The sequence below is a fragment of the Oryx dammah genome, unplaced genomic scaffold (genome assembly GCF_014754425.2).
Source record: "Oryx dammah isolate SB20612 unplaced genomic scaffold, SCBI_Odam_1.1 HiC_scaffold_8, whole genome shotgun sequence".
Lineage (NCBI taxonomy): Eukaryota > Metazoa > Chordata > Mammalia > Artiodactyla > Bovidae > Oryx > Oryx dammah.
Window position 1 is genome coordinate 43725658 of NW_024070192.1, and position 72089 is coordinate 43797746.

Here is a 72089-nt window from a genome sequence, read left to right on the forward strand (position 1 = left end):
AAACGCAGTGCTTGTAAGAGCCAGGCCAGAGGTGACCTCTCGGTGCCAAAGGAGAACACTGGACGAGGGCCAGACAGAAGTAGGTGGGGCCCTGGCCAAGGAGGCAGAATGGACAGTCTTTGAAAAGGAGAAGAGAGCTGAAAAAGTCCAGCCCTACTTTTCCCTAAAACTGTTATTCCCTTGTCCCCACGGACCCTGCTATGTGAGTGCAAGCTGGGCCGGACTCCCCTGATGGGTGCATGCTCTGAGCCCATTCATGGGTCTTTAGAGTGAAGAGAGTGACAGGATCCCATTTCTGCCAAGTGTCCAGGTCAGAGGGTGAAGCTACAGGGCAAATGAAGCCACCCTCTTGGCCTGTCCACCATCTCTCTCCATGGGCCTGCAGGGAGGGGACTAACCATCCGGATTTTCCAGGGACTGAGGGCTTCCCTGGGAAAGCAAGGACAAGTCAGTCACCCTATTTGCAGGGCAGCTACACAAACCCCAGCAGTGGGCTTGGCTGCCATCCGCCCTCCAGCCCCAGCCGAGCTGGCAGGCTCCTGACCCTGTCAGCTGGCGGGGTTCATAGCTGTTAAGAAAGACTATCTGTATGAAGCAATGTCTGTGGGTGACAGGTGGACCTCATGGGCCCTCTCCTTTGGGGCTGCTGAGTCACACAGGCTCAAGGTCTGGGAAATTCAGGAGCTTCATTTTTCTCAAGTCACTAGAGAGTAGAGGTGGGGCTCAGGCTGGAAAGAAGGGGGATGAGAAACAAGACCCCAGGGTTAAGTCTCCACTGCCCATTCAGAAGCTACAGTAATGCCTTTCCGGGGTTGAGGCCATGCTGCTGCGAGGGAGTATGGTGCGGGAGGACTCGGGAGGCTGGGGTCAGACAGACCCTGGCTTCTCTGCTTCCCAACAGAGTGCCTTTGAGCCAGCCCCTTAGCATCTCTGAGCTTCGGTTTTCTCCCTAGTGAAAAGGGGTTAATGAGACATAGTGCAGAGTTAAGATGAGCCATAAACAACCAACATGAACCTGCCTAACACCCCGGAGGCAGCTGCTGTCCTGAAGCCCAGATCAAGGTCAATAGGAAAGCAAACTAGCAACCAGAGGCTGCCTGGTGAGCCTTGAACTGAAACAAAGGGAGCAAGACAAACCCAGAGCTCTGGACTCAAGGCCCTTCCCTCCATTGGACATATTTCTCACCCGTCCCCTGGCACTCCCATCTTTCCAGCATGACCTCATGCTGGCTTCATTACAGATGAATCAGATTCAGTTCCATCATATGACATGCGGACACTCTGCTAGGTTTTTAAAGGTTTTTTAAAACTAAGTGATCTCATTTGACCATTCTAGCAACTATTTGGGGGGGGGGTAGATGATACTCTCCCTATTTTACAGATGTGGAAACTGAGGCTTGGAGAGGTTGAGGAAGTCATATGGATTCAGGCCAACGTCTCCAGACTCACAATTCCATGTTTTCCCCACTGAAGTGGACCCTGTGATGTCGGTCACATGAACGGGGTATCCCCTTGAAGAAAATATAGCGCAGCCACCCACTCGAGTGGACAGCATCTGGAAGGTTCACCCACCGTCTCGGTAACTTCACTCGACTGTAGAAGATTCTTTTCTTAAGACTATGGTCCTCCTTCTCATTCCTGGCTCAGCTACCGAGAGATAACGTCCTCGTTCTTGTGTCTAACTGGCCCTCCCCAAATCCCTCACCCCAGACGCTGCGAGCCAACTCCCATCCACCACTAAAAATGGAAGTGACAACTCCAGCTTCCTTTTATGAAAGAAAAGGAAATTTATCAGACTTGAGCAGAAAAAGATATATCCCGATAGGAGTGTGACGCGTGTCAACTACAGTCAGGGAGAAGTGCCCAGTCGTGTGGCTGGCTTTGCTGGCCTAAATCACATAGCCCACTTCTGCTGGGGCAGGACTGCCACCCACCCCAGAAAAAAAAAAAAAAAAGCCTTGGCATCCTTGGGAATCCAGCCAGAGAAGGGGTCAGGGGATAGGGCTCTAGAACTTGTCCCCTGGTGGAAGGCTCCAGAAATTTGCTTACTGACTTGTAAAGTGGGAGATTTTGAAGCCCAGAATTGACTGGAACTTTGATCTATGAAGGAATTGCCAAAGCCTTTATCTTACTGGATGTGGCTGCGAATCTGACCAGCCTCAGAGGTGGGGAAGGAAGCGGAAGAAGGCAAGGATACAATGCAAAGCAGGGGAGAAGGCCTCAGAGAGGTACAACCAGTGACGGTCACTGCTGCACGTCTGGTGGTCAGGAAGCCCTGGAAACTGCCTACTCTGCCCATCAATAACGGAAGCATTACACAGACCATAACAGCCTCACCTTTCCAAAGAAGTCTCTGCACTATTTTTTAAAAATGAGGACAGTACAGAGGTTCTTCAAAAAATTAAAAATTGAACAACAATATTCAATTTTTTGAAAATATTCAGTAACCCTACCCCTGGATATTTATCCGAAGAAAGCAAAGACACTAATTCAAAAAGATATTGCATCCCTGTGGTCTCTGCACCATTATTTGCAATAGCCAGGATACAGAAACAGCCTGCATGTCCATCAGTGGATGCATGGACAAAAAAAATGTGATACACCCCCCACACACACACAATGGATAATTACTTAGCTATAAAAAAGAAGGAAAAGCTTGCCATTTGGGGCACCATGGATGGACCTTAAAGGCATTATGCTAAGGAGAATAAGTCAGACAGAGAAAGGCAAACACCATATGATCTCATTTATATGTGAAATCTAAAATAAACTGAACTCATAGATGCAGAGAATGGACTGGTGGTTGCCAGAGATAAGGGAGTGGGGGCAGGCAAAATAGATGAAGGGAGTCAAAAGGTACAAACTTCCAGTTACAAGACAAATTAGTCATGGGAATATAATGTACAGCATGATGACTCTAATAATACTATATTATTTAAAAGTTGCTATGAGAATAAATCCTAGCAGTTCTCATCACCATACACACACAAAAAATGTAATTATGTATGGTGACAGACGTTTAACTAGACTTATTATGGTAATCATTTCCCAATATATACAAACATTGACTCACTATGCTGTATACCTAAAACTAATAAAATGTTCTATGTCAATTACACACACACACGCCAAAAAGGAACATGGATAGAAAGATAATTACACTGGTGGGACTGATCTCTAAAACTAATTTAAAAAAAACAGATTGCAGGGACTTCCCTGCTAGTCCAGTGGCTAAGACTCGACACTCCCAAAGCAGGGAGCCCGGGTTTGATCCCTGGTCAGGGAACTAGATCCTACATGCCGCAATGAAGACTGAAGATTCTGGCTGCCACAACTAAGACCCGGCAAAGCCAAATAAATACATAAATAACGGGGGGGAAACATCGCAAAACAATGCGTAGTATATTATTTCTATTTAACTAATTAGACAAAGCAGTTATATATACATATTCATGTATATAAAGTCATAAAAAAGGATTTGGGAAGATAAACACCAAACTGATAACAGAATCCCCATTATCTCTGGAGAGGAAGGTCAAGGGGGAACTTATCTGTACTATTTGTATTTGTATATTAAGCAATTAAAATAAATGACTTTTAATCAAACAAATGTTTTAAAAAAGAAAGCAAGTGTGGGCTCCAGCTGGCTAAGATGTAAAACAGAGACGGGGTTGAGTTTCCATGGAGGCTGGGGGAGGAGAGCCTCAGGATGGAGCTTGAGGAGCTGGCTGCTTTATTCTGTCTCAGGTACTCAAGCTGCAGCTGCGCAAAGCACTGAGAATTTGCCCGCTCACTGGTCTAGTGGCAAGAGCACCCCACCGAGGCGAGCATAAAGTGAGAGCAAGTTCCCCTCCACTAACACCCTCACCTAGACTGTGATTCCAGTACACAAAGAGCTGATGTCTACATCTTCACCCACACCTGGGGGCAACTTTTGAGTTCCTTCAAGCTGTGAATTCCTGTGTCAGAGGAGGCAGAACATGGCTTGTCCATTCTCTGCTGGAGTCAGCTCAGTCTCTGCCTGTTATGGGGTTGGCCAAAATGTTCATTCGGGTTTTTGTTCATTCTGTAACATCTTACAGAAAAACCCAAATGAACTTTTTGGCTAACCTAGTAGTACTATACACTCCAGGTGCAGAATAAAGGATGGAGGCCATTGGAGAAAAGATTGGATGGGGTGATACAAAGCAGTCCTTCTACTTTGCAGTCTCGCCTTTCTAGTCCAGCAAAAGAGAAGTTGTCAAGAGAAAGGGGCAGCCCCACCTTGACCCAGTCGGGAGGGGGCACCAGGCAGAAGCTGTAACTACAAGGTCCTTGAGTGCTGGACTGGAAGCAAGGAGCCAAGGCCTGGATTTCAACTCCCAAGGGAGAGCAGGACCCTCTGTCCCCTCTCTCATGATTGTGGGTAGGATAGGAGGGCCAAGTTTTTACAGAGCTTTTAATTAAAGTATAGTTAATTTACAACGTTGTGATAATTTCAGGGGTACAGCGAAGTGATTCAGTTATATATATGTGTGTGTATGTGTGTGTATATACATATAGACGGATCTGTTCTTTTTCAGATTCCTTTCCATTGTAGATTATTACAAGCTATTGAATATAGTTTCCTGTGCTACACAGTAGGTCCTGTTGTCTATCTGCTTTATATTTAGTAGTGTGTATATATTAATCCCACACTCCCGATTTACCCCTTTACCTTCAAGCCCCAGTTTTGCGCCTCCAGGACTTCAACAATTTTATAACCAAATTTCCCAATTAAATCTTCTACTTGACACGCCTAGCATACGTTTTAATGACTAGATGTCTACTCTTACCTCAGACTGAACAACACACACACAAATAACAGAGTAAATGTACAAGGCAACAGTCTACACTGGAAGGGGGTGAATAGGGTCTAACTGATTTAAGAATCTTCTATTGTTTGGGAGGAAAGCAAAGGTTTAGATTAACTTTTGACCTTGATAGTTTAAGAACGCATACTGTACCTTCCAGTATATTCATTAAAATAGTGGAAAAAGAAGTTTTTTTAAACAGTGGAATTAAGTTTTTTATAGATATAATTATTTCAAAAGAAGGCAAGAAAGGAAGGGGAAAAAAACCTATATGGAACAGGCAGGACAAATAGCAAAAATAAGGTGGTAAATTTAAACCCAATATATATACATATTATATTAATTATATAAATACTCCAGTTAAAGATAAAGATTATCAACATGCTTTAAAAAGAAACATCCAGGCTTCCTTGGTGGTCCAGTGGTTAAGACGGTACTTCCACGGCAACAGACATGCGTTCAGTCTCTGGTTAGGAAATGCCACATGCTTCTGAGTGTGGCCGATAAATAAACGAGCAAAGTAAAAAGAAAAATCCAACTGTGTGCTGTTTACGAAAGACAGAAGAATACATTAAGGGTGAATGCAGAAGGACAGAGAAAGATAAATCATGTAAACTCTACCCTAAGAAAGTTTATGGCAACCCACTCCAGTGTTCTCGCCCGGGGACGGGGGAGCCTGGTGGGCTGCCGTCTATGGGGTCGCACAGAGTCGGACACGACTGAAGCGACTTAGCAGCAGCAGCAGCCCAGTCGCTAAGTCGTATCCAACTCTTTGAGACTCCCTGGACTGTAGCCCGCCAGGCTCCTCTGCCCATGGAATTTTCCAGGCAAGAACACTGGAGTGGGTTGCCATTCCTTCTCCAGGGGATCCTCCCCACCCAGGGATTGAACCCTCATCTTCTGCGTCTCCTGCACTGGCAGATAGATTCTTTGTCACTGAGCCACCTGGAAAGCCCAAGACAGCTTATGTATACTGCATTCATTATTACAGTCATTTTACTACTATCAGACAAAATAAACAGTTAGGTTAAAAGACATTATGAAAGCTAAAGGGGGTCACTTCATAATGGCAAAAAGGCTCAATTCACCTAGAAAATATGTTACAAATTTTATGCAAAAAAGAGAAGTAAAAGAATTGGAAAGGAAAAAACAAAACTGTCATAATTTGCAAATACAAATTTTGCACACAGGAAATACCAAGGGATCTACAGAAGAATTATTAAAATTAGTAAATTTGACAATATTGTTAGATATAAAAATCATTGTGTGAAGTCATTCATGGTTTTATTATACCAGAAACCAAAAGTATAAAAAATGTTTTTAAAATAAACTATTTACAAAAGCAAAGAAATATTAATTATGGAGAAGAAAATTATCAAAAGATATGCAGTCTCTTTGTGGTATAATTGTAAACCTGTATTGAGATTTTTAAAAGGCTTCAGTAAGAACAAAAAAAAAAAGGACTTCCCTGGTGGCTCAGACAGTAAAGCGTCTGTCTACAATGTGGGAGACCTGGGTTCAACCCCTGGGTTGGGAAGATCCTCTGGAGAAGGAAATGGCAACCCCCTCCAGTATTCTTGCCTGGATAATTCCATGGACAGAGGAGCCTGGTAGGCTACAGTCCATGGGGTCGCAAAGAGTCGGACACCACTTCACTTCACTTCACGAACAAAAATATCCCATGTTTGTTTGATCCATACCTTGTATCATATATAAAAGTTAACTCAAACCATAAGCCCAAATGTCAATACTAAAACAACAAAAAGAATACACAGGAGAAAACCTTTGCAATCGTGGGTTAGGCCAAGATTTCTTACATGTAAGAACAAAAGCACAACTCATAAAAGGGCAGATTGATCAATTGGACTTCATTAAAATGAAAACCTGTTCTTCAAAAGATACTGTTTAAGAGAATGAAATGACAAACCACAGACTGAGGGAAAAATCTTTGCAAAGGAGTTATATCCAGAATATAAGAAATACTTGAAACTCAATAATAAGAAAACAACCCAGTTAAAAATGAGCAAAGGATGTGAACAGACACTTCACCAAAGAAGATACACAGATGGAAAATAAGCACCTAAAAAAGCAGTTCAGCACTGTGGAGAGGAAGAAGGGAAGGGCCGGGGAGGAGGGATCTCCAACAGAAATGCAGAAACCTCCGGGGCTGATGGATTTGTTCGTCACCTTGTTTGTAGTGCTGGTTTCATGGGTGCGCACAGATGTCAAAACTTATCACATCTCACACTTTAAATATGTGCAGTTTATTGTATGTCAGTCTTACTTTGGGAAAGCTATATTTTAAAAGACTTCAATAAAAGCAGAAATGCACCGTGTTTGTGGGCTGACAAACCAATAGTTTCCCTAGTTTGATTTATAGATTCATTGCAATCCCATTAAAAATCCCAGCTGCTTGTTTTCTTTTGTGGAATTTGATTAGCTAATTCTAAACTTTATATGGAAATGCAAAGGACTAAGAACAATCAAGACATTCTTCAAATGTTTCCCACAGTGTGGGAGAATTTGGTTAATGAAATATAAAGATTATTATAAATCTGTAGTAATTAAGATGGGGTGGTATTGGCTCGGGGACAGACCAATGAAATAGAAGAGAGAGCCCAGAAATAGGCTTGTGCTTACATGGACACTTGATTTTTATTTATTTATTTTTTTTTTCTTTTTTTTTTCTTTTTTTTTTTTTTTTTACATGGACACTTGAGATGGTTTGCAGGGCATGAGCGGAAGATTAGACTTTGCAATAAATGGTGCTGGGACAGCTGAGCATTCTTCAGGGGGGATTAGGGGGTGAAAATTGGACCCCTACCTCACACCATACACAAAAATCAATTCCAGATAGGGTCAAAGCCTAAATATTAGAGACAACAAGTTTAGAAAAATGATTTGGGATAATATCTTCAAGACGACAAGGTAGAAAAGAAATTCTTAAACCCATGGACAAAAGCACAAGTCATAAAAGAAAACATTAGTAATCTCAACTATATTAAAAAAGGAAGAACTTCTGTTCTTGAGAGCAAAAAAGACCACTCACAGAGTGAGAGAAGATATATTTTGCAAGTCATAGAACTGATCCAAAAAAGTAAATCAAAACTATAGAAATAACAGTGGTTGCCAGGGACTGGGAGGGAGCAGAGAATGGGGAGTTATTGTTCAACAGGTGTAGTCTCAGGCTTATAAGATGAAAGAGTTATGGGGGTGGATGGTAGTGGTGGTACACAACAATACCACTGAATCATAAGCTTAAAAATGGTTAAGATGGTAAATTTTACGTCACATGTATTTTAACACAATGAACAGGAAAAACTAATTACCATAAAAAAACACTGTACACGTAACCGACAACCCAACGCAAAATTGTCAAAAATTTTTCTAGACGTTTCGTAAAAGAGGAAATACAAACGGCTAATAAACATGTGAAAAGGTGCTCAATCTCATTAACAATCAGGAAAATGCACATCAAAATGACAGAGATATTACTATATATATATCACACTGACAATAAAAATCGGACACTACCCAGCGTTTAGGGAGGATGCGCAGTACAGGAACTCTCTCATAAGACATGTAAGTTGGTGTTACCACTTTGGTGAACAACTTGGCATTTTTCTGGTAAAGCTGAATACAAGCATATGCAGAGAGACTCATGTATCTCTTCACCAAGAGTCATGAAAAATGAACGTTCACAGCAGGTTTCTTGTTAATCAGAGAAGTTAAACCTCCATGTCAATGAATTTTAATATATTCATAAATGGAGTACTGTACAGAAATGAAAATGAGCAAACTACAGCTATATATGTGACAATGTGAAGCTTACAAACATTATGCTGAACAAACAATGAATACAAAAGAATACATTTGGCATAATTCAATTTCTTTTAAAAATCTTACATACGGCAAAACATTCAAAATATATTGATATTATTTAGGGATGAATACATGGGTGTTAAAATCAAATGAAAGGGGACTTCCCTGGTGGTCCAGTGGCTAAGACTCCATGCTCCCAATGCAGGGGGCTCAAGTTTGATCCTTGGTCAGGGAACTAGATTCCACATGCAGCAGCTAAAGATTCTGAGTGCCACAGTCCCTGGGGGCTTAGTCGGTAAAGAATCTGCCTGTAATGCAGGAGATCTGGGTATGATCCCTGGGTAAAGAAGATTCCCTGGAGAAGGAAACGGCAACCACTCCATTATTCTTGCCTGGGAAATGCCATGCACAGACGAGCCTGGTGGACTACAGTCCATGGGGCCACGAGAACTGGACACAATTTAGCGACTAAGCCATCACTGCCAAATAGATAAACACAAAATGAAAAGTAAGAGAAGTCAGAATGGTAGTTATTTCTGGGAGGAAGGAGTGGCTTGTTAATGGAAAAGGTATACACAGGGGCTTCTTGGAATGCTGTCAAAATTCTAGGTGTTCAAGTCCAATGAGCCTCTTCCCTAATCATGGAAATAAAGTCTCCCTCTTCATCTGATTGGTCCAACCTAACTCATGGGCCCAGCACTGACCAATAGATATGGTTAAAGGAATTGATTGGCTTATTCTGGAGTTCTGCAATTATCCCTGTTAAGAGAGATGAGATTTCTTAAATTTAGATCAATCAGTTCCATCCCTAAAACTGGAATGAGATCAGCTTTCCTTTAAGTCATGACATGAACCGCCTGGGATAGAAACGATAACTGAATAAAACTGTGATTCTTTTAAGATGGAAAAGAAATAAATACTGCGAAGGAGGCCAATTGTGTACTGTACCCATAATTGGTGCTGCTGTGGTTAGACTTTCATAGTTGCCATTCCTGATGTGACCAGCAGTGGACTCCAGACCCCTCTATCATCACCACTATGTGAGAAATCTCTAACTCTCCCTGGTAGGACAAAGGGTCTTTTTGTCACTCCTTCAGAATTCAAGGACCCAGGCAAGAGCACAGAGTTGCATCTAGGTCACTGGCCTTCCCTATGTGCCAGGGAGTGGAGGAGAAGACCATCTTCTACATTTGCTTCTCTTAGTAAGAGAGGGCCTGCTTCCTATCAATTCTGAAAGTCCTCTCAAATAGGACAGGGACAACCTCTTTTGCTAGTTAGCCAGTGGGGGAGCAGAAAGATATCCTTTGATCCACAAACCATGTTCAGACCCATTCTCCCCTTTGCCCCTGCCAACACCCTTGTATAGCAGATGGGGCTCTTACTATTTCCATTGACAGCAGAGGAAACTGAGTCTCAATAAATATATCTGCCTTGCCCAAGTTCACATAGCTAGTGAGTGGCAGAACTAGGACTGAACCATTTCTTTGACTTTGAGGCAGGAAGTTCTCTCCCCACAGACTCAGGCTGCCTCCTATCAGTGAGTTTCTGATCATTAACAATGGAGCAGGTTTGACTGGAAAAGCAAATGGCTTCTCAGGAAATGGTGCAGAGATGGGAGGCTGGGGCATATCCTACCCAGGACATTGCTGGGAATCTCAATCCTCGAGTTCAGGTGCACTGAGGTTAGGGGTGGCTATTTTATTCTGTGGTTGGCTAATCTTCAAATCTCCAAACATGGCCTCCAGCCACACCCCTACCCATCACTCCAGCAAATTCCAGAAAAACATCAACTTCTGCTTTATTGATTATGCCAAAGCCTTTGACTGTGTAGATCACAGCAAACTGTGGAAAATTCTTCATGATATGGGAATACCAGACCACCTGACCTGCCTCCTGAGAAATCTGTACGCAGGTCAAGAAGCAACAGTTAGAACCAAAACATGGAACAATGGACTGGTTCCAAATTGGGAAAGGAGATATTGTCACCCTGCTTATTTAACTTATACACAGAGTACATCATGTGAAATGCCGGGCTGGATGAAGCACAAGCTAGAATCAAGATTTCTGGGAGAAATATCAATAACCTCAGATACACAGATGACATCACCCTTATGGCAGAAATTGAAGAGGAACTAAAAGGCCTCTTGATGAAAGTGAAAGAGGAGAGCGAAAAGGTTGACTTAAAACTCAACATTCAAAAAACCAAGATCATGGCATCCAGTCCCATCACTTCATGGCAAATAGATGGGGAAACAATGGAAACAGTGACAGACTTTCTTTTCTTGGGCTCCAAAATCACTGCAGATGGTGACTGCAGCCATGAAATTAAAAGACGTTTTCTCCTGGGAAGAAAAGCTATGACAAACCTAGACAGCATATTAAAAAGCAGAGACATTACTTTGCTGACAAAGGCCTGTCTAGTCAAAGCTATGGTTTTTCCAGTAGTCATGTATGGATGTGAGAGTTGGACCATAAAGAAAGCTAAGTGCCGAAGAACTGATGGTTTTGAACTGTGGTGTTGGAGAAGACTCTTGAGAGTCCCCTGGACTACAAGGAGATCCAACCAGTCCATCCTAAAGGAGATCAGTCCTGAATATTCACTGGAAGGACTGATGTTGAAGCTGAAACTCCAATACTTTGGCCACCTGATGTGAAAAACTGACTCACTGGGAAAGACCCTGATGCTGGGAAAGATTGAAGGCAGGAGGAGAAGAGGATGATAAGAGGATGAGATGGTTAGATGGCATCACTGGCTCAATGGACATGAGTCTGAGCAAGTTCTGGGAGTTGGTGATGGACAGGGAACCCTGGGATGCTGCGGTCCATGGGGTCGCAAAGAGTGGGACACGACTGAGCTACTGAACTGAACCCATCACTCAGCAGCCATGCCAAGACTGGAAAGGATGATACTTCAGAGACTTGAATGAGGGCTCCCTTGGAGTATCAGAATCAAAGACTCTCTCTGACTCCCTGCCCAATGCAGAAATCCTTTTGTACCAGAAACCCATGACTGGGTACCTCTGGGGGCAGGGAGCCCACCTCCTTTGCCAGCTGCTCAATCTAATGTCAGGCTAGACTGACTTAGAACCTTCAACTCCAATTGAGTCCAAAGTTCCCTCTATGTACTGCCCACTCCCTCGTATGGTTCCTACTTTCTGCAACAGCATAGGATGAGTGTCTCCATGACACCTCTTCAGGGACAATAAGTGGGGGAAATGAAGAAGAAGCAAGATGGGAAAGGAGAGATACAGGGGTAAAAAAAGGCAGAGACAAAAAGGGGATAATTTCTTCCCCATGCTAAACATCCCAAGTCCTGCAACCTTGACCACCGTTAACTGAAAACTGCTCCTCCTACCAGAATCAACCTTACATGGGCAAGAAGAGCCTCTGATGTGGGCTTGCCTATGACAAATCACACAGAATAAAGATATTTAACAAAGATATGGTTTTTCCAGTAGCCATGTACGGATGTGAGAGTTGGACCATAAAGAAGGCTAAGAGCTGAAGAATTGATGCTTTCGAAATGTGGTGCCAGAGAAGACTCTTGAGAATCCCTTGGACTGCAAGGAGATCAAACCAGTCAGTCCTAAAGGAAATCAGTCCTGAATATTCATTGGAAGAACTGATGCTGAAGCCCCAATACTTGGGCTACCTGATGCGAAGTGCTGACTCATCAGAAAAGACTGTGATGCTGGGAAAGATTAAGCACAAAAGAAGTGGAAAACAGAGGATGAAATGGTTACATGGCATTATGAACTCAATGGACATGAGTGAGCAAACTCTGGGAGACAGTGAAGGACAGGGGAGCCTGGCATGCTGCAGTCTATGGGGTCACAGAGAGTCAGGGATAACACTACATTAAATATGTAAGGTCTTACCTACATGGGTTTGATTACAGAAACGAATAAAGTATTCTCTAAATAAAAGAAAATATGCTTTCTATTGATTTTTCATTTTGTCAATTATATTTTGAACTTATATGTCAATTGTATTGTTATGAAGATGTATTTGAATGAGCGGAAGCTGGATATTTCATATGACAGTTTGTTAATTCATAGTTAAGTTAGCTTTTCATGTGTTATATATGAGCAGTTTTGACTTATAACTTTAGATTCTTTGGATTATTGATTGATACCTTTTAACTATTTTGATTCATGGCACATAAACATTAACTAGCACTTTTACCCTGGCCCTACCAATGTTAGAGACAGACCTGCCCGCCAGGAGAGGGTCAGCCACATGCTTGTCAGAACGGGAGGTAGTGACAGACTTTGGAATCCAGTTTCCCAGGTTCAAATCCCAGTTCTGCCGCTCAAGCGGTGGGAAACGTGAGTCAGATCCTTTAACGTCTCCTCATTTTAGTTTCCTCAGTTACACAATAGGAATAAAAATAGCACCTACCAAATAAGATTGTTGTGAGGATTCAGTGGGGTTCAGACCCTGCAAAGAACCAGCTTATCACAGTTCCGGTCACAGATGCAAAACAAACTTAGTTGATGCTTTGGGTGATGACGTTAACATACATGGTCCAGATGTAAAAAGGATAAAGCAGCAAGCTCGAGACATGTTCATTATTCCAGCTTTAGTATATAAAGGGGAGACATTTATACAAAAAATATTTATAGTCTCTTAGGTAAGCCTTATTTAAGTCCAGAGAATATTTAAGAAACTAATGACAATCGTTACAGAGGGGACTGAGCGGGGAAGAGGGAAGAGTGGGCGATTTTTCACTGTTTACTTGTTTGTGTCGGGGTTTTTTAATTTTATTTTTGGCCGCACCTCACAGCATCTTATTTCCCCAACCTGATATGGAACCTGTACCCCTCACACTGGAAGCACAGCTCAACCACTGCACCATCAGGGAAGTCTCTGGTGTGTTTTAGTTTTTATATTTGAACCCTGTGAATGTAACTCTTATTTCTCTTCATTTAATATTTAAAATGTGTTGTTCAGAACTGAATGCAACATTGTGACAGATCAGGGCAGAGCCTTCTCTGCTCTCCCTTGCCCTGGAAGCACCCTGGAGACTGCGCTGGCTTGGTTTTGCCTCTGAATCACACATTTCATTCCACTTGGGTTTACAGTCAACAAACTCAGGTCCTTGGTCTGGCCCCTGACTGCAGCCCCCTGCCCTGGCTGGGCCCGCCGCCCCTACCAGGAAGCCCAGCACAGGCCTCACAGTCCTGCCTGGCCTTGACACACCTCCCACACCCCCACAGGTTCACCTGTCTGAACCTCACACTGCAGGCACCTGCAGGCCTGTGAGTCCAGCTCTGCTGCCCTCCCTTCCCCTTCTCTACCTGAGTCCCCAGCTCAGGCCAGAGAGCCTCGGCCCATTGGCACCTCTGAGTTTCAGCCCTGGGAGACCACTCTGTCCTTGGAACCTTCCACAGGCCCACCCTGGCCCCCTTGGACCACTTAGGGACACATATTGGAGGAAAAAAAATTTTTCAGTACAGTTCCTTTTAGAAACCTGCATTTTAAAATTTGGGGAAAATAGCTGTTTGAGACATTTTTTTTTAAACTGCTGTATTTAAAACGAATAACCAACAAGGACCTACTGTATAGCAAGGGGAACTCTGCTCAATGTTATGCAGAGGGGAGTTTGGGGGAGAAAGGATACATGTATATGTATGGCTGAGTCTCCACGCCATTCATCTGAAACTATCACATTGTTAATCAGCTATGCCCCAAAACAAAAGTTTAAAAAGACAGAGACACACTTTCAATTCTTTTCACAGCTTATGACAGAAATAACCAGCAGAGGAAACCCTTGCACGCACATTGGAAGCTAGGATGCGTCATCTGCCCACCAGAGATGATGAAGACTTTACACTTAACACAGAGCGTGTAGGAAGAAGCCAGGGAAGGACCTTTGGAACTGGCTCCTGAGCTACCTTGCCTGGGAGAGGCGTGGTTTCAGAAAATCCACCGTTCTCCAAAAGCGGGAAGAATCATCAGATTGAATCCTTGGGAAGCAGGGTGTAAAACCATAGGACTGAGCCAAGAAGTGGGTCCCTGCTTCCCACCCACCCCCCCCGCAACCCACCTTCTCGCCCTGGCCCCCAGCATCAGGAGACAGCACAAGGCAAACCTCAGAGAACCATCTTCAAGCGTCATTATGTGGCAGCGGTCCTACCAGAGCCCATACATATTTTTCTATTGATTTTCGTTTTAGTCTTTAACAGTGTCCCATGAACAATTTCAATAAACAGTGCAAGGCAAAGGAAGAGAAGCTTCAGAGATCAGGATAAATCTTCAACGTGTTAACAAACTCCTAGCCAACTCTGCCGTGGACTGAGAAGGAACCTAGGGACACTGAGAGAGGCTTGGGCACAGACCAGGCACAGATGTGGCCTCCTAGGCTCCGCCAGCATCTCCTGCGGCGCGGCCAAGTGGAGACGGAAGGAAGGTTCCAGAACGAGGAGAAAGAGGCCAGCTGGAAATGGGGATGGGTGGAGAGAGGAGGTCTAGCCAATCACAGAGTTGTGAGGCACCCCAGAGCCCCTCCCTGATCCTCCCCACTGTGATGCGGGCTTCAGAGCTCAGGCTGTGGAACCCAACTGCCTAGGTTCCAATCCTGGTCCCACCACTTACTAGCTGTGCCCCCTCCGGCCTCAGTTTCTTCATCTGTAACTCGAGGATAAAAATAGTACCTGCCACCCGAGACCGGTGTCAGCATTCAGTGAGACAGTTCACACAAAGTCACTCGGCACAGGAGACATGTGCTTGATAAATCACACCTGACGTGATGTAACAGGCAGGGAGGTGGGAAGCTCTGAAAAGTCCCAGGATGTCCCACAAGCCAGTCTCTCGGATTCAAAACGTCTTTCATTTGCTTTTTCCCCAGTTCCCCCAGGGATGAGCAAGTTCTGGGAAATGGTGCCGCCAAATATTAATTTGTTTACAGCTCTCCCTGTGGGCCATGGGCAATGAATGCCTGGACCAGGCCGGTTAACCCTGCTCCCAGGAAGCAGGCGCGTTCAGGAAACCAGCCCGTGGATGGGCTGGCGACTGGTGAAAGGGAGCGGGGGAAGGCGCTCGAGTAGCAGGAGCCAGATGGAAGGAGCACAGCCCTGGGGCAGAACCTGGCTCCCAGGCACCCCTTGTGTGGACACAGGCACGTCATTTAACCTCTTGGGGGGCCGTGACCTTTCTTTTTTATACAACGGACATGATGGTACTGTTGCCAGGATTTCTGTCCAAAGCAAATTCGATAGCAAAGCTGAAGAACCTGGTACGAGCAGGTCCCCTCCCGACCCCACTGCCTTGAGGAACTGAGGGAATGGTGTCCCCCACTGAATTCTGAAGATCCAGGGGGGTCTCCGGCTCACAGGACTCTCCAGTAAGTCCCTTTTCTGTCAGGATTCAATCGGATCACGTGCTTTAAAGCAGCAGCCCCCAGACCTGTTTGGCCCACTGACCAGTTTCATGAAAGAAAACTTTTCCATGGACTGAGGTTGCAGGGGATGGTGTCGGGATGATTCAAGCACAGGATATTTATTGTGCATTTCATTTCTATTATTATTACATCAGTCCTACCTCAGATCATCAGTCATTAGATCCCAGAGACTGGGGACGCCTGCTTGAAAGTGTTTTTGTGCACGCTAAGTTGCTTCCGTCACATCTCTTTGTGACCCCATGGATTGTAGCCTAGGAATTAAGGCACCTCTGTCCATGGGGATTCCCCAGGCAAGAATAGTGGAGTGGGTTGCTGTGCCCTCCTCCAGGGAATCTTCCCGACTCAGGGATCAAACCTGCGTCTCTTGTGTCTCCTGCATTGGCAGGCGGATTCTTTACCACTAGCACCACGGGGGAGGTCCAAAGGGCTTCAAGAATGACAATCATTTGCTTATTTTCTAATACAGGCTTTTATGTACGAGGCCTCACTGACACCTCTGAGGCTCAGAGAGGTAAAGTGATTGTTGCAGGGTCACACAGCAAGAAAACAGCAAAGCAGATCAGATGCTAGTTTTGCAGCTCTGAGTCCCCAGCGTTTTCTCTCTGTGTCCAGCCTGATGGGCAGGCCCACCCCACAGCATCCCCAGGCCCTGCAGGGCATGGACAGTGCAGCCTGGGCCTGCTTCCCAGTTCCTACCCCGCTGGCGAGACGAGCCAGGGACTGTCTGCGGCCACCACTCCAGTGTCGGCCGTGGGGCTGGGTTCAAGCCCCAATCCATCAAACTCTGCAAGTGTCAAATGGGTTAATATCTAGACGCAATGAGCATAGCACTTGGCCCCTGCCAGTCTCCAGGAGCAGGGAGCAGGCTATCGTCAGACTTGGAGCTCTTATGGGCAAGGACTGCGTTTTCTCTGTGTACACTCTGTTGACTGCAGACTGAGAAAAGCACACACAGGACTCCACGGAAGAGCAGGCCCTGGGACTGTGGCCGAGAAAGAAGACGACGGCACGGAAGAGACGGGGCAGAAATGGCCGGCGAAGTCGGAGGAGAACCAAGGGAGTACCACAGGCCAGAAATTCAGGGAGAAGAGCTTTACAGGAAGCAGTAGGCCACAGTGCCAAATGCTGCAGCGAGGCCTAGCTGATTCGAATGAAGCAGTCTTTGGATTTTGCAATCGGGACACAAAGGAGGCCATGGCAAGAGTAGTGTCCATGGGGGACCAGATGGCAGAGGTCTGGGGAGAAGAGACAGGGACCAAGGAGCTCGCTCCAGCATGGCAGGAACAGCTCACATTCACCCACTGTCAAGCTTATTTTTGTTCATTATTTCAGCAACTCTTCTCAACAATCCTATAAGATGTGCTGTTATCCCTATCTTATACATTATAAGATCAGAGAGGTTAAATGGTTTCCCCAAAGTCACACAACAATGAAGATGGAGATCCAGGAGCCAAGTATAGTTCTCTTCAATCTCATAAGCAGGGTTAGAATTGACATGCGGGCGAGGATAAGGATACAGGAGAGGAGACAGAAGCAGTGGGGACTCAGGATCCAGGCCATGAGGCCAAGGACCTCCCTTTCTGGTTTCTGCCCCTCTGAGGCACTTAGTCTGAACCAAGACTTATTTTGAGGGCTCATAGTTTTACAGACTGATGGAACTTCTCTGCACCCCAGTTTCTATAGTAAGCTTTTTTGGCAGTTGGACCAATGAAGAAGCTTCTGGAGTAGAGTGGAGCCCAGAATCCATTAATGATTAAAATGAACACACACACACACCCCTCTTTACATGAGTGTAGCATTCAAACTTGCATTAGCTCAAATGGTCTGCAAGCAGCCCCAGGTAGCCACACATGGAATCATCACCACTTGGCAGAGATGAAAACTGAAGCTTGGGGGTTTTCATCAGGCGCCGAGGCACCAGAGTGTGAAACTGCTCTGCTGAGAGCAGGTTTTAATCTCATCCTGGCTGATCAACTCTGCCAAGAGCGAGAATGAGATCAGAGGGAAAAGTCCAGGATGAGTCATTTGCTCTACATTCATGTATTGACCACCTACTATGAGCAGACCCTGTTCCAGGAGGAGATTTAGAGACAAAAGGACAATCATCCCTGCCTCCAAGCTGAAGGGACAGATAAGGACACAAATGGTGATTTCTTCTCCGGCAAGTGCTGGGGAAGCCTGGGGCCCTTGGAGCAAGGGCGTGCGAGGAGAGGCGGCTATTGTTGAGGGAGGAAGACTGTGACCTCTCTGGGGGGAGGTAGCTGTCCTTCACCCCTGAATGTGCACCTTCCTCACCCTGGTGCTCTCATAAGACAGGCCATCCAGACACACCCACAGCACTTCTGGGCTGCCTGGGATGTCAGGACGTCCCAGGCAGCCCGGTCAGCAGACCCTGGGCTGTCCCCATTTCTCCCTGGCAACCTCAGTGACAAACCCTGGCCAGACACTGCTGATGGGCTGAGCTTCGGGGAAGAACCTGGACCCAGCACAAGTCGGGTTCAAGACAGTCTCGTCCCTGCCACTAACTCTATGTGACCTAGGGCCGCTCAACTCACAGCCTAAACCTGGATATTTCTCATCTCTCCAACACCATTGGGCCAACTCCAGGGAGCTGTTGGGAGAATGAAAGAGGATCGTGTTCACGGAAGAGCTTTTTAAGCTGAAAATCTCTTTACAGAGAGCGGGGGCTTTTCTAAGGCTTCTCCTGAATTCCTCCAACTGAGGTTCAAGATTGGCAGTGCCTCTCTTCCAAAAGCAGCGGACGAGTTAAGTCTTAAGCTCTCCAGCCCAGGGGGAGCAGAGGCAGAGTGAAGGGCAAGTCCAGAGGCCTCTTTTGGAAATGACAGGATCCATTTAGCAATCAATTAGCGCAGTCCCCAGGCTCCGGGCCTGCACGCTCGCTCGGCAGAAAGAATGCACTGCACTGTGCTGATTAGAAACAGATGCGCTGGCAAACAGACCTGGCCGAGCGGGGCCGGAATTCCTGGGCACCCAGCTCCTGGCTGGGAGACGGGGTTCGTTATTACATTCTGGGCACCGATGTGGGGAGAGAGGCCAAGGAAACCAAGCTCAGAGAGCAGCCTGCCCAGAGAATGTGTACCTTTTGAGGGGATTCGTAGGCGGGAGAGGGAAGAATGTTGACTCTGTCAGAAATAATCTGGGATAAAATTAGTTCAGCCAAATACAGAACATGACATTTGACCCACAGAGGCTGATGCCAAACACGATACGGCTGACACATAAAGAAGTGAGTGACCTGGGTGCTGAGCAAGTTGCAGGGGGCCCGAAAAATAACCTGCTGCCGTCCAGCTCATTGATTGAGTGCTCACTGTATAGAAAGCCCTGCACCAAGCCCTTTAATACCCTCTCTCATTCATCTACCACAGTGACTCTGACTTTATGTCCATTTTGCAGATGAGAAGACTGAGATACAAAGAGGTTCGGTAAATTAATCCAAGATCACACAGACAATTAGTAGATCCAGGATCTGAACTCACCTGGGAGGTCCCCTCTCCTAACCATGATGGTAATTATTTCTCTCCTTCCAACTTTTTCCTTCTCCTTTGTCAGATGGAAGGGGACTTTGAGCGCCTCTTCTCCAGTTTTTCCTGGCACTGCAGGAAAGCTCACTGCAGTGTCCCTGACCATGGGCAGCAGCCTCCATCAACCTTCCCAGTGAGGCTGGGCTCACCACCTCCCAAGGCTGTTGGTGCTAAGCTTGGACAATTCCCAAAGTCAGCCACTCTTACTTCTATTAAGTCTAAAGCCGGCTGGGTCCCTGCAAGCCTGGGGTTTCTCCCAGTTGTACTGCTTCTGCCCTCTTCATCCCCTCCAACAGTGTCTAATTCCTTTTCCCTGGGACCATCTCAGGGCATGATCGTGACCTCGTCCTTATTTTTCTAAGCAACGCAGCCTCCGTTTGACAGCTGCTCCCTGAGGTCAGCTGTGCAACTCCCCACTATTACCAACACCCTTCCTGGACGCCCGCCAGCACCGATGTCCCTGGTGGGTCCAGATGTGAACATGGGGTCAACCAGCTCTCCCATCTCCCTCCAGCACAACATGGAACACTCTTTAAAATGTTATTTTAATACAGTTAGTTTACCATTATAAGCGTGATACAGTTTCACAGTAGGAAACACACATGCCATGAGCAGAGCAAACTAGCCTCCCCAGAGAGAGAGAAATCACCCGTTATTCTACCTCTAGTCTTTTATTCTTCATTCGTATCTGGCTTTGTTTATTCTGAATCTATAAATCTGTGACCTGTGTGTTTTCACTTACCATTATAGCACAATCACTTGGCTGTGTTTTTAGAAAGTCTCTGAAAATGCTGTTCGTAATGGTCACATCAAAGTCAATGACATGAACAGACCTACTTTGGGACAGCGCTATGAATCCCCATCTCCAACTCTTCCTGACTACAGAACCTCGGTTTTGTTCGAGGTCTCCACAAGATGTCACCTACATACTAGGGGATAGGGCCCTTGATTCTAAACTCGCGGCACTAATGTCAAGCCCCTTGCCCCTATGTTTGCATGCATGATCAAGCAACTTTGTTATCAGGCCTGAGCCAAGGGCAGAGATGGAGACTGAAGCTCGGGGATTTTTGTCAGGCACCCCTAATACACAGACCGGTATTCTAGCACCTAAACCCTTTTTAGTACCTTACTTGATTTTGTAACCTCAAGATGTCATAGCTGGAGAGGGTTTTAAAAATCATCCTCTCAATTTTTCAGATCATAAAACTGAGTGCAGAGAGGGCAAGTGAGTTGCCCCAGGTCACACAGGGGTGATGCTGGTCCAAGAACTAAGGGCTTTGGACTTTCGGCTTGGGGGTCTCTCCACAACCACCCTCATGCTGTGCCAGGGTAACTGCCGCTCTCAGCCAGCCAGGGAGGGCTCATGTTACGGAAAAGTTTGATTTTCTTTGACACCAAGAAGAATAAATCAAGAGAATCATTTTTAGCTAAGACAACTGGCCTCTTACCAAGAGTTCAAATTTCACCAAAAAAAAAAAAAAAAAAAAAACAGTGGAGGGAGGGGAGGTTGGGGAGAGGAGAATGGAAATCAACAATGGCACATGGGCCAGAGATGAAGCAATGGAAGCGCACAGGGGCCAGAGGGGGTTGGCCACCCTCTCCAGCTTCCCCGCTTTCTCTCAGTCTCAGCCACTATTATCCAGAAGTCCTCCAAGGTCATCAGACTTGAGCCCCTTAGACAAACATATTGATGTCTTGAATCCTGGAGAAGGGAATGGGAGGACCATATTCTCCAATAAAATAAGATTCAAAGGGCAGGACCAAAGGATTTCTGTCTTCTGGTAACTACAGGAATGGATAATTTATGGTAAATACAGATATGTGAATGAATGAATGAATGATGTCAGCTAGAAAACCCCTCAACCAGCACTGAACTGCCAGAGACTTAAGTCATTTCATGTCTCTGGTCTCAGAGTCCTCATTTGTTAAACATGTCCTCCCAATTCATTCCACAAACATTTCCTGAGTGCCTTCTGTGCGCCAGGCTCTGTGCTGGGCACTGAGGGAAGGGCAAAGGCTTAAGGATCCTGGTTACCAGGGGACACAAATAAAGAACAAAAGAATACTTATTTACTATCTTTTCCCCAGGCGTTATGATAGGCAAAAGGGCCATAAGAATTAACAAAAACAAATCGTAAGCCTTATAATTTTGGAAGTATGGTTTGCTAAATAACCTGAAGCTCCTCCCACTAATAAACACTTAGAAACTGTGGATAAAGTATAACAGGCATCCTTTGAAATAAAGAGCCAAGTTCTCAAGGAAAAAATTCCTCAGGAGCCGAAATTGAAAGGGGACTAAATATCAAAGGAATCAAGTTTTGAGTTAATGCTGTAGCTGTGTGAGAGGAACCCTACCCCAGTAGTCTAGAAACTCCCAGACTGGTAAGGTAACATGGTAACATCAGTCTCAGGACAGTGATACCCCTTGGATTCCTGACAGTAATAAACAGGAAACCGCTCGGGAGAGCACACCCTCAACCAAGGCTGCACATGATTCTCACAGATAGAATGCTGCAGTAGATGAGCTCATAATCCAAAATCACAAGAGGAGTGAGCAAGATTCAGACAAAATAAGCAATAGGGTTTGATCCCCACTCTACCCAGGCCATCACCAAGGCTTTAACCACTAGGACAAACAACACACGGTCTACAGACTAAGTATATCTTGAATAATTAACAATGTAAAGGAAGGAATGTTAGAAAGGAAAGAGAAAGGTATTTGTGGAATGAATTGGGGGGATAGGTTTTACAGAGGACTCAGACCACAGACATAAAATCATTTAAGTCTCTGGTAGTTTAGTGCTGGTTAAGGTGATTTCTAACTGATATCATTTGTTTACTTATCTGTGTTTTCTATAAATTATCTATTCCTGCAGTTATAAGAAGACAGAAAAAGAAGTCCTCTGGTCCTGTCCTTTGGATCTTACAGACATATTGGGATCAAACAAACATATCTGGAAAATATCTAACTTGAACTGCTAGAGAAATACAGAAAGTCACTGAAATTAAAAACCCAGTGGATGAGTTAAATAGCAAATTAAATGCAGCTGAAGAGATGACTAAAGCACTGGAAGGTACTTCTGTTAATAATTTACCTTATTGCTTCTTATGCAACGGAACATTTTTGAACAGAATTATGTTGTTATAGGTTGCAGTGTCATTTTAAGACTCTTCATTCAAAGGATAAACAAAGAGAAATTGATTGCTTTAAACACAGAGGTAATGAACTTTTTAACATTAACTGTCAAACACATCCCTATCATACTTTTGAAAAGACTAGCTTCTGGTACCAGGCATTTCGAACCTCATTTCTCCTTCAGTATTCACACACTTCGAATCAGTTCAGTTCAGTTCAGTTCAGTCACTCAGTTGTGTCTGACTCTTTGGGACCCCATGAACTGCAGCACGCCAGGCCTCCCTGTCCATCACCAGCTCCCAGAGTCCACCTGGAGTTCTCGGAGTTCACACTTCTAATACTGATCATAAGACTGGTCATAAGATTGGTCACAGTACGATGTCTGGCCCCTGCACCTTATGCCACAATTCCAGGTGAACCAACACAGTGAACAGTAGTATTTATTATCCCTGGAAGCCATTCCTAAGCCAGGATGGCTAGTGATCCCTTACTTATATATGGAAATGACTGCAAACCACATAAATATATACAACTGAGGCAAAATGGTCTGCTCCACCATCCTCACTTCTTGTAAGTCAGAGAATCACTTTTCCTAATATGGCCCCAGGTTAGAGTTTGCCAGTGAGAGAAATTTGAACAAGATTGGAAGGCGGAAGAGATACACGGTGAAATAACTGAAATATTAGCCACTTTTTTCCAGAAGTTTGTGGTGGTCGGAGATGGCGTCAAAATGTCTCAACAAGCTACCACTCTGAGGTTGTGTAAAAGCAGTTGTTCACAGCCTTTCTGCAAACTCATATTTCACAGTCATGGTGGCAAGGTGTGGTAGTTTCTCAGACTGCCCTACAATCAGGGGCTTCTCCTAGTCTATCGTGCCTCCCGTTTCTCACACTGGGCCAATGGTATCGATACTATGTTTATGCATAGAAGCTGACAGTTTGGCTGGATGGGCAGGGACTTTGAAATAATAAGATGGGATAGTGCGCAACAAAGATATAGGGGTGTGAGAAGATCTCTCCAAATGAGCGTATTTGTGTGGGGTGGCTCAGCAGAAGAGGGCTCCAACATCAGCAAGGAGGAAAGCCCATTCTACAGGCATCATTTGGCCTTTTCCCCCAGCGCATTTCCCCCCCAGCCCTCATGGAAAAATAGCCATGGGTGGGAGTGATGGAGGTGAGGCATGGGCTCAGCAATAGAGATCCCCACTCACCATGGCTGCTCTGCCTACAGCCCCTGGGAGAGTCTGACTTGCTGACCACAAAGATAAACACTGAGCCCTGAATTCAACACCACTTTCCACAGGGACCAGCTAAGCCATTTGACACAGCACTGAACCAAGTCCATCATAGACAGCTTCATGGAAACTAACAGGTTGACTCCAAAATCTGTATGCACGGCTACAGGACCATGAAACCTAAGTTACTCTTGAGGAAGAACAAGAAGGAAGGACGTGTCCTACCAGATATCAAGATAAAGCTAACCAAAACAGGTGGTATCGATGCAGGAATAGACAAACAGTCTGATGAAACAGATGAGAGAGCCCAGAAACACACACAGACATATATGGAAACTGGATTTATAGCAGAACAGATGTTAAAGATTTACAAGGAAAAGGATAGACTATAACAAATGATACTGACACAACTGGTTATCCATACAGAAAAAGATTAATTCCTTCTTCATGTCCTACATAATCAATTCAGGGTAGATTAAACACAAATATGAATGATAAAACTATAACAAAAATTAGAACACAATGTAGAATAATAATTTTAGGCCCTCAGGATAGAGGAGTTCTTAAATAAGTTATAAAAAAAGCATTTACCTTTAAAAACAACAACAAAATATGTAAATTAAGAATTTCTGGGGATTTCCCTGGTGGTCCAGGGGCTAAGACTGTGCACTCCCAATGCAGGGAACCCAGGTTTGATGCCTGGTCTGGGAACTAGATTCTGCATGTTGCAACTAAAGACCCCACACGCAGCAAAGGAGATGGAAGATCATAACTAAGACCTGGAGCACCAAATAAATATTTTAAAAAAAACCTTCTGGTTTTCCAGAGACTTCATATAGAATGAGAAAAAACAAGCTACCAACTTGGAGATGAAAACTGAAACACATATGACAAAGGATTAATTTCCAGAATGTGTAAAGAATGCTTATAAATCAATAAGAATAAGGAAAATAATCCCAAAGGATTGTAGGATGTAGATGAAAGGCAAAAACAGGAATTCCACTGAAAAGACAAACGTCAAATAAATATGAGAATATGCTCAACAAAACTGAGAGTAAAGGAACTGCAGATCACAATCACGATGCCTAAATTAAAACTTTAAACACACACACAGAGTGGGGCAGGATGCCCTTGAGCAGAGGCACAAAGGAGGATATCAGGTATTAGGTAATGTTCTGTCAACCTGAATGCTGAGTGCATCATTCTTTGGACTATGTTTTATATACATGTTTATGTATGATACACAATAAAAGTAAACACACAGAGGGTTAAAGCAAGTGTCACAGAACTGAGGCTGCAGAAAAAATGGTCCATTCTATGCAATATTGTAATAGAGAAGGACAAATCTGACTTCATATTGGATCTATTTCTCTTACTTTACCTTTGTAGTCTACTGCTTTTGCTGCAAGTGAAGAATGTTGCCTATAGCCTGAAAGATACAGGACAGCCCGTTCTCAAGGCTCTGACCTTTAAAGGTATAACACTTTTTCATTCAAATAGAGATAAAACATTGCAGAACAGATAATACAATTTGTCTTGTTGAAGGTTTACAGGAACATTGTACCCAGACATACATGGACAGCTGCAAGAACAAAGGATTCTGGCATCAAGAAGTTTGAAGCAATCAACCCTCATCTTTTAGTATAGAAGAAGGCTGAATTCTAACTCAAAGAAGATGGTTCTTTGAGACACTAATTCACCGTCTTCCCAGTATGGTGGCTTTCCACATAAAGTCTCTATTCCTTGCCCCAACAATTCACCGCTCAATTTATTGACCTGTTATGTAGTGAGCAATATGAGCTTGGACTTAGTAACAATATCTAGCGTGTTATAATAGCAGCCATGATAGCTTTAAAGGGTACTGGCAGATCAGACAATTGGAGAAGAAAAGGACATACTAAGTTGATAATATATTAACTTTTTTCTTATGATACGATTTAAAATAAAAGGTTTTTAATGCAGGCCTTCTAAAAAGAGAAGATGGTTAAGCACTCACTAGAATTGATGGATTTTCAGAAACAGGAAGCACACGGCGAGTCCTTAGAGGGTAAGTGAAAATGAAATTATACTTATGTACATTATAGTTAGGATGATCACATAATTTATCACTCTACATAGGGTATTTTTTAGAATGAGAGAGATGCTGTTAACAGTTATGCAAGGGTAACAGGTGCTATCAGGATTGCCCAGGGCAAACCAGATCCTAGTGAAGCCACAATCACAGAGAAAATACATATTGCTTAAAAAGGAAACAATATAGAATGCAGTAGACTTTTCAACATAAACCAGGAGACAATGAAAAAATACCTTCAAACTGCTCAGAGAAAATAAAGTTCAACCAAGAATTCTATATCCAGCTAGATGTAAGAAAACAAACAAACTATGTTTCTCAGACTAAGAAGAGAGTTTACCATATTCATGCTGAGAAAAAGACCTAAAGGATGTATTCAGGGAGAAGAAAATTAAACATAGAAAAGAAAGGAGAAGCAATAAACAATGATGAGCAATTCAATTGATTAAATTGATAAATTTAGATGAATCTAAGTAAACCATGACAGCGAAAGTTGGGATCTTAACACACGTCTTAACAACAAATGAATCAAAGAAAAAACTAACATAGAAAAAGAAAATATTTAGAAAGTGAAAGTGAAGTCACTTAGTCGTGTCCGACTCTTTGCGACCCATGGACTATAGCCCACCAAGCTCCTCCGTCCATGGGATTCTCTAGGCAAGAATACTGGAGTTGGTTGCCATTTCCAACTGAATTAATAAAATTCTACACATCAAAGTTTGGGATGCAGCTACAAACGGCACTGAGAAGTCACATCATAAAAACATGTAGTAGGAGACAGTGGAAAAATTAATGGATTAAGTAACAAATTCAAGATGTTATATATACAACAGAGTAAATCCAAAGAAAATAGGAAATCATAAAGAAAGAGCCAGGTATTAACAAAATGCAAAACAAAGGAATAATATAAGAGGTAATCAAGTTTGGGTCTTTGAAAATATCCATAAAATACACAGACATCTGAACTGATGGATCAAAATACAAAAAGGCACAAATAGATAACATTAGGAGTGAAAGTGGGAGGAAAGAGAATTTAAAACAAGAGAATATCATGAATGAGATTATGCCAATAAATTATAAAATTTAGATGAAATGGAAATTTCCCCAGAAAAAAATAAAAACTCACCAAAACTATTGAATAAGAACTAGAAAATCTGAACATACAAATAATCATTAAATAAACTGAATCCATGTTTTAAAAACCTACACATTTACACAAACACACAAAGCCTGGCCCAAGTGATTTTACAAGTTAGTTCTATCAAACATTTGAAGAATAGGTAATTCAACCGCATGCCAACTACTCCAAAGACTAGGAAAAGAAAGAAATTTCCCCCAACTATTTTGTAAGGTAAAAATACCCTTAATACCAAAAGCAACAGCAAGGAAAACATAAGAAAGGAAAATTACAGCACAATCTCACTTTTCAACATCAATGCGAAAATCTTAACATTTGCCATTCAATATAATACACAATACAACTGTACATTGTACAATACTATGTACAATAATAACCACCATCAACATAAACCAATGAGGTTGGTTCTAGGAATAAAAAGATGATTTAATATTAGAAAATCTATTTATAGATTTCATAGATCAAAGAGGGAAATTATATGACTAGTCAATAAACACAAAAATTCTTTTAAAAATTCAACATCCATTTATGATATAAAGGTCTTAGCAAACTAAGATTTGAAGGAGACTTTATAACTTAAAGTGTATCTATGAAAACTTTGGAATGAACATCAAGCTTTATGGGCAAATATTAAAAGCATTCCTTCAGAGGCAGGAGCAAAACCAGGAGAAACATTATCTCCCCTTCTAGTCACCATTATTCTGGAGGTTCTAGACAGTGCTCAAATACAAGAGAGAAAATTAAAGCTTTAAAGATTTGAGAGGAAAAAATGAAACAGTCACTACAGATTATAGGATTGTCCATATAGAAAATGTAAGAAGCAGTTACTGCCAAACCATAGGTGCAAATAAAAGGGTTCAGAAAAGTGCTTGCTAAACCACCAGTGTGCAAAAAATCAGCTATGCTCCTCTAATCAGCAACAGATGATTTAAAATGTCATTTTTACAATCGTATTTACAAAAACAAAAAAACTGGAAGATACCAAAAATTAATCCAACAAAAAAATGCACAAATATCTTTAAGAGAAAAAGCACATAACTTTATTAAAAGACCTTAGGAAACCAAAAAAGAGACATAAACTGTGTTCATGAATGAGAAGACTTAGAGTCATAAAACTGGTAATCTTCTCTCCAAATCAATAAATACAATGCAGATGCAAACAAAATTAAACGAATTTCAGCTGTGTTGAATATGTGTGCCTGCACACGTACACACATGCCTGCCACCCAACAAACTGATCCTAAAGTTTCTAAGAAAGAGTAAAGACCCCAAGTAGACAAGCTGATTTTTAAGCATGAAGTAGAATGACTTACCCGACCAGATAGCCAGACATTTTATGAATTACAGTAATTAGCACAGTGTGGTATTGGCATAGGGATAGAAAAATAAACCAATGGCACAGAATAGAGCCCAGATACAAATCTAAATCCATGTGGAAATCTCATTTATGACAAAGCACTGCAACTGGGGGGCGGGGGCGATGCTCTAGTCAATAACAGTTTTGGGAATACTGGTTACCCAAATGGAGAACGGGGCCAAAATCGATTGTTATCTCACACAGTAGACAAAAATCAACTTCAGGTGAATTCAAGACCCAAAAGTGAAACTCGAAGTTTAAAACCTTCCAAAGGAAATACAGCAGAAAATCTTTATGACCTCAGAAAAAGAGTTCTTAAAAGCAAGCAAAAACCATAAAGGAAAAGATCGTTAAATCTGATGACAGACAATGCCCTTAACAGAGCCAAGAGATGAAACCTAGAGTTTCTCACAAAGTTAAACATACACCTTCTCTACAGCCCAACAATTTCACTCCGAGTTATTTACCCTAGAGAAATGAAAACATATGCCCACAGAAAGACAGGTACAAGAATGTTTATAGCCATTTTATCCATGGTAGCCAAAACCTGAAACAACCACACTGTCCATCAACGGGAGAAAGGATAAACATATTGCAGTGTATTTATACAATAGCAATCTACTCAGCAATAAAAAAAGAAATCTACACAACATGGATGACTCTTACAACATTATCCTGAGCAAGAAGCCAGACGCACTCACTGTATGATTCAATTTATATAAAGTTCTAAATCAAACAAGGTTAATACAATATGGTATAAGATGCTAAAATAGTGGTTGCCTGGAAAGGAGAACAAAGAATTTACTGTGGTGATGGAAGTCTTCCACGACACGACAGAGGGATAGGCTACATGGTTCCATACATCTGTCAAAACCCACCAAACTGCAGCCATTAAGATTTGTGTGTTTCACTGTATTTAAGAAAAACAAACAAACCTCCCATTCCTCCTAAAAGACAAACTACAGCCTGGGAGAAGATCTTTACCTGCCAAGAGATTCATGTTAAAAATCTATAAAGAACCACCACAGATCAATAAAATCATCAAATAGAACAGGCAAAGGATAGCAACCAGCAATTCACAGAAGAAAAAAAAAAAAATTGAAAATACGCTCAACCTCACCAGCAGTCATATCCTTTATCCCATATCCAAGACAGCACTTCATGTCCTTTGGACGCACAAAGATTTTGAAGTCTGGGGATATTGAGCATTGGTGAGACCACAGAAAAACTGGATGTGGATACCCTGCTCCGAGCATGGGAACACAGATTGGCGGTATCTGAAGAGTGAAGATGCTCATACCTTACAGTTCCATTCCAGGTGTGCCCCGGTGATCTTCAGCTGGAGGACACCTGCCTCTCTCCCGTGTGTCTGGCAGGGATCCTCACCGCAGCACTGTTTACAACAGGAGAAAAAAGGAAAAGAGAATGAAAGTCAGACAGGTGAGGAAAGGGAAAGGCTAACAATATTTACTGCATCTATCAGCAAGGGAACAGATTAAGTGCAGGGAATCCCCTACATACCAACCTCCACATTGCGAGCTTTCAAAGACGTGAATGTGTTTGCGTGTACAATCAGGCATGAGTGAAACTGCAGCTTGCCCTCCATCTCCTATCCTTCAGCTCTGCCATCTCCCACTTCCTCTCCCTCTTCCAGTCAGTAACTCTTCTTGCCTGTTCACTTGATGCCAGCCCTGTATGCCAGCTGTTGTCCTATACTACGATACTTTTCAAGGTACTATCCTGTAAGATTAAAAATGTTTCATTTTTGTATTTACTTTTTTATGTATTATCTGTGTGAAAAGTATTATAAACCTATTATGGTACAGGACTACATAGCTGATTGTGTTAGCTGGGTACCTAGGCTAACTTTTGGACTTACGAACAAACTGAACTTGAACGTGCTCTCAGAACAGAACTCGTTTGTGTGTAGGGGACTTTATGTATGGTGAGTTCATATCACGGAATAAAAATCATCAATGAAAATAAAGGAACTCCAGGGTAGACACAATGTCAGAATAAAATGTTAAACAACTAGCCACAGAAGAACATAAACTGTGCATTTCATATACATAAAGTTTTTTTAAAAAAAAAACAGCAAAACTAAACCACCTATTGTTGAGGGATGCAAATATATTTGGCATAAGTATAGAGAAAAGCCAGAACATCAAACACACAACTCAGGATCATGGTTACCTCTGAGAAGGGAGCAAAGGGGATGGGATGAGGAGGGTTTCACATGGACTTTAGAAGTGATGGTTGGGCTTCCCTGGTGGCTCAGTGTTAAAGAAGCTGCCCACCAACGCAGGAGACACAGGTTCAATCCCTGGTCCAGGAAGAACCCACGTGCCAAGGAGCAATGAAGCCCATGTGCCACAACTATGGAGCCTGTGCTCTGGAGCCCGTGAGGCACAACTCCTGAGGGCATGGGCTGCAACCACTGAGGCCCATGCATGCTAGAGCCCGTGCTACACAGAGAAGCCACTGCAATGAGAAGCCCGCCCCCTGCAACCAAGAGTGGCCCCCACTTGCCACGATTAGAGAGAAGCCCGCGCAGCAACAAAGACCCGGCACAACCAAAAGTAAATAAAGAATAAACAAAATTATTTTAAAAACTGATGGTCATATTCTTTTTCCCCAAATTGGGTGGCGAGTACACAGACATTCACTGTCAATAGGGGTGGAACTCTGGACAGTATGACAATCATCGACGATGTGGTGAAGGCAGGATTCCATGAGATAGAAGCCAAAAAGAAGTGGCTGGGAGGGCTGGGGATGTGGGGAGCTTACGGGTAGGGACGTGGACAGGAAACCAAAGGACTCCGTGAATGGTCTTTACCATATTCTCCTTATGACAGAGGCAACAAGGATGTCTGCCGACAAATGGGAGAGAGGGGGCCACCTCGTCTCCCCAGCCTGACTGCAAATGCCTGTCCGTGCTAGCGTCCTTCAAGTTCAGCCACCATAGGAGACAGCAGACAGCTGCCGCAGGGGATGCTGAGAGGCTGTCCCGGAGTGGCCGGAGAAGAGGCAGTTGTTGTTCAGTTGCTCAGTTAAGTCTCTTTGAGACCCCATGGACTGCAGCACGCCAGACTTCCCCATCCTTCACCATCTCCTGGAGCTTGCTCAAACTCATGTCCACTGAGTCAGTGATGCCATCCAACCATCTCATCCTCTGTCGTCCCCTTCCAGGTGGCGCTAGTGGTAAAGAACCCGCCTGCCAATCCCAGAGATGTAAAGAGACGTGGGTTGGACCCCTGAGTCGGGAAGAGCCCCTGGAGGAGGGCATGGCAACCCTCCAGTGTTCTTGTCTGGAGCAGAGGCAGAACCTGCTTTGGTCGATGACTGCCCCTGCGGCCAGGGGCCACTTTACAGGTGGCACAGGCTTCGAGCACCAGGGCACAAGGGGCCTCCGTGGGTGCCTTCCCGGCGGAGGCGGGGGTCCCAGGAGGGAAGGCTGTCTCAGGTCAAGGGTAGGGGCTCTCTCCCAGTTTCATCCACCCCCTGCCCTCATCCCAGCTGGAGCTCCTTCACAAGCAAACGCTAGAAAAACAAAGGAAAATTATCCAGCAGGGGCCTTCCCCTCTGCCGAGCGAGGAAGTCTCGGTCTCAAGGTTAACGGGTAAAGAGGAACTCGCCCGGCCGTGCAGGTCACAGGGTCAGTAGGAATTCTGATAAACAAGAGGGGACGGTGGCACCAGGGCAGGGTCGGGGTGGGAGGATCACTGAGATCTGGCCACAGGGTCAAGAGGAGGTCAAGGATGCACCCGTCTCAGGGAAATGAAATGGTGGTCATTTACAAGCACAAATTGTTTTACATTCCAGGGGAGCTGGCTGCTAAGCCAACTCTTCCTGTAGAAGTTTAGGTGGTGGGTGAGTCATTGTTATAAATAGACCAGCGATCAGAAAGTCATTGGAAAGGACACAGTCCCAGAGGCACAACCTTGGAGGGAGAAGAAGGTGCCACATACTTGAGAGCTGGGTTCCGAGAGAAACGCAGAGGGAGCGCCCTGACGGGCTATGGCGGAAGAGGAAGCAGACACTTAGCAAGAGGCAGATGCTGCAAGGGACTGACAGGGACCAGCCTCCCGTATGGCTGAGCTAAGCCCCACTCACAGCCCGCCACTCCCTGGATCAGACCAAGCCATCTCACCTTCTAGAAATTCCTCCAAAAAATTCAGACTGTTCTAGGATCCCAAGAGACTTATCCACCGAGGCACGGGAAAACAAAACTCTTCAACCAGAATCAGCTCCTTCATTCCCCTACAGCTGGCATGCCTGATGGGCGCTGGGGACACAGACAGCCCCTGCCCTCAAGTTCACAATGACTCAGAAATCTTAGGAAACTTGTCGAAGCGGAGACCACCATCAGGATAATGAAGCCCTATGCCCAGAGGAAATCTGAGTCCAGCCCAGGGTGGGGAGAGGTTGCCCAGAAGTTTTTCCTGATCCCCCCGAGGCCAGGCTGGGCGCCCTCCTCTCGGCTTCCACGGGTCCCTGTACTCCATCAAATCACGGATCATGGAAAGCATTCAACTGTCCTGGAACTGGGCCAAGTCCCAAAGCTGAGAACAAAAGGAGCTAAGAACCTGGTACCTCCACACTGGTAAGGGGAGGCAGGGCTTGCCCAGGCACCATAAAGCACAAGCCCCGAAAGGACTCAGGAAGCCACCCAAAAAATGTCAAGGGACAGGAAAGGGGGTTTCACCTAGCATAATGGAAAGCAATGTGAGAAAATAAAAATGCTTCCTGTTTAGACGCCTGTGAATTGACATTCTCCAATAAACCATGAATCACGAGACGATGGCTTCTGTTTCCACAATAGGACTGTAAGCTCCTCGAGTGGGGAGGACGTGCCCCCTCTGTCCCCAGCACCTGCAGGGTCCCAGGCCCAGTAATGCTCGCTGGAGGAACCCGACGCCCAGGTCCCTCTCTTCTCACCTGGGCTCCTCACACTGCATCTCCGGTCAGACTAGCCAGTTCCTCAGGACCAGAAGCAGCCACATCTCACACGAGGCATCCACCCCTTGGGGGTCTCCCCTCATCCCGGGGCCCCCAGTGTGGGCCTCAGAGTAAAACTCACTTTGGGGAAGACTTGCCCACCCGCCCTGGGCCGTTTGGCTTCCCCTCTGGCTCGGCCCTCTCCCCTTTTCTGGCCTGAAGACCAGGGCTCTCAGAGCCTGGCGCACTCTGTGGAGTGGACGTTCCAGATTTCTTCTGGGAAAGCCAAGGGAGGGAGCCACCCCGCCCCCTACCCCCCACAACAACCTACCAGCTGGAGGTCAACAGGAAGTAGCCAAGAAGCCCTGGAGATTACCTCCTGCAGTGTAGAAAAGCCCCACATCTGTTCAGATAGGAGGTCAGGGAGGGGATGACAGTGCCCCTGAGCTGAGCCAACGCCCCGGCCTTGGCAACTGAGATGCTGGGGCTGGACAGCTGGTTGGCTAACCCACTGACACGGAGACCTTCCTCGGGTCTTCCTCCCAACACTGCCCCAAAGTGGGTGAGACATGGGAGGGTGGTTCCAAACCACCGGCCCGCCTCAGACACTCCAGTTAGGAGGGCCCAGAAACCCAGCACCCACTCACGTCTCAGGACCCCCAGGGAGGCTCAGGATAAAAGCACATGGCCCTCAAAAGACCTCAAAGGTCACCCAGCCCAATGGTCATCACTGTGCCCCAGGGAGCCCCAGGACTCCAGACATGGGCAGCACAGCCAAGACCTGGGCCCCTCCTCCCATGTGGGAGCTTAGCTTTTTTTTTGAATCAAGTATTTGTTTATTTGGCTATGACAGGTCTTAGTGCAGTACACAGGCTCTTTAGCTGTGGCATGTAAGCTCTTAGTTGCACAATGTAGGATCTTAGTTCCCTGACCAGGAATTGAACCCAGGCCCCTTCCACTGGGAAAGCGGAGTCTTAGCCACTGGAACACCAGGGAAGTCCCAGAGCTCGGCTTTGATCTGTTCTCCTTATGAATGTGCAAAGGTTACCCAGGCAGGGTTTTGTTCCACAGCTGGGGAAACTGGGGCCAGAGAGTGGGGAGGACTGGGCCAAGGAGACTGACACGCAGAGTCAGGGTCGGGCTAAGGAGCTGGAGCTAAGTGTGGCAGGCACTGGGGAGCCAGGGAAGGTTCCAGGGAGGGAGTGACAAGCCTGAAATAGGCAGAGAAGAGACCGACTAGGGGATGGCTGAAATTGGCTGCAATGGGAGCTGGGAGATGCGGCAAGAACTCAGCAGGAGGGGAAGAAGATGATAAGAAAGAAACAAACCTACTCTGGAGACATACAGATCTGGGTCTTGGCGCCCAGCTGAATGGTGCCAGCAAGTACGACATGGCAGGGATGGGCAAGTGAGCAGAGGGGCCAAAGACGACCCTGAGTTTCTGACGAGGCTGTCTGAGAGGCTGGTGGGGCCTTTAGCAGGAAAAGAGTGGTCGGGGGGCTCAAACTCAGGCAGGTTTGCTTTGAGGAACAGGAAGGACAAGGCACTGGGTTGCGGCTTAAGTCTACTTTCCTACAGCGGATTTTTTTAAGCTTTTTATTTTGGAGGATAGCCAGTTACCAAAGTTGTGACAGTTTCAAGTGAATAGCAAAGGGACAAAGCCGTACACATGCATGTATCCATTCTCTCCCAAACTCCCCTCTCGTCCTGGTGGCCACAAAACACTGAGCAGAGTTCCCTGTGCTATACAGTAGGTCTTCCTACAGTGGGTTTTAAAGTCAGCTAGAGGGACTTCCCTGGAGGTCCAGTGGTTAACACTCTGCGTTTCCACTGCAGGGAGCGTGGGCTTGACTCCTGATTGGGGACTGAAGATCTCACGTGCTATGCAGGAAAGCCAAAAATTAGTAAAAATTATTTTTTAAAGTAAATCAATTAAAAAATAAAGTCAGCTAAACTGAGCGCCAGCCCCCCAAGCTCTTCCATCACTAGTTGTGTCATCTTGGTTCAATTGTTTAATCTCTCTGAGCTTAGTTTCCTCACCTTGTAAACTGAGGGTAATAATAGTACGCACCCTAAGGATTATCGAAAGGACTAAGACACCACACGTAAAGTGCCTGGTGCATTATAACTGCTGATAAATATTTGCTGTTATTCTTATTACTGAACTTCCCTGGTGGCTTAGACAGTAAAGAATCTTCCTGCAATGCAGGAGACCCGGGTTCAAGCCCTGGGTTGGGCAGATCTCTTAGAGAAGGGAATGGCAACCCACTCCAGTATTCTTGCCTGGGAAATCTCAGGGACAGAGGAGCCTGGTGGGCTACAGTCCATGGGGTTGCAAAGAATCGGGTACAACTGAGTGACTAACATTACTATATATCAAGTTCTTAACATATATAACCTCATGTCATCCTCCCAGCAATCTGCAAAGCTGTTCTTTTCCCAATTTGCAGGAGAGACAAAAGAGGCTCAGTTCAATTCAGTCGCTCAGTCGCGTCTGACTCTTTGCAACCCCATGAATCGCAGCACGCCAGGCCTCCCTGTCCATCAACAACTCCCGGAGTTCACTCAGACTCACGTCCATCGAGTCAGTGATGCCATCCAGCCATCTCATCCTCAGTCTTCCCCTTCTCCTCCTGCCCCCAATCCCTTCCAGCATCAGAGTCTTTTCCAATGAGTCAACTCTTCGCATGAGGTGGCCAAAGTACTGGAGTTTCAGCTTTAGCATCATTCCTTCCAAAGAAATCCCAGGGCTCATCTCCTTCAGAATGGACTGGTTGGATCTCCTTGCAGTCCAAGGGACTCTCAAGAGTCTTCTCCAACACCACAGTTCAAAAGCATCAATTCTTCGGTGCTCAGCCTTCTTCACAGTCCAACTCTCACATCCATACATGACCACTGGAAAAACCATAGCCTTGACTAGATGGACCTTAGTCGGCAAAGTAATGTCTCTGCTTTTGAATATGCTATCTAGGTTGGTCATAACTTTTCTTCCAAGAAGTAAGCGTCTTTTAATTTCATGGTTGCAGTCACCATCTGAAGTGATTTTGGAGCCCCCCCAAATAAAGTCTGACACCGTTTCCACTGTTTCCCCATCTATTTCAGAAAGGTTTAAAAAGTGACTCAGGGTCACACAGCAAGCATTAAGGCGAGAGCAGAGATTTGAAGCCAGATGCTTCTGGTTCAAAACACAAACTTCCCAGGGTCAGATGTACCTCCACTGCCTCCAGGGCTCTCTCCCACTTCCAGGAAGGGGAGAGTCAACAAATGGGAGAGTGGGTGATAGGTCTGAACCTACAGGACAGAATCACCTGGACATGGTTTGGACAATTTCATTTGTCTCCAGTGGACCCGATGACATTTTCCTTTTTTCTGTCTCCCCACTTTTTCTTCTCTCCCATCAATGAGACTGTACTCTCAACTCCAGTGAGTCACCGGAAAATGTAAGTTAAAAAAAAAATTAAGAGGAACATTGCTCCTACGTAAGCCCCTGCCATCTGTGAATCATTCAAGACAGGTATAATGGACATAATTATAGCTCACCCACCAGCTAGACCCAAAATCAGTCCTAAAGGCTGATTTCAGAATCTAGTGGTTTCCCCAGCAAAGCCCCGGGCAACTCAAACCTGAACTGGTGCTCATGCCTTGGTCATTTCACTGGGGGCCCAGAGTGGGAGGAACCTGGGTACCATGCCCTGACCCCAGAGACATAGCAATTTCAGAAGTCCCCTCCAGCCCCACCCCCACACCAGCTCCACCCACACCACCTTTCCACCCCACTTTCTCAGGGCTCCTTCCTCCATTTGAACTCATCCTCCTTCTGACCACCTTGCTTCTTATTCCATTATTTCCTTTAATAAAGCTAGACCTTTATTCCTCCATCGCTGTAAAGTTATCTGACCTAGTAAAACGGGGGGCGATATTCAATTCATGATACTACAAATAACGCCTTCCTTTACGTGTCCAGATGCCCAGGAGCTCGATTATTCACAGGGCTTGTGTGGCAATTCAGTGAGAGGATGCATGCAAGGTCCTCTCGCACAATGTCTATGTTCAGTAAACGCCAGCCATTATTAGCACTTCCAGCCTCTTCACCATTCTGGGAGATGGACGTTCAGGAGCTCCCAAGTAAGAGGGCTGCCTCCACCCACAGCCTCGGGCCCCCGTATTCTGGTAGCCAGGATAACGAATCCCAAGGGGACAAGAGTTAGCTTGTCAGAGCTGGCAGGTCATCCATACCAAATAGGGAAACTGGGGCCCCCAGAAAGGCAGAGACTAGTTCAAAGCCACCCAGGTGGTCAGTGGCAGAATCAGGGCAGGACCCTAAGCCTCCTGCATCCAGGCCTCTTCTCCTTGTACTCCCGTACACGTGCCCCCTCTCAGAGTCACAGAGATCATGGGGCAAGCTTGATGCATCTCTGCAATCCCGGGAGATGAGACGAACTCCTGGGAAATGGGAGGCATTCTGTTCTCAGCTACTTCATTCGAAAGATTCTCTAGCTCAAGGTCAGATGCAAAGGGCCTGTGGTCAGAGAGAAGCATGCTATTGCATGTTAATGCTGGTACCAGAAGGAAAAAAAATACCCCTAGTCTTCTTAGGGAAGAGCCCTGGAATCCGCCTGAAATATCATCAGGAAGCACAGTTTGAAGATCTCCCTTTCCAATCTGCCCTCTCTGCAGAGACTGTACCCCAGACTCATCAGCTCACCACCTTCTCCAGGCCTGGAGACACCCTAAGGTCTCACATTCCCTATAGTCCTTTCCGTATCACCAGTTCAAGAAAGGCCCCTTGCCAGGCTACCGAGACAAAGGCATGGTCCCTCCCCTTCCAGAGCTCATTGGCTGGCTGGTGGAGAAAATACACCAATGGAGAGGAGACAGGTATGGGCAGAGACAGTCCAGCGAGGCCTTGCATGAGTCAAAGTAAAAAGATGTCATCCCAAGAGGCATGTGGTCCTCCCTGCTGCTGTGGTCTTCTCTCCAAGCAAATCAGCTACATCCTTCAAGGGCCCCTCCTCCAGGAAGCCTTCTTTGATATAAACGGTGCAATCGCACTCCTCTGAACTTCTGCCCTCCGTCCTAACCAGGCTGTGACCATTCAGCGCCTTCCCCTGCCCCATAGCTGGGGCCCTTGACCCACCTGCCAGGTCTACCCTGCCCCAAGCACAGAGATAATGTCCACCCGAGAAAGCCTCAACTCCTGACCTTCTGATGGCAAACCAGCCCCTTTCCCAGTCTGCCAGGCTGCCTTTGCCTGCTTCTTCCCACAGCAATCCAAGGCAGCAAGAGGCTTAAAAAAAAAAAAAAAAAGCATAGCGTCCTGGGTTGCAGTGGAGGCTGAGGTTTTGTATCAGAAGAGTCCTGACCCCATCTGCCCCATGACTGCAGGGAGGAGCAGTGTTCCTCATCCAGTCTGGGTTCCACCCCCTAGGCTACAAGTAGCAAAAACCTCAGCTAACACAGACTTCAGCACATTCAGGGTTATTTTTCTCACATAAGATGTCCAGAGATGTGTGCATATGTGTGTGTTAAGTCACTTCAGTCATGTCTGACTCTTTGCGACCCCATGGATTGTACCCCAGCAGGTTCCTCTGTCCCCGGGATTCTCCAGGCAAGAATCCTGGAGTGGGTTGCCATTTCCTTCCCCAGGGGATCTTCTCAACCCAGGGATGGAACCTGAGTGTCTTACGTCTCCTGCATTGACAGGCGGGTTTTTTACCACTAGCACCACCTGGGTGGGACTTTCCTAGTGGTCCAGTGGCTAAGACTCTGAGCTCCCATTGCAGGGGACCTGGGTTCAATCCCTGGTTGGGGAACTAGATCCCACATGCTGCAACTAAGACTCAGCACAAACCTGGACTTTTAATGCCCAAGCCAGAGTCCTTCCCAGGCTGCCTCTGGCTGTTTCATTCAGCCAGGGACAGAGCCAGAGGTGAGAGCTTGGATGCTGAAGCCTGATGGAGCCCATCCCAGCCTGGACTCTTGGGGGCTTTCTGGAACTTCTTTGGTTCCAAGGTAGCCAAAGAGGCACCAGCCAGGAGGGCAGGCTGCGGGGCCCAAGGTAGCTCTTGAGAGGCCGGTTCCTACCACCAATCCTTAGGCTGAGCTCTGAATCATAAATAAGTGGATAAAAAGCATTTCAAGGGAAATTCTGGGGTAAGGCAAGTTAGTACCAGTTGACTCACCTTGAAACTGCCCTCAAGAAGTTCTAATTAATATCCCTAACCCTCCTAGTTTCAAATGTACTCTCCTTGCCTTGGGATTTCACCCCGTGCTCAAAGAAAGAAAACAGCTAGAACCCTAGAAAGATGCATAAAGGCCTCAATATGGAACACTTTGATGTAGTGCATTATGCAATGTACATTTTTGTTTTTAAATTTGACTTCTTTTTGGCTGCACTGGGTCTTTGTTGCTATGTGCAGCCTTTCTCTAGTTGTGACGCACAGGCTTCTCATTGCGGTGTCTCCTCTTGTTGCATGGCTTCTAGAGCACATGGGCTCATTCAGTCCCTGGCATATGGGATTGAACCCATGTCTCCTGCATCGGCAGGCAGATTCTTTACCACAGAGCCACCAGGGAAGCCTGTACATATTTTAAAATAAAAGCTAAGAAGAGAAAGCTCTTAGACACTGGAGTAATTGCCCTCATTTTCAAGGTTGCTTCTGTTAAAGAGGTACTAACTACACAAAAAAGTAATTTCACCAAAAGGGATCTGCATCAAAGAGACAGTGCGCAATGCAAATTAAATGACAAGGGCTATCATGTTTCACTTACCAAATTAGGCTCCCAAATTATTTTAATTATATATCTGGTGGTGGCAAGGAATAGAGCAGACCCTCTTGCATGCTCCTGGTGGGTGTATTAATTGGAATACACTTTCTAGAAAGTAACTTGGCGATACCTATTGGAAACCTGACAAAAGTTCATATCCTTTGATCCATTGTTAGGAATCTCCCCGCAAAGAAATCATTCAAAATACTGGCAAAGAGCCAGACACAAAGAGGTTCATTATAAGTATTTCATAATGAGGCAGAAATATAAACAGGCTAGATAGTCAGCATTAGGCGAACCATCAAGTAAAATGTGGGTCATTCAAAGTATTGGATCTTATCTGGCTACTGAAGTTTTTGCTAACAGGTGGAAGACCCAAATCAAGGGTTATGATTGAGTAGTGATGTCTGCTCCTTGCGGGACTCTGTGAGGAGGGTGGGGAGGAGACACGTGCTATACACAAATGATTTGGTGGAAGGCTTGAGGTCGCCAAGCGGGAGCAGGAGGTCACAGTCTCTGGTTTCTGTTCTCAGTTTCAGCAGGTATGGATTTCCTTTAGCATTTTTGCCTTCTTCAGGCCAGTGCTAATCCACCATGTCTGTCTCTGGACACTCAGATCACTGGGCTCTCCTCTAGAACCAGGCACTTTCCCATGTAGAAACCCCAAGACTGAATGACCTCTCTCATCTCTGTGTGCATAATTATTTGTTCTAATTTTTTTTTTAATGTCCTATGATCAGTATGTAGAAGGTTTAGCAAGTACGGTGGGGGTAGGGGGAGTAGAAAAATTCACAAAGCCCACATCCCCTAGCCAAGGGTGGGCCAACAGCTCTTTCAAGGACCACCACCTGCTTCAAGATATTTGAGGAACCCAGGAATCTCAAGTCCCAAATTTAAATCAGGTTAATCTCAGATTCTAGAGCCCCCAGGCACCTACCAAAGAAATTTAAAATCTTCTTAAAAGAAAGCATCATTGTTTTACAAATAATTTTTTCCAACACCATCTCCTACACCAAATAAGAGACAAGACACCATGAGTGAAAACTGGCAGAAAAAACAGACAAGAGATATAAATTAATAGGGAGCCTGGATCCTGGCATTAATCAGACAGGACCATAAAATAACTGTGCCTGCTATATTCAAAGAGATAAAAGCTAAATTTGAAAAGATTGGCCGAACACTTGACATTATAAGCAGTAACATGTCAGATTTGGAAACGAACCAAATAAAATAACTGAATTTACTAAACTGAAAATATAATAACCAAAATGACTAGACAAGATGCCAGCATCACAGACTGTCCCTTTCTGGTCTGTGTTTTGGGGCAGTGGAGAGCTGACACTGAGCCAGGGCTGAAGTTTATTTCTGTCTCGTGTTGAAGCACATAAGGTTTGTTACCACCAATGCACCTTGAGTGAGGTTGGGAGATTTTGCTTGCTTCTCAGCCCAGACTCTGGAAGTAGCTTTCATATTAATTTCAAAGGCACCAGCAATTATAGCAATTATAGGGTGCTAACTAAGGACTCTAATTTTGATCCCAATGCAAGAGAAAGGGTCTCATCAGAATGCTTGGCTAAGGCAGGAAGGATGAGATATATTTGAGGAAGACTTCCTTCCAAATGTTTGCAAATTTGTTTTAAATTGCTCAACTTTCCTTCTCAGGAAATCTCATCTGTAGATCAAGCATGACCTCTCTCTTTGCCAACTTTCCTAAAGGGTTACTTAGGCCCATTTGCAGTGCTTATCCCAATGTTACTTATAATGGAAGCCTCCTAAGTGTTCAGCTGTAGTGGAAGGGCTACATTAATAGAACCACAGCCACTGATGAACCATTTATTAGCTACCCTGCACTGGGCTTCCCTGGTGGCTCAGGCTGTAAAGAATCTGCCTGCAATGCAAGAGACCCAGGTTCGATCCCTGGGTCAGGAAGATCCCCTGGAAAAAGGAATGGCTACCCACTCTAGTATCCTTGCCTGGATAATTCCATGGACAGAGGAGCCAGGTGGGTTACAGTCCATGGGGTCACAAAGAGTTGGACACAGTTGACTGACTAACACTCACTTTTTCACTGTTGCCTCTCAAAGCTGGTGGGGAAAGAGAAGGGGCCATTCCTAGCCCTCCAACAGCCTGCAGACATATCCACAGCTTAAAACTACAGGCTTGGGGAGAAATAAAGACAAAGGGCTCTAAGATAGGAACCAATCCTGAGACAACCTGCCAGCAAGGTCACTGGGGTGGCTGACTCTGACTTCAGCACCTCCGACCTTTTCTTTACTGATTTGGATGGACAGAAACCCAGGACCTAGCTGCCAAGAGTGGCCAGGTTGTTTTGTGGCTCTGGAGTCAAAAGTCTGGATTTTTAAAAATATCTCTTTACTTATATGGCTACGCCAGGTCTTAGATGCAGCATGTGGGATCTTTAGTGGTGGCCATGTGGGATCTAGTTCCCCGACCACGAATCAAACCTGGGACCTCCTGCATTGGGAGCACGGAGTCTTAGTCACTGGACCACCAAGGAAATCCCCAAAGGTCTGGATTTTATCTTCAGGTATCCAAGGGGAAATCATCTCACCACAAGAGCTGGCTTCCCGCCCCAGCCAACACATACGCTCCGGTTTTAACCCAGCCTCAAATGGCACAGGGAAGACCTTGAGACCCTCTGACTGTCTAAGACAGGAACCCAAATTGAAAGGACTAAAGTAGTCACACGCTCCCAGGAGGTACCAAGTGTCCCTCTCTCAGAGGCCACATGAAAACCTTGCTAAGTACAGATGGTCTCCTGACACAGGAGAGAACGAGAGTGACAGCCAAAATGGGGCAGAACTGGAATTTTAACCTAGATCCCATGCCAACAACCATCCTCTGTTGCCTGCATCAGTCAAGCTGTGTGTAAGGCTGGACCCCACTGCTCCCTCTCGTACCCCAAGGCTGATCCATGACTTTCCTAAGCATTTTTTAATTGGAGTAAAATTGCTTTACAGTGTTGTCTTGGTGTCTGCTGTATGACCACGTGAATCAGCTATAAGTATACAGCTGATAAGAACAGATGTTACACTTCATCTTAGCCAAACGGCCAAGAAGCGATCCTAAACATTTTAAAAGAGAAAGAACTGACAATATGGTTGCTTTGCTCAAGAGTTCAACATGATACGTGGTGATTTACTCAAAACCCAACCCTAGAGAAAATACTGCATGATTTTATAAAATCCTCCCTCACTACCTGTAACCTCTTTTACTACAGGCTGGGAATTTAAAGCAGGAAAAAAAAAAAGAAAACACCACCTTTCTTATACAAAAAAAAGATAAACATGTGAGGTGATAGATATGTTCATGAATGGTGGGAATCCTTTCACAAGGGATACTTACATATCACCACAATTTGCATTTAACTGTTTTGAGGTGTACTTTAAATACCTTACAATTTTATTTGTCAATTATACCTCAATAAAGCTGGGGGGAAAAATCCACATAGACGGCAGCCCACCAGGCTCCCCCGTCCCTGGGATTCTCTAGGCAAGAACACTGGAGTGGGTTTACATTTCCTTCTCCAATGCATGAAAGTGAAAAGTCAAAGTGAAGTCACTCAATCCTGTCCAACTCTTAGCAACCCCATGGACTGCAGCCTACCAGGCTCCTCCGCCCATGGGATTTTCCAGGCAAGAGTACTGGAGTGGGGTGCCATTGCCTTCTCCCCACAATGATTATCCCCAAAAAAATAGAAATGAAAAAACTGAGTTTTCCCCCTTGAAGGAAGAGACTTAACATTCAGTGGGTGATTGCTCTGTGCCAGTTACTGAAGTAGACAATTTAAACTAATTACCCCATTCAAGTCTAACTATCAGATGAGAACACAGACTTGGCAAGCTCGGGCCTCTCAAAGCTGCATGGCAAAGAAGTGACTGATCCATTACTCAGAGCAGCCCAAGCTCCCTACTAAAGCCCTTTCTCTTAGCCTACTAGCCAGCCAGTAGGGTGGTCCATTCATTTGAGTCAGCCTGGTTTGCCTGGGACTTTCCAGGTTTCATCCCACATCTCAGAAACCCTTCAGTCCAAGGCAAAGTGGAAAAATGTGTCACTATATTGGGCAATTATCCAAGGCTAGGGAAACATTATGACGGCTGCTGGCTGCTAGTTTTCACATCATTTTGGTTTAAATCAAACATTTTTCCTTTTGGTACATCTGAAGCACAGAATATGTCAACACATCCTAGGATTTTCCTTTTGGCTGTTGTTGTTCAGCCATTAAGTCATGTCCAACTCTTTGTGACCCCATGGACTGCAGCACACCAGGCTTACCAGTCCTTCACCATCTCATAGAGGTTGCTCAGATTCATATCCAGTTAGTTGGTGATGCTATCTAACCATCTCATCCTCTGCTGTCCCCTTCTCCTTTTGCCCTCAATTTTTACCAGCATCAGGGTCTTTTCCAACAAGTCAGCTCTTCATACCAGGTGGCCAAAGTATTGGCGCTTCAGCATCAGTCCTTCCAATGAGTATTCAGAGTTGATTTCCTTTAGGATTGACTGGTTTGATCTCCTTGCTGTCCAAGAGACTCTCAAGAGTCTTCTCCAGCACAACAATTTGAAAGCATCAGGTCTTTGGTGCTCAACCTTCTTTTTGGTCCAACTCTCACATCTATACATGACTACTGGAAAAACCATAGCTTTGATCACATGGACTATTTGTCAGCCAAGTAATGTCTCTGCTTTTTAATACACTGTCTAGGTTTGTCATAGCTTTTCTTCCTAGCATCTTTTAATTTCATGGCTGCATTTTTATAGCCCTGAAAACACTAACTTCATCCTGAAGTCTATGTACTCTACCTAGGAAAGGAGGAGGCTTGAAAATTAAACACGAATTGTTGATGCTCCCATGCTTCTTTCTTAGAGAAAATGGAGTCTCTAGGGGGTGGATATCTCCTCTCAAAACCAGAAGCCCTGAGCTGGTTCTGCCCAATAGATAGCTGTGTGTCCTTTGTTAAGTCCCTTCCCCTCTCTGAGCCTCCATTTGCAACACAGGAGTTTTAAGCAATCCCTCAAAGAGTACACAGGCCTTGATGCTCGGTGCCCTCATTCCATAGATGACGACCAACGGCCAGAGAAGTAAGGAGGCTTGGCCAAGGTCATCCAGCAGGCTGAAGCACTACAGGAAATCTCGAGAGCTTTGTCCACCCCCTTGAATACACAGCAGAGAAAAAGCAGAGTGTGCTAAGAAACAGAATCTGTTTAATGTTCCCTTCTAAGCCTGTAAGGAAAATGAGCCAAATGCTGCAAGATTAAGGATTCTGATCTTTAAAAACAAATCAGGGTTTAATTTGGGTTTTCTTAAAGCCTCATAAAAAAGGGGAGCTGAATCCTTGACCAAATACTCAGCATTCCAAACTGGGAAGATGAGACAGATTTTAATCCCCTGCGTGAGGAGCGGGTGGGCTGGAGGATGGGTGCTTCCATTGGCCTGCATAATTCTCAGATGTGTAAACGGCAGGCGGCCTGGAGAAGAGGCCAGCCCCAAAGGGCCAGACAGGGAAGGTGGGGGCTCTGAGCAAAGCCAGAACCAGGGCTAACTGGGCTGCACACTGGCAGCCCAGTGAGGTCAAGTAATTTGCTTAAAGTCATCCAGCTAGTAGGTGGAGGAGTCAGGAATTGAAGCCATATTCAAGCTTAGGGGCCCACTGGCTATGCTGATGAGCTGGTAAAGAATCTTTCTGCAATGCGGGAGACCTGGGTTCGATCCCTGGGTTGGGAAGATTCCCAGGAGAAGAAGGGAAACGCTACCCACTCCAGTATTCTGGCCTGGAGTCAGAACTGTACAGTCCATGGGGTTGCAAAGAGTCAGACACAACTGAGAGACTTTCACTTTTGGCTATGCTGTGTAACTTTTGTTATTGTTCAGTCACTCAGTTGTGTCCGACTCTTTGCAACCCATGGACTGAAACACACCAGGCTTCCCTGTCCTTCACTATCCCTCAGAGTATACTCAAACTCAGTGCAGTAAGTCGGTGATACCACCCAACCATCTCATCCTGTCTTCCCCTTCTCCTCTGTCCTCAATCTTTCCCAGCATCAAGGTCTTTTCCAATGAGTTGGCTCTTCACATCATGTCGCCAAAGTATTGGAGCTTCAGCATCAATTCTTCCAATGAATATTCAGGGTTGATTTCCTTTAGGATTGACTGGTTTGATCTCCTCACTGTCCAAAGGACTCTCAAGAGTCTTCTGCAGCACCACAATTTGAAAGCATCAATTCTTGGGCACTCAGCCTTCTTTACGATCTGACTCTCACATCTGTATATGACTACTGGAAAAACCGTAGCTTTGACTAGATGGAGCTTTGTCAGCCAAGTGATGTCTCTCCTTTTTAATATGCTCTCTAGGTTTGTAATAGTTTTTCTTACAAGGAGTGAGTGCCTTTTAATTTCATGACTGCAGTAACCATCTGCAGTGATTTTTCAAGAGCTGAAATTTGAATGGAGAGTTCTGCTATGAACTCTCCAGGTTCCCTTCTGGGTATTTCTCCTGCTACAATCTTCCAGGCTGTTTCCTCCGCCTCCCTATATTGCATTGAAACTTATTCATTCATTCAGTCATTCATTCAACAAATGTTTACTAAACATCTACTATGTGCTGGCTTCAGTGCAGAAGGGGATGTCAGCTGATATGTCCCATCAAGGAAATAAGCCAATCAACCTGACATGGAGATGTGTCTAAGTGCTGTAGGATTAAGAAAGGTTTCCTAGAGGAAGCAATACTTGCAGTGGCCCTTGAGTTGGATTTGAAAGTATCAATGGTCACATCAACATAAAACTTGATTGAACTACTTAGTCATTTACTAGCAGCTTGGGTCCCCCCACCTCCAAGATAGTATCATCAGCTGAAACAAATTTGGGGATCGTCTAGGAATGCCGATTATCCTCAAATATTCCAAAATCAAGTGTATCAGACTCTCAAGGAACTCTGTATCTCACTTATGTGACACTTGCTTCTATCAGTTTTGGGAAGGCAGGGGAGGGAACTCCCAGAGCCCTTGCACCCCTGCACAAGTTACTTCAATAAACACACAGGCCTGTGTGGGCGGTAACACAGCCTCATGTTAGAGCTGAAGAACGGAAGCTGAGAAAACGTGGGTGACTTGCCAAGGTCACACAGTTATCCAGGGCAGCTCGGGGGTGGGAATCTAAACCCCACCGCTGTTTTCAGGGCTCTACCTGCCCTCTGTGTGCCAGACAGAAGGAGATGCTTGAAAAACAAAATCTCTCCAAAGAATAGTCCCGTAAAGACGTCAAACAGGAAATGATTCTGCACCTCCAGGGAGCTTAGCCTCCTGCTGACATATCCTGATGGGGGTTCACAGACCTCACCTCCAGCAAGCTCTTGCTCTGCTCAGAAAGACCTAAAAAATTTAGAAACCACAGAGGCTCACATCTAACCTTGAGCTGAGTTGTGTGGCATCCCTGGTGTGCTCAGTGGTGGGTACCAATGAGGGGCATGGGGGTCAGAGATCAGGGGAGACAACTTCATGCTGTCTAAAAAGGCTGGGAAGGGTTTTGACAAGGATATGGAGAAATTGGAAACCTGTGCCTTGTGGGTGCAACTCATGGAAAATATGACAGTTCTTCCAAAAAGTAGAAATAGAACCCCATGTGACACAGCAATTCCACTTCCGGGTATACACACAAAGAATAGAAAGCAGAGTCTCAAAGGGATATCTGTACACCCATGTTCATAGCAGCCTTACTCACAATAACGAAAAAGTGGAAACAAGTGAAATGTCCACTGATGGATGAATGGATAAACCAAATGTGGTATATCTATTCAGTGGAATATTATTCAGCCTTTAAAAGGAAGAAAATCCTGACATGTTACAACAGGGATGAATCTTGAAGACATTATATTCCGTGAAATAGCTTCCCAGGTGGCAGTAGTGGTAAAGAGTGCCACTGGCACCAATGCAGGAGACATAAGAGACAGGGGTTCAGTCCCTGGGTCAGGAAGATTCCATGCAGAAGGAAACGGAAACCCACTCATGCCTGGAGAATTTCATGGACAGAGGAGCCTGGCAGGCTGCGGTCCATAAGGTCGCACAGAGTCGGACATGACTGAAGTGACTTAGCACACACACAAGCCAGACATAAAAGGACAAATATTGTGTGGCTCCACTTATATGGGGTAGTGTATACTAGAGGAATCAAACTCAGAGGCAGAGAGTAGGATGGTGGCTGCCAGGGGCTAGCGGAATGCAGAAATGGGGAATTGTTGAATGGGTATAGAGTTTCAGGTTTGCAAGATGAAAAAGTTCTGGAGATTGGTTGCACAACATGAATGTACTTAACACCCCCAAACGGTACACTTTAAAAATGGTTAAGATGGTAAATGTCATGTTATGTGTATTTTACCATGATTTTCTTTGCAAATTAAAAGAGAGGGAGTGGGGGACAGAAAAGAAGAAAGGAAGGAGGGGAGGAAAGATCAGGAAGGCTTTGAACAGACAAAAGGGGAGGAAGAAGCCATTTGATGGCTCATGCAGATAGAGAAACGGTCCTCCAGCACTGAGACCAGGTTTCTTTCCCCCCACCCCCTGCTCAGCTCAGCTCTACCCTTCAGGGTAGTTCATTTTCAGGCTTGATTCTCCAGCTTAGGCTGCTGCAACCACATCCTTCCAGACCCAGATTCAGCCAAAAAGAGCAAGTGTCCCAGCAGAAGTGCAGCAATTCACTCTGGTTGGACCAGCTTAGGTCACCTGCCCACCATCCAGCCACAAGGCAGTCAGGGGGCATTGCGATACACTGTTCAGCTTTGGGTTGAATCATGGGTTCTACTCCTGATGCTGGGAGCAGAACTAACTCCACCCAGAAGTTTACAGACCAAAAGTGGGACAGAGATGTTTCCAGGGGAAAATTAGGGCATAGCTACCAAAGAGATAGTAATGGATGGACACAGACGCAGAGCTTCCTGGACTCAGTAAATAGTCACTGGTTCCATGTCCTGAAGAGAACCTGAGGTTCTGAGTGGTTTCACGACTTTCCCAAGACAACCAAGCAGTAAGTAGTAGACTGAGGACTCAAGTTCAAGTCTTCTCCTCCAATTTGAAGACATGAACTCTGTGCGTCTTGGGAGGTAAGAGCACTAAAGCCTACAGTCGGGCTGGATGGTGATACAGATGAAGGCATATTCTTGATAGAATGCACCCAGGTTGTGGAGAGTTTTACAAATCAGAAAGAGGAGGCTGAGTTTAGTGAAGAAGGAAATAGGAAACTTCTGTGGGTTTCAGTAGAGACAGTGACAGGGTGGAAGCTGAGACCCACCCCACAAGACTGCCGTCGGGGGATCTGGACTCATCACCCTGTTACACCTTGGGGACATTTTCAGAAAGACAGTCTCTGCAAGGCGTGCCCACTCTGCACCCCCACCGCGTGGCTCCAGCCTGTCCTTGGGAGATGCTAAGGGCCCCTCCCCCTTCACCATGTTGTGGCTTTGGCAACCACTTTGGAAACTCCAAGTTTTAAATGAATTTCCACCCCAGAGGAAGTTGAGAAGCAGGCATGTTCCGCCAGCCACTTCTGAGCTCCCAACATTTCTCCTTCCCCTTCAGTCAAAGGATCAAACACTCTTTCACAATGGAAGGAGGGGACAGAGGGAAGAAGCAGGCAGAAGGGTTAACAGAAAGAAAAAAAAGAATAAGAGAATCTCATTTGATCTTAATCAGACAAAGTTTACATCTGAATTATACATTTTTCCCTTCCCTGCTGAGAAAACCAATACATGAGGGAAAACAAATCACATGGTATTTATTTACTTCCCTTGAAATCTCTCTGATTGATTCCAAAAGGATTTAGGAGGCTTCCAAGACTAAACACAGTGGTGACTATGATAATTAGGGACCAAAAAAAGGCAACAAGACCATGAAGGTAGCAGAGAGAGTATGGATCAGCAGACACCTGAGGGAAAAAAACTGATTTGTGACTTGGAGCTTCGATTTGGCCCCATGTGGGCAAAATACCAGCTCGACATTAGTTTCGTCCTCTGATGATAGGAAGCATTCAAATGCATCTGTGGCCACAAATTTTTTTTTTCCTGAGACTCCACTCAAGATGAAATACATTACATGGGGCTGACAAATTACATCTGAGCTACAGAGAATAACAAGAGCAGTAAACGCAAAGGGCTTTTGAAGGAGGCGGTGTCCAGAATGGCAATGAACCTTCGACACGGCATTTTTGTTGCCAAAAGAATAAGCATACTGTTGGACTGAATCATGTGTCCTTTGAGTAGGAAGACGTCCAGCTCATCCCAGGCCTGGATGAGTTAACTGTAGCCAGATGGGCAGTCTGGAAGGTGCTGAGATGTAGAACTTGTTGACCTGATCTGGACCTACAGATGAAGCTGGAGCACGCACAGGAGAGGAGAGGACTATAACTAGGTGCCCACCTGTTCCTGGCCCTTTAAGCAACCTGACCCAACCACACACCCCATCCCTGGAGGTCAGTCAAGCGCCTTTCCTCCCCATCCCGTAATCCCTGCATGCTTTAAGATCCTGTCATCATCTGAAGTCTTCAGCTACCACCACACAAGTTCAACCTCCAATTAGAATGAATATCTGTAGGTTGCCTCCCCACATCAGGGCTTCCCCTTGTGGCTCAACTGGTAAAGAACCTGCCTGCAGTGCGGGAGACCTGGGTTTGATCCCTGGGCTGGGAAGATCCCCTGGAGAAGGGAAAGACTACCCACTCCAGTATTCTGGCCTGGAGAATTCCAGGGACTGCATAGTCCATGGGGTCGCAAAGAGTCAGACACGACTGAGCAGCTTTCACTCACTCCCTTCCTTCCTTCCCCGCACTCATTCCCTCCTTCTCCCACTTCAGCGTGCCTAAACGTCCTTTGAGAGTGCTCTTGCCTCCATTTTCAGCCATGTGTGTTTTGGGTGGGATTGATTCTATCCCCAAACCTAGGGCTGAATCCTCTGACTCAACACTGCATGAATCCATACATCACATTTTGCTGACCCTGGTGGTTACCTTCAGGGAAGGACAGTGACCCAGATCGGGAAGCTTAGTTCTGGGAGTTTTGATTTTCTCTTTCTCCTCTGGAAAGAAAGTGGGAAGGATGTAGTCCCCAGCACTGCTGACAGCCACCCTGTGACATGAGGTCAGGGCCAGTTGAAGAAAGAAGCGAATAAAGAAGAAACTAAACGGGAAGATGGGCATGACTGGATTCTAGTGATACCATTTGAACCCAAGCAATGAGCCATTCTTAAAGCCAGGTTTACCCCTGGACTTCCCAATTAACTTGTTTAAACCAGGCTGGGTCCTAACAGATAATCCACCTTGGCCTCCCATGGAGTTAGGATTACCTCATTCTCCCTCCACTGGGACCTTGACACTTTCTGACAGATCCTGCCTTAGCCCACTCCTCTTGAGCCTTTGGTATCTCCTATTAGCTCAGGTGGTAAAGAATCCACACGCAATGCAGGAGACCCTGGTTTGATACCTGGGTTGGGAAGATTCCCCTGGAGAAAGGATAGGCTACCCACTCCAGTATTCTTGGGCTTCCCTGGTGGCTCAGACAGTAAAGAATCCACCTGCAATGCAGGAGACCTGGATTAGAAAGATCCCCTGGAGGAGAGTATGGCAATCAACTCCAGTGTTCTTGCCTGGAGAATCCCCATGGACAGAGGAGCCTGGAGGGCTACAGTCCATGGGGTTGGAGAGAGTTGGACATGACTGAGCGACTAAACACGGCACAGCAGAAGGTAGGAACTTCCTACTCCCAGTTTCCATTCTTGATGGTGCTGGTGGAGCAAGCCCTGGCCTCCAAGGAAGAATGGGAATAATTCCAACATCAGTTACAGGTGATAAGAGAAAGCTGGATCAATAGGCAAAGGGCAGCAGCCAATCAATCCAAGCAAGCCTTTGGAGGCTCCTGCTCTCAGGAGCTTTGAGAGCCGGACTGAGCGGTGTCTCCAGGAATCCAGGCAGGTGGTACTTAGCAGGCCTGTCAACAGGTAGAAGGCGCCACAGCACCAGATTGGGGCCTGGGGCTAGGACTCCTGATTAGGAGAAGAACTGGCAGAAGCAAGCAGGATTCCCAACTTAGAAAGAGCCAGGCCAATTATTTAGCAAAGAATTCAGGCAAGAAAGCATCCAAATACCAGAAGAAGGGGCCAGTTCAGTCTTTATATCAGAAACCAGGCAGAAGTCCAATGACTTCAGTGATGAAAATATCAGAAACCAGTTTGGAGGCCAAGCTGACCTGACTCTGGGTCCTTAAAGACATCAAGACAGAGCTGGTGCTGCAGCTGAGGGTCCGAGGGCCTGACAGGACAGCTGTGTGCAAGCTCAGTCATGTCCAGCTCTTTGCGACCCTGTGCACTGTAGCCCGCCAGGCTCCTCTGTCTGTGGGATTCTCCAGGCAAGAACACTGGCGTGGGTTGCCATGCCCTCCTCCAGGGGATCTCCCCAACCCAGGAATCGAACCCACGCCTCCTGCATTGGCAGGTGGATCTTTATCACTAAGCCACCAGGGAAGCCTCCAAGGACCTGAACTATGTGCTTTTCCACTCAGTGCAAGAAAGCACTTAAAGCAGAGACGCTCTCCTGCCCCAAATCTACCTTCTCTTCTCACTAAATATTTACCTATAAGCTTTGGTCAAAGTGCCAATGTACCAAACACTGCCAAAAGGAAAAGTTTTTTTTCCCCACGTTCCCCCTTCTTCATGTTTGGAATGCTGGTTTAAGTAGGAAAGGCCCAGAGCTATGGCAGCCATCCTGCAACCCTGAGGAAACAGCCAATAGAAAGTAAAGCCATGGTCTAGAACCCGATATCAATGGAGCTATTAAACCAGCCCTGGGACCACCCTCTCCTGAACTCTTTGTTCTGTGAGGTAACTGAATCTCTCAAGTATTTAAGCCAGTGGTTCTCACTGTTCCCAGGCCAGCAGCGCTAGCAGCATATGGGAATGTTACAAAGGCACATTCTCAGGCCCCAAGCAGACCTATAAGAACCTGAAATTCTACAGGAGGGCCCTGCAATCTGACTTTTACAGAGCCCCTTGGTGATTCTGACGTGTGCTACAGTTTGAGAACGCCTTGCTTAAACCACTGTTGATCAGCTTTTCTGAGACTCAGCTGAAAGCATTTACAATTGACACATTTCTTCACAGCATTCCTGAACTGCTTATGGGGTATCAGGAGGCTGAGGGCAAAGTGGGGTGGCTGACATTCAGAAAATCAAAAGAAAGAGTTTCAAAGAGGAAGTGGAACTCACAAAGGAAAAGATAAAGAAAAATTAAGCACTTCTAGCCATCAAAATAATTACAACTACAATTAAAAGGCTTGGAAATAATCACAAATACAATTAAAATCAAAAGACAAACCAAAGAAAACACTGGGGAGAATCACTGCAACAAACAGGACAACTCTCCAAATCCTCTCTTTGTCAAAAAGACAAAGTGCAAAACCTATAAAGGAAAACAATAAAATCTTAAATAAAAAGACAAAAATCACACAAAAAATTTTACAGAATGGGAAACACAAATGGATAATTAAGAGGAAAAATGCTCAGCTTCTTAGTAATCAAAGCAAATGTGAATTAGTATGAGATAGGCTGATCCACTGAATTAGCAAAGATTGAATAAGAGAAACTTCTTGATGAGGTGAGGGTAGAATAGGATGAAGACTTTCTGCACAGCCAGCGGGGGTGTTTAGATTGGAACTGCCACCATTCTGGAAAGCAACCAGGCCAAATTCATCAAGAGATTGTTCAATGTTCATACTGTCTGAAATCAGGAATTCAACATCCATTTATCTAATCCAGAGGTCGGCAAAGGCCTGTTTTTGTATGGTCTACAAGCTAAGAATGGTTTTTACATTCTTAAAAGGTCGGAAGAAGAATGAGGAAAGAGAAAGAAGAAAAAAAAGAGGAAGGAGAAGAAGGAAAAGATGGGGGGAGGGGAAGGACAGAAGAAAGAGCAAATAGCAAATGACGGAGACATTAAGCTGTACTGGGTACAGCTTAATCTATTTTCTATCTGCCTTTTATTGAAAAAAATGTGCCCATCCTTGACTGGTTAGTCTAAAGCAGGGTTGGCAACCTATCGCCTGTGGGTCAAATCCAATCAGCCACCTGTTTTTATAAGTAAAATTGTATTGGAATACAACCACACTCATTCAGTTCAGTTCAGTCGTGTCCAACTGTTTGCGACCCCATGAATCGCAGCACACCAGGCCTCCCTGTCCATCACCAACTCCCGGAGTTCACTCAGACTCAAGTCCATCGAGTCAGTAATGCCATCCAGCCATCTCATCCTCTGTCGTCCCCTTCTCCTCCTGCCCCCAATCCCTCCCAGCATCAGAGTCTTTTCCAGTGAGTCAAGTCTTCCCATGAGGTGGCCAAAGTACTGGAGTTTCAGCTTTAGCATCATTCCTTCCAAAGAAATCCCAGGGCTCATCTCCTTCAGAATGGACTGGTTGGATCTCCTTGCAGGCCAAGGGACTCTCAAGAGTCTTCTCCAACACCACAGTTCAAAAGCATCAATTCTTCGGTGCTCAGCCTTCTTCACAGTCCAATTCTCACAACCATACATGCCTACTGGAAAAACCATAGCCTTGACTAGACGGACCTTAGTCGGCAAAGTAATGTCTCTGCTTTTGAATATGCTATCTAGGTTGGTCATAACTCTTCTTCCAAGGAGTAAGCGTCTTTTAATTTCATGGCTGCTTAGTGGTAGCTAATGGCTGCTTTTGTGCTACCATGGGGAGCTGAGTCGTTATGGCAGAGATTTTATGGCCCACCAAACTTAAAATATTTATTATTTGGCCCTTTACCAAAAGTCTGCCAACTCCTGGTCTAATTAGAAAGCTAGATTAAAATGTATGCACAGAGATGTTCATCACAGTGTTATTTACAGAAAACCAGTTAAACAAATGATGGATTATTTAACTGAGACAATGAGCAGGCATTTACCTCATACTCTCATGTCTTAAGGACTCAATAAACAATAGCAATTATCAGTATCTATTTTCTTAGGCTCCAAAATCACTGTAGACAGTGACTGCAGCCACGAAATGAAAAGACACTTTCTCCTTGGAAGGGAAGCTGTGACAAATCTTGATGGTGTATTAAAAAGCAGAGATATCACTTTGCTGACAAAGGTCCATCTAGTTAAAGCTATGGTTTTTCCAATAGTCTTATACAGATGTGAATGTTGGACCATAAAGAAGGCTGAGTGTGGAAGAACTGATGCTTTCAAATTTCGGTGCTGGAGAAGACTCTTGAGAGTCCCTGGAACAGCAAGGAGATCAAACTAGTCAATCCTAAAGGAAATCAACACTGAGTATTCATTAAAAGGACTGAAGCTGAAACTCCAATAATTTGGCCACCTGATGCAAACAGCCAACTCATTGGAAAGAGACCTTGATGCTGGGAAAAACTGAGGGCAAGGAGGAGATGGGGGTGACAGAGGACGAGTTACACAGCATAGCCAAAAGTGAAGTCCCTCAGTTGTGTCTGACTCTTCGAGACCTCATGGACTGCAGCCTACCAGGCTCCTCTGTCCATGGGATTTTCCAGGCAAGAGTACTGGAGTAGGGAATGGCTACCCCACTCCAATATTCTTACCTGGAGAATTCCATGGACAGAGGGGCCTGGTGAGCTACAGTCCATGGGGTAGCAAAGAGTCAGACATGACACAGCGACTAACACTTTCACTTTCACTTCCTGGCAAGGAGGGGCCTGGAGAGGGAGGCAGGTCTCAGTCACTAGTGATATCTCGAAGCTTCCCAAAGCTGCACCAGATCAAGAAGAAATAATACATGAGAAGACTTCCTAGATGAAGGTCAGATGGTACAGACTGTGTATGTGTGTGTGTGTGTAAGAAGGAGCAGCATCCAAGACACAGAAGGAACCTAATGTCCATCAACAGATAACTGGATAAAGAAGATGTGGTATAAATACAAATATACACACAATAGAATACTACTAAACCATAAAAAACCAATGAACTAATGTCAGTTGCAGCCATATGGATGGACCTAGGGATTATCATACTAAGTGAAATAAGCCAAAGAAAGACAAATATCAAATGGTATCACTTATATGTGGAATTGAAAAAAAAAATGATACAAATGAACATATTTACAAAATAGAAATGGACTCACAGACACAGAAAACAAATTTATGGTTACCAAAGGAGGAAGGGGGCAAGGGAGGGATATTGGGAATTTGGGATAACAGATACACATTATTATATATAAAATAAACAGTAAGTCTTACTGTATAGCACAGGGAACTATATTCCATATCTTGTAATAAAATACAATAGACAAACTGAAAAAGGATATATGTGTAACTGAATCACTTTGCTGTACACTTGAAACTGACATGACACTGTAAATTAACTATACTTCATTTAAAAATAAAAGACAAATTAACAACAGAAAAGAAAAAGGAGAGGCCCCCCAAAATTAAACAAAATTACCATATGGTCCAGCAATCCCACTTCTGAGTATATATCGAAAAGAACGGAGCAGGGATTAAAACTGATACTTGCACACCCCTGCCCACTGCAGCATTATTCCTGACAGCCAAAAGGGGGAAGCAACCCAAGGGTTCATGGACACGTGAATGGATAAACAAAATGTGGCATAAACATATGACAGAGTATTATTTAGCCTTTAAAAAGGAGGGAATTCTGACACATGCTCCAACACAGACAACTTGGAAGACATGATGCTAAGTGAAATAAGCCAGACACAAAAAGGATAAATACTGTATAATTCCACTTACAAGTTACCTAGAACAGGCAAATTCATGGAGACAGAAAGCAGAAGAGAGAATACGGAGGGCTGAGGGGAGAGGGGAACAGGGAGAGAGCTTGTTTAATGGGTGCAGAGTTTCAGTTTGAGATGATGAAAAAGTTCTGGCGACGGATGATGACGATGGTCTCCATGGCTCATTCACTCAGATGCTGAATATAGCTGCCTGTGCTATACAGTTAAGACCTTATTATTTTATATATAGTCGTGTGTATCTGTTATCCCAAACTTCAGAGTTTTCCCTCCCCCAGCCCCTTCCTCCTCTGGTAACCATAAATTTATTTTCTATGTGTGTGAGTCCATTTCTATTTTGTAAATATGTTCATTTGTATCCTTTTTTTTTTTCAATTCCACACATAAGTGATATCATTTGATATCTGTCTTTCTCTGGCTCACTTGTTGCCTAGACAAGTGAAGGTACTTAATGCCACTGAATTGTACATTTTAAAGCTGTTAAAATGGTAAGTTTATAACACATATATATGGGATTTCTCATGCAAGAACACTGGAGTGGGTTGCCATTCCTTCTCCAATATATTTTGCCACAATTTTTTAAAAAATAAGAAAAAAGGGGGGGCAGATAGGGCAAAAAAGGAAAGCTCCTCAGGCCCTGGGCAGAGGAGGGGGAATATGTATCGAGAGTCCATCAGCTGCTAAGCCTGGCGCTGGGTGGACTCTTCATATGTGCCATTTCATTTAATTCTCAAAATGATCCTTTCAAGTAGGGATTGTTGTTGAACTGAACTTCAGAGAGCACTTGTGTCATCAAGCCAGACAGGGGTAGATGGGGACTCGAACCCAGGTCTGCATCCTCCAAGGCACCAGCCGTCCAAACACTGTCACAGACGGGAAGCACTGGGGAGACTTGTCCCCATGGCTCATTCTCTCAGCATCCCTGAGCACCTCCTCTGGTCTGGACAGCAGAGACCGCAGCAAAGGGGATGCAGCCCCTGACAGTTAGCACAGCTGGCGGCTGAGGGCCTCGTCTTACTTCCCATCCTCAGAACTTTAACACTGAGCAAGGGCATTCCGCCTCTGACATTACCTGGCCTGATTTCTACTGATATTGGATGCTGCAACGAGCTAGGGCTAGGGTCAAGATGAGACCAGAACTGAAATCTGAGCATCTCAGGAAATGAATCCCAGACATCCTGCAAGAGCTGAGGGATACAGGTGGAATAGAAAATGCATGGGCTCTGGAGTCTGGACACAACAAACTGTGGAAAATTCTTCAAGAGATGGGTATACCAGACCACCTTACCAGGCTCCTGAGAAATCTATATACAGGTCAAGAAGCAACAGTTAGAACTGGACATGGAACAACAGACTGGTTTCAAATTGGGAAAGGAGTACGTCAAGGCTGTATATTGTCACCCTGCTTATTTAACTTAAATGCAGAGTACATCATGTGAAGTGCAAGGCTGGATGAAGCACAAGCTGGAATCCAGATTGTAGGGAGAAATACCAATAACCTCAGATATCCAAATGACACCACCGTTATGGCAGAAAGAGAAGAACTAAAGAGCCTCCTAGTAAAAGTGAAAGAGGAGAGTGAAAAAGTTGGCTTAAAGCTCAACATTCAGAAAACTAAGATCACGGCATCTGGTCCCATCACTTCATGGCAAATAGATGTGGAAACAAAGGAAACAGTGACAAAATAAACAGACTTATTTGGGAGGGGGCTCCAAAACCACTGCAGATGGTGACTGCAGCCATGAAATTAAAAGACACTTGCTCCTTGGAAGAAAAGCTATGACAAACCTAGGTAGTATATTAAAAAGCAGAGACATTATTTTGCCGACAAAGGCCCATCTAGTCAAAGCTATGGTTTTTCCCGTAGTCATGTATGGATGTGAGAGTTGGACTATAAAGAAGGCTGAGTGCCAAAGAATTGATGCTTTTGAACTGTGGTGTTGGCGAAGACTCTTGAGAGTCCCTTAGACTGCAAGGAGATCAAATGAGTCCATCCTAAAGGAAACCAGTCCTGAATATTCATTGGAAGGACTGATGCTGAAGCTGAAACTCCAATACTTTAGACACCCTATGGGAAGAACTTATTCACTGGAAAAGACCCTGATGCTGGGAAAGATTGAAGGCAGGAGGAGAAGGGGATGACAGAGGATGAGATGGTTGGATGGCATCACCAATGAAATGGACATGAGCTTGCTCCAGCAGTTGGTGATGGACAGGGAAGCCTGGTATGCTGTAGTCCATGGGGTCACAAAGGGTTGGACACGACCGAGCGACTGAACTGACTGGAGTCTGGAGCCCTGGGTTTGAAATCAAACTCTGCTACTTATTCTGTGGGGGCTTTCCCAACGGCTCAGCGGGTAAAGAACCTGCCTGCAGTACAGGAGACACAGAAGACACAGGTTCAGTTCCTGGGCTGGGAAGATTCCCTGGAGGAAGAAATGGCAATCCACTCCAATATTCTTGCCTGAGAAATCCCATGGACTGAGGAGCCTGGTGGGCTACAGTCTACAGGGTCACAAAGAACTGGACATGACTGAGTGACTAACCACACACTTACTGTGTGATCTTGGCTTGAACTCATACAAGACTCAGTTTTCTCACCTGTCAAAGGGGCATGTCATACCTGCTTTATAAAGGGCCACCACATGTGAACTGTGGAGCCAAACCACCTGGGTTTAAATCCTGTTTCCCCACCATTTATCAGGTAGGTATATGAACTAGAATAAGTTCCTTAATTCTCTATGGCTCAGTTTTCCTCATCAAAAAAAAAAATGGGAGTAGACACTACATTAATGGGCTGTTGTAAGGTTTTAATGTGTTAATACAGGTAATATGCTGAGCACAGTCCACACAAGAAGGTGTTGTTTTTTTTTTAATATATATATACACATTTTTGGTAACTGTTAGGAAATATACATAAAACCCTGGCTCAGGGTAGGGGGCTCACCAATGGTAGTTTTCCCTTCCTTGCCCATCCAGTCAGTTCCCCTCCTGTGTGCGACTCAAAGAAACTGTTGCTGTGTATTTGTCCTGGATTTTTCTCTAAATATCCAGATTGGACACGGCCAGTATTGGCAGGAACCTCTGGCTTTTCCTGTGCTTCCCCTCTGCCCACACCAACAGGGGCTCCTGGAGAGAAGCCCATTAGGCTGAACCCTCCAGGAAGGAGGTCAAAGATGAGTCATTCCAAAAATGCGCTTCTTGGCCGCCCGTGGCAGTCCCACCCCCCAACCCCACTGGTCCTTAGTGTGGATTCCAAAGACCCAAGGCAGCCAAGAGCACTAGGGGAGACCCAGGCCTTCCCTGCAGCAGGGAACGATCCTTCCCCCAAATGAGCATTAACTGTTCACCTCCAGCTACCCTACAGGAGCAGTATTGCTTTCTCCATTTTAAGACACTTGGCCAAAGTTACCCAGCAAGGCCACACATGGGTCAGATTTAAATCCAGGTCTTTCTTGCTCCAAAGACTGGGAGCATTCCACATTCTCTCCCTGCTGAACCACGTCACCATCAGCGCTGCCACTCACGGGCTCTATGAACTTGAGTAAATCCTCGCACTTCTCTGAACTTCAGTATCCTCAGTCGTAAATGGGCAAGCTACCTGACAAGATAGTTGTTCATTCAACAATCACTGACTGAGGGACTCCCTGGTGGTCCAGTATTTGGCTAAAACCCCGAGATCCCAAAGCAGAGGGCTCCAGTTCAATTCCTGGTCAGGGAACTAGATCTCACATGTCAGCACTCAGAGTTTACATGCCACAAACTAAAGATCCTACACGCCATAACTAAGACCCAGCACAGCCAAATAAATAAAATTTAAAAAATCACCAGCTGAGACCAGAGCCATATTTTCAGGGACGCTATTGAGGCTTCAGTTTCAGAGCCTCTCCTGCACAGGCTCTTTCCAGGATCCTGAGAAGGGTCTGGTAATGTTACACACTTTTCTTAAAGAGGGTCCTCAGGCTTACAAAACTGAGCCCAGCCCTGCTGCCATTGCGTGCCAGCAACATGCCACATGCCTTGGATGCGCATGCGTGCTAAGTCATTTCAGTCATGTCTGACTCTTTGTGACCCTATGAACTATAGTCCACCAGGCTTCCCTGTCCACGGGATTCTCCAGGCGAGAATACTGGCTGGAGTGGGTTGCCGTGCTCTCCTCCAGGGGATCTTCGCAACCCAGGGATCGAACCCGGGGTCTCCTGTGTCTCCTGCATTGACAGGCGGGTTCTTTACCACTAGCGCCACCTGGGAAGCCCTGCCCTGGATCGGGTGGGCACAGAGGGACACCAGAGGAGCCTGTGTGTGAAGTCCCCAGCAGCGGGCCTGACTCATGGCACCTGAGCTGAGGGTAGCGGGCATTGCTCCCTGTTTGTCTGTCTCTCCCCCGTTAGAATGTTAGCTCTCTGATGACAGTGAACCTTGTCAATTTTGTTTGTTGATGGTGCCCCAGAGCCCAGAACAGCGCGTGGCATGTGCTCAGAACCCAGTAAACATTCCCTGACCCTTGAGATGGTGCGGTTCAACTCTCCACAGATGAGAAAACTTGTTCCAGAAGGTGTATCTTTCCCACGGTCGGGACCAGACCCAGGGCCTCATCGCTCCTGTGAAAGGCTGTTACTTCTCGCTGCCTCTCTGGTGACTCATGCTGGGACCCGAACGACATTTTTGGAATAAAAATCTAGGGAGCAACACTGTGAGTAAGAAAAGCAAGGGAAGTGGCAGAGGGGGAAAGGGTAGGGTTGCCAGACTTTAAAAGAATGCAAGACAGCCAGCTGATTTTGAAACTTAAGAGAAACAAGTCCTATTTTAGTATAAGTCTGCCCCGTGCAACGTTTGGAACATGTTTCTGTAACATTAAGAGTCACTGTTAGTTATATCCTGTGATAAATCATAATGGAAAAGAATATGAAAAAGAAGATATAGGTGTGTATAACTGAGTCACTTTGCTGTACAGAAAAAATTAATACAACATTGTAAATCAACTATACTTCAAAAAAAATACAGATTTAAAAAACCTTTTGTAAATCTAAATAAAGAAATACAGGACTTCCCTGGTGATTAAGAATCTACCAGCCAATGCAGGGAACACAGATCTGACCCCTGGCCTGGAAAGACCCACATGCCTCAGAGCAACCAAGTCCCAGGGCCACAGCATGAGAAGCCTCCACAGCGAGAAGTCCCAGCACCGCAGCTGAAGGGTAGCCCCTGCTCTCTGAAACTAGAGAAAGCCTGCTCACAGCAACGAAGACCCAGCACAGCCAAAAATACACTGATTTTAAAAAAAGAAAAAAAATTTAATAAATATAATACATTTGAGAACAAACAAAAAAAGTCACTATTCATCTGAAATTCAAACTTACCTGAACGTCCTGTATTTCATCTGACAATGTTGCCTTCGAATTCCATAGAACTGAGTTCAAATGCCTGCTCTCTGATTGACCATCGTAGGTAAAAATCTTTACTACTCAATGTTTCAATTTCCTCATTTGCACACTGTGGCCAGTCCTAATTCCTCATGGACTTCCTGTGAGCATCAGAGGAAATAATGTCTCTTACTACAAGCACGTGGTGGGCAGACCTTTTTCAATACTGGTTTTCCTCTCCTGTTTTTAAGACACCATTGGGGAACTCCGTGGGGAGACTGACTTGCCAGTTGTAAGATAACACGATAACTATAGTGTGGATACTTTTCCAAGCAGCACACTTGGACAGAATACGAAGTTATGGATCCTGTCTGCAGAAGGCAAACACCTCACTTGGTATTGCTCAGCCTTATCAGAGCCAATACTCCCTTTTCATAAACATTTTCAACGTTGCCTTTGCCTTTCTTAAATGAAACTCAGTGATAAAAATGATCCATTTACACAGAAACTGAAAAGACTTGATATTCGACCTGCAATTTAAATGCAAAATAAAAGGAGTGCAATAAAATAACACTTCAACATGTGAGTGCTTGGGCATGTGGTAGGGAGATGCTTGCAAAGACTAAGAAGAAATAAGTTTGGATTAAGAAGTTGGACAATATTTGAGGACTTCCCAGGAGGTAAAGTGGCTAAGACCTTGTGCTTCCACTGCAGGGGGCATGGGTTTGATCCCTAGTTGGGGAACTAAGATCCCACATGCTGAACTGTGGGGCCAAAAATGAATAAATAAATAAGCAAATTGATTTAAAAAGAAAGTTGGACAATGGTAAGTTGAACCATGTGAAACTGCTGATAATGGAACTGCTTTTGACCTATGAAAATGGAATTTCATATGATTCAACCTAACATTTAATATTCTAAATACAAGCAAACTAAATTCAACTATTGTGTGTGTGTTTGTTTAATACATCTGTATGTGTGTGAGTGAAATTCATTCAGTCATGTCCGACTCTTTGGGACCCCATGGACTATCCAGTCCATGGAATTCTCCAGGCCAGAATACTGGAGTGGGTAGCCTTTCCCTTCTCCAGGGGATCTTCCCAACCCAGGGATCGCCTGGAATTGCAGGCAGATTCTTTACCAGCAGAGTTACAAGGGAAGCCCAATACATGTGTATATCATACCACGAATCAACAGCTACAAACATGGGCAGGTATACATGTGCTGTTGACTCAAATACCATAAATACCATCACCATTTGGGTTGTGATTTTCCATAATGATGGTCCACTCTTCTAAAAATCACAAACTACTCAAAACACATCATCTTCTCTTGTTTTGCCTAGTAGCTGCACTTCTGAAAAATAAAGCTTGTCTTCTTTAAATGCAAAAGCAAAACACTGCACTTTGTTGAAGGTCTCAAAACCCTTAACCCAATAATTCTAAGAAGAATCCTCTTCTAAGAATTCCACTTCTAAGAATATATATATGTAAACAATCCATTAAAACCTCTGTACACAGAAAGCATGGTATAGAAGGATGGAACTAATGACATATCAACAATAGGGAAATGAGCAGTAAATAACGTACATTTTCTCTGTGGTCTAGGACCTAGCCATGAGAGATGAACTGTTGGCAGCTGTTGAAGGGCATGGGTGCCTTGGGTTTTTTTTTTCCCCCTTTGCTTTTCTTGTTTTCTATAATGATTTTCATTCCCATAGTAATTGGAGGAAAATCAACTTCAGGAAAACAAAGAACCATAAAGCCCCTGGTTGGAATCCCTTCCCTTTCATTACTTTGCACAAATAGTGGATGGAGGGAAAAAAAAAAATCTCACATATGCACCCAAGCTACAAAATGAGACCAGTGGCCGCATCAGCTCACCAAGAAGGCTCAGCACTAGCTGAAGCCAAGCCCTTCTGGTGACCTGTGGTAGTGGCCGCCAAACAGCACCTGCAATCTGGGGGCGACCATACTGAAGATGTCTATGGGGGCGTCCTACAGGCAAGATACAGCCCAGGCTGGGCCCACGTTTGTGCCAATCAAGTGTGAAAAGGAATCAAGAAGAAGATAATCGGAGGCTATAAAGCAAAACAAACTAAAAAGACAACAATCAGCCAAGAAACAAAACACTGGAAAAGGCAGGGGACAGGAAATCAGATGAAGCATGGCTTCCTCAGATGTGTTTAGGCAGATCGTCTGAAATTAACTATAAAATATGGCCACTCATCCATCATGGAACTGGCCTCTGTGGTCCCAGTCACCATAAACAGACCAGTTCCCAGATGGTAGCTATCTGCTTTGCTGGAGCACACTCAGGAAAAGATTATAAAGTACCTTTACACAACGAATGAGGTAAAAGAACTATCACCATTTTACAAAATATTTTACTTTTCACTAACATCTATCAATCTTTAACTTTTGGTAAACATTATATCCTATTTCAGGGATTTGGGGCATTTGATTTAATAAATACTACATGTCTTTTCTCAAATTATTTTTTTATACAGGTTTTCCATTGTCTAATTTTCAGAAGAGCTTATTCAAATTATTACCTGAATTTCTCTAAACCCCCCAGCTTACATATGTGCAAAAAATGAATGTATTTATTTATGGTAAGGGTAATTTGGATTTCAGTTCTTACGTTTTAGAGATCCAGCCTAAACACATAGAACTGTTATCCTCATTGATACCTTTATAAGTCAGCATTATAAGCTAACAACTGATATAACCCATAATCTCTTGATCAGAAGTTGCTACCTTTGTGCTGGCTCTTCGGACAATTTCCTAAATGAAGGAGGCCATTCTATACTTGACTCTTCATCTGACTGACTTTAACTCTATTGTGAGTTCTGAGAAAACATTCATACTGGATTCTTACTGGGTGCAATTTGTACTATTTCAAATATAATCATCCAATTTCTTAAGTACAGATTCCAGCCTGTACTGAGATAAATGTTCCCTGGCTGTCCTTTGTCAACAGTTTCCTCATTGCTACAGCTCCCTGGTTAGAGTGTCATAAGCTTACTTTAAGAAACACTGTGTGACCTGGGGACCCATCTGTCATCTGGAGACACTGTTTTCATTTTAATTACAATTTATAATCTTAAACAAACTGAAAGCCTGTTACCACTAATGATTTGCTAATATGTCGCCATGTTAAGATTAATCAAAACCTACAATTACAGCAAAAAAAGAATGCAGAAGACCTGGGTTTGATGCCTGGGTTGGGAAGATCCTCTGGAGAAGAAAATGGCAACCCACTCCAGTATCCTTGCCTAGAAAACCCCATGAACGGAGGAGTGTGGTAGACTACAGTCCATGGGGTCACAAAGAGTCAGACACGACTGAGCAGCTTTCACTGCCATGTTAAAATTAATCAAAACCTACAGTTGCATTAAAAGAATAATAATTTTACAAAGGAAAAGATAGCTCAAGCCAAATGCAAGTGCTTAGTTAAGTAAATGGATTGGTAATCAACACGGCACAGTGGTATTTGGAGGCTGATCCCTAAACCGTTTTTTTAAGTCTTTATTGAATTTTTTACAATATTGCCTCTGTTTTATGTTTTGGTTCTTTGGCAGCAAGGTATGTGGGATCTTAGCTTCCCCACCAGGGATCGAACCCACACCCCCTGCATTGGAGGGTGAAGTATAAAGCTCTGGACTGCCAGGGAAGTCCCATGATCCCTAAAAGTTTTATGGACTATATATGACCTGAAGTTTTCTTCCCAGCTTTCTAACTTTTTCAGAACATGTTTTTGAGGCTTAAGAAAACACTTGTTAAACCACATTTTCTTAAACACATGTACACACGCAAGTAAAATCTCTGCAATGGTTCAGGAATGTTGCCCGTTACAAACAGAAATTTGTTTTTAACATGAAAGCTAACAGATACTTGGCTCTGTTCAGGTTTATTTTACCCAAAAAAGTACTGAATGCAAATTGTATATGTAAATCTGAGATCTATTGCCAACTTTTAAAAATAGGCTTTTAAAGGGTTCTTTTAAAAAATCAAGTGTTAAAAAAGTGAGACCGCTTTTGCAAAAGTTAATCTATACCTATACACACAGAAAAAAATTTGTAAAAACAAAATTCCAAATATTAATGCCAAATAGCTCTGGGGTATATGAGCCTGGAGGGCATACACCTTTCTGTACCACCTAAACTTTTATAGTGATTCTGTATTGCTCTTATAAACAGGAGGGAAAAAAATCAATAATCCAGTTTTTATTTTCAAAAATGATAGACAGGGAAATGGCTAATGAAAGTGGGTGAGAGTTGCCCACAGGCCTGGGAGCTGGAAGGAACCAGAAGGACTAATTGGGAAACGGCACGGGCTGACCCAGTCATGGCTCCTCAAACAGTCTCTGAGGAGAAGAGAGAGCCAGGCACATGAGCAACCTTGGAGTCACATGGCTCCATGAAGAGCCAGACGTGTGCACCAGGGACCAGCAGTCCTAGGAAGAGGGCCCTGCACTAGATACAAAGAGCACTCGGATCCAGTCCTTGGAGAAGAATCCAGTCTGGAAGAGCCAAAGAAAAGCATGGTGACATCAGTGAAGAACAAACCACTAGTATAATTCGCACCATCTCCTAGAAATTAGAAGGAAAAAACAATGAGACAGTCTCATTGCCCTCCACCTAAGAAAAGAACAAAGAATTTTAAAAGGCTGGTGAGGGTGTGTGGAAACTAGTATTCACTCACGGCTGTTGGGAATTATTATATGACTGTGTGCTCTTGAAAAACAACTATACCAGTCGTTGAAAGATACTCACATCCTCTTATAATTCCCTTTATAGAAATCTACCCTAAGACACACATAAAATGCTTTATTGTTAAAGATAGTCATTGCAGTATGATTTATGATTTTTTAAAAAGGAAATAACCTGAATCCTGCCCAACAATAGTTAGAATGGTAATTTTCAATATAACCTCTCAATGGGCATTATGGAGCCATTTAAAAACAAGGTTTATGGAGTCTTTATAATAAACACAAAGGGGCATGTTTATGTTACCATGTTAAATGACACAGTAGGTTATAAAATTGTATATAGAACACTATTTTAACTACATAAAAGTTCACATAAACCAGGAAGAAATGCTCTAAAACTTTATACAGTTCCCTGTAGATTGGTTGGGTTATGAATGGGTTTATCTTTTAAAAAATAATTTATTTTGAAATAATTTCAGGCTTACAGAAAATCTGTAAGAAAAATAAAAACTGTCATTTTCCTTTTACTCAGGTTTCCCAATGTTACCATTTTTCTACATTTGCTTCATTGTGTGCATGTGTGCACACAATCTTTTTTTTTTTTTTTTGGCCACACCGCACAGCTTGTGGGATATTAGTCCCCCAACCAGGAACTGAACCCAGACTCTCGGCAGTGAAAGCGCCGAGTCCTAACCACTGGACCACCAGGGAATTCCCCACACAGTGCTTCTTTACACACACACAGTATCTACAATCCTTAGTCTTTCTCTGAACCACTTGAATATCCTAAAAACAAGAATACTCTCCAACGTAACCTTCCCAATTGAGAAATCAACACTGGCACAGCACCACCCTCTAACTTTTGCCCCACTCACCCTGCACCAGCTATCCCGCTGTCTCTTTCTCCTTCCTGGTCCAGGATCCAATCTAGGAAGACACTTTGCCTTTAGTTGTCATGTCTCTCCATTCTCCTCAAACTGCAACATTTCCTCTCTTTTTCCCCATCTTTCATGTCTTTCTTTGACAGCTGTTTTTTTGTTTGTTTTCTAAAGAGTGTAGATCTTTCATTTTATAGGGTATCCCCAACTTGAGGCTGACTGTTGTTTCCTCTCAATGAGACTTAGGCCATGCCTTCTTGGCAGGAATAGAACAGAAACGAGGCTTTATTACCTAAGGAGGCCCATGACCCCAGCCTATCGGGCCCTGGTTCATTTTGAACACCTGCTTAGATTTGGTGTCTGCCAGGTTTTTCCCTTTGTAGTTGGGAAATATTTTCTGGAGATACATTCCAGCATCACACTCAGACTATTCTTCAAACATTCACCTGCCGGTCTTAGCATTGTTGACAAGTCCAGCCTGAATCAACCATCACTGTTGTTGTTGTTCAGTTGCTAAGCTGTGTCTGACTCTTTGCTGCCCATGGACTGTAGCATGCCAGGCTCCTCTGTTTTCCACTATCACTGTGATGGGTGCCTAATGTGGATTTTTCCTATTCCCATCAGTAATTGACAAACTCTTATAAGAAAGAGCTGACCCTTCTCTCCTATTAATTTATTTACTTAACTATATCCATATGGTCAGGACTTCCCTGGTGGCCTGGTAGTTAAGAAACTGCTTGCCAGTGCAGGGAACACGAGTTCGATCCCTGGTCTGGGAAGATTCCACATGCCGTGGGGCAACTAAGCCTGTGTACCACAACTACTGACCCCCGCTCCACAGTAAGAAAGGCCACTGCGATGAGAAGCCCGCACACTGCAACTAGAGAAAGCCTGTGTACAGCAATGAAGACCCAGCACAGCTGAAAATACGTAAGAAGATAAATAAAAATGTTATTAAAAAAGAAGAAAGAAACCAAGATCTGGGAGCTTGGTGTGTTCACCACACCTAGAAAGTTATTGCTTCTAGGTCCTCTACAAATTATTTAATAGGAAATTCATGCACATATGTAAGTATATGTACAAACACCTATCACTGTGTATATGTGGATAAGTTTGCATGTGTATATATATACACACAGACACACACACACACACACAGACACACACAGAGGCTTCCCAGCAGCTCAGTGGTAAAGAATCCACCTTCAGTTCAGGAGCTGCAGGAGATGCGGGTTCAATCCCTGGGTCGGGAAGATCCTCTGGAGGAGGGCATGGCAACTCACTCCAGTATTCTTGCCTGGAGAATGCCATGCACAGAGGAGTGTGGAGGGCTACAGTACATAAGGTCACAAAGAGTTGGACACGACTGAAGCGCCTTAGCACACATACATACACACGAAATTCATAAGTGTTAGTAAGTAAGTAAGTAAAGTCAGTCAGTCGTGTCCGACTCTTTGTGACCCCATGGGCTGCAGCCCACCAGGCTCCTCAGTCCATGGGATTCTCCAAACAGGAATACTGGAGTGGGTTGCCATTTCCTTCTCCAGAGGATCTTCCCGACCCAGGGATCGAACCCGGGTCTCCCGCATTGGAGGCGGACGCTTTAACCTCTGAGCCACCAGGGAAGCCCTGTGTGTATAAATATGTATATGTCAGTGAGGTTATTCCTATGCAGCCCTTTCAGGGTTCTTTCTAGACATCCCCCTTTCCATGTTTGCATATCACTTCTCTAACTGTGAGACACTTGACTGCGATTAGCCTCGATTTATTCATTTATTTGCTCAATGTAACCAGTCTCTTAGCCACACCAGCTGCCTTCTCTGCCCACTGCCCCTGCACGTACCCCACCTCCTCAGCCACTGGGCATACCAACACCTCTACAAAGCCCTCCACACACCCCACTTCTTCAAACACCAGGCATGCCTATACTTCTGAAAAATACTGGTTTATGTATTATCAAGTCCCACCTTTTTTCTTCTTTTTAATTGATGTTTTAATGTGAACGCCACTTAAGATGTACTACCTGCTTTCCTGAGGTGGCTGAGTACTAGCGTCTCCCCATGGTTATCACTTGCATCCCCAGATGCTATTAAGTGAATGGAGCTAGAATCGTTAGAACAACGCACCCCCATAGGCCTCCTCTTCTCCACCACCTGCACTTCCTCTGTACCTCCCCGACCCTAGGCAGCAACTCCCAGGGAAGTGGCCCTTCTAAGTAAGGGCCTCTCTGCCTCTTGAGAGCCAACCAGCCCCCTTGCAGGGACCCTGAGGCCTTTCACAGCTCACCCCTCCTGGGTCCTTCTCCATCAATCTGGAGGGTGATCCCCACTACCCACTCCTCTTTCTCATCCTCACAGACCCAGCACTGAAGAATCCAAACCATGTCAAACCCAGAAGGGTGTGGGAGAAAGCATAAAGGACACACAGGTCTTCCTTGACAAAAGGAGCTCCTTCCTTAGCTTGAAAGTCAAAGTGTTTTTTATGAATGAGCTGGAAGCTTCAGAAAGATGGCAGCAGCAAAAGCAAGAAATGGAAGGTTCTGGAATCAGAATCTAAGGGCAGGGGTAGGCACATTGGGCTACTGTACACAGAATAGCCAGAAGGGTCCCTCCTTTCCCAACAAGCTACCCTGCAAGCAGAAGTCACCCTCCAGGCAGGACCTGCCTTCCCGACACACACCAGGGCAGGACCACAGGGGTCCTCCAGTCCTCCGGATATACTGGGCCCCGGTCCACTGTTCCTGGCCAGACTGAGAGCACACATGCAGCGCAAGACCATCCTCTGTACAGGAAGCCTTGAAGGCAGATCCAGCCCCGGCTCCCACAGGGTCTCCCAGCCACACACGGCCAGGAAGGGAAGTCAGAGTCTCCTGAGTCTCTTGCATTGGTAGGCAGATTCTTAACCACCGCACCACCTGGGAAGCCCTTACATGGAATATTACTCAGCCATAAAAAAGAATGAAATAATGCCATCTGCAGCAACATGGACGGACCTAGAGATTATCATAAGTCAGAAAGAGAAAGAAAAATACCATACGGTATCACTTATATACGGAATCTAAAATATGACACAAATCAACACATCTACAAAAGACTCACAGATATAGACAAAAGACTTGTGGTTGCCAAAGGGGGAGGTGGGGTAGAGGAGGGAAAAATTGGGAACTTGGAATTAGCACAAGCAAACTAGTATACACAGAATGGATAAACAAGGTCCTATTGTATAGCACAGAGAACTATAGTCTATTTCCTGGGATAAACCATAATGGAAAAGAATATGAAAAAGAATATATCCACGTGCATAACTGAGTCACTTGGTTGTACAAAAGAAATTAACACTGAAAACAAAACACTGAAGCATCAGATTGGGTCTCAAGCCTGCCAGCTTTCTCAGGGAATCGACACCACTGGCTCTCTCTGACCTTCAGACTCAAAGGGAACAACACCCTGAGCTCTCCTGGGTTCTTAATCTCACTGACTCACCTGAAGATCTTAGGACTTGTCAGCCTCCATAATCCATAATAAGCCAGCTCTTTGTAATGAATCACTTTATCTGCGCGCACACACACACCCTATTGCTTCTATTTTTCTGGAAAACCCTGACTAGTACAGTGGCTCAGAGAGGGGCAGTGACTTGACCCAAGCTCCTCAGCATTGCAGAGGAAGACACAGGCACCCGGCTTCCAAGCACAGCCTCCTCCTACTCCCCCTAGCCCCAGTTCACAAGGACTGGGACCCTCGCTACAGAACAGCAGCCCCTAACGGCTTCAGCCAAGGTGGGTCCTACCCAGACAGACTGGACGTCCACTCAGGAGGCCAGGATGGAGCACGTGTGTGCAGAGTCACAAAGACCTGGGTTGAAAATCCAGCTCCTCTGCAGACTAGCTCTGTGGCCTCAGCACTTTGCCACACCTCTCAAAGCCTCGGTGAGCACCTCTGTAAAATGGGAATCCTATCAGCACAAAACTGTTGGAGGATTAAACAAGACACTGGTAGTCCAGTAACCAGCACAGGGCCTAGTCCATCAGTGAATCCCAGGGGGTGTTCTTTCTCTTCCCTACTCTGCTCTTGTTTTGTTGTTGTTATTTAGCCACTAAGTCATGTCTGACTCTTGTGC

The 72089-nt window shown here is 44.9% G+C and overlaps 1 non-coding gene and 1 pseudogene across 1 annotated transcript; both read right to left on the reverse strand.

The window, feature by feature from the left end:
• Nucleotides 1-43228: 43228 nt before the first annotated feature.
• Nucleotides 43229-43325, reverse strand: LOC120867503 (annotated as a pseudogene).
• Nucleotides 43326-69526: 26201 nt separating this feature from the next.
• TRNAW-CCA lies at nucleotides 69527-69598 on the reverse strand. Its single transcript has one exon. It is a non-coding gene; the product is annotated as a tRNA-Trp (tRNA).
• Between the last annotated feature and the right edge of the window lie 2491 nt (nucleotides 69599-72089).